The sequence below is a fragment of the Onychostruthus taczanowskii genome, unplaced genomic scaffold, assembly GCF_017590055.1.
Source record: "Onychostruthus taczanowskii isolate IOZ18803 unplaced genomic scaffold, ASM1759005v1 scaffold20, whole genome shotgun sequence".
NCBI classification, from domain to species: Eukaryota; Metazoa; Chordata; class Aves; order Passeriformes; family Passeridae; genus Onychostruthus; species Onychostruthus taczanowskii.
The window spans coordinates 8,950,169-9,022,257 of NW_024499240.1; the positions used below are offsets into that span (position 1 = coordinate 8,950,169).

A 72,089-nucleotide genomic window follows, 5' to 3' on the forward strand; every position below is an offset into this window, starting at 1 on the left:
TCAACTCAGAGGCAACATCAAGTAGTGAGAAAAGGTCAAGCTGTAGCTGATTCAAAACTGTAGAAAATAGTACCTTGAAGATCTCCACTGCACTCTGACAAACATTCATTCCTCAGGTGAAGTTACTGCTGCTGTTTGGTGCAGCACCAAAACCACATGAAGAACAGAGATAATTTCCAGGGGGATTTTAGTTTTTCACCTTAGTAGCACAATCCCATTTTTTAAAAACACATTTGATTAATTAACTTTGTAGACAAAAACCAGTGAATAGGATTTTATTTACACCTTGCAGATTTTACAATAATTTCTATCTCATTTGTCACCCAGAAAAATCTTCCTCTACTTTCCCATTGGACAGTATTGTTTCCATGTAGCTTCCAGAAGTTGTAGAATTGCTATGATACACCTGCTACCTACGATCATCTTGACATGTCCTATTACTTGTGTTGCAATCACATCTAGTTGACCTGAACAGAATGTGTTTGTCTGGGCTGGCCAGTTTTTGACACAGAAACATCCTTACCCAAAGGGTTATGAGAAATGGACAAAAAGAAAGAGAAGAAGACCACTGAGACGGTCGGACTCAGCTCCTTAGACTGCTCATTACCATGAAATGACACAGCAGTGTTTTCTACTGTTACCATGGCATTTTGCAAACAACTCCAGCACACTGGCTAGAAACTAAATGGGCAAACCTCAAGGATTTTGGCAGTTTGAATAAACGTCTGCAAAGGTCTGGCTGGACTTGGGGACAGACTGTCCTTTGCAAAAGAAACCACATAAACTGGTAGAGATGCACCCATTTTCTAAGGGTCTCTACAAAGTCTAGAGGAAAGGGTATGAGGCAATAAAGATAAATATCCACAAAAAAAGCAAGGCAGGGCAGTGGCTGGAAAAAAGTGTCCCCTGGTGTGCAATCCTGTACAGTGAAGAAAGGCAGAAGGGAATAAGAAAACAAAGAGGTGAATGGAGGAGACTGGAGAGAGAGGTGCTCCCTATGTATGAAGAAGAACAGGATGTGTATCATACTGCAGATGAGAACTGCACTGCCTTGTGTATCATGTGATCACAATCATGAGCATAAATTCCCAGAGAACCTCTCAGAAGGTTTCCAGGCCCATGGTTTTGGAGAAGGGCAGGTCCTCCTGAGAGATAGTACCAGCTGCAAGAGAAGCAGGGACCACAGAGCTGTAAACTGAAGATTCTAATTCTGTAGAGTGGGCAAAATGTAGGAATTGATTTAGGAAACCACAGGGGGAAGAAACAAGCAGAGTGAACCCTGCTAGGTCACTAAATCATAAATAGCTGGAGTTGTCTAGCTCTTTATTTCTTTTCTCAAAGCTTCCTATCACAGATTATGTGAGAGTTTAAGACTGTCTCTTGGGCTGGGATGGGTATTTTCTGTTCTGAATAAACACCACTTACAGTAAGACTTATATTGCTTCAAGTAGTGACTCCCTTTCCAGGAAAAAACTTCAGTACATAAGGAACACCCTGTGATGACACAGGGACAGTGAGCCCACTGGCCAGCCTCTTCTCTGGGGTGACTTGGCTGAATGTGGCAGTGTCAGATGCCTTGCATCTGTGTACTCCCATTCCTGTGATATTATGTACACATCCCAGTCTCAGCTGAGGCTGCAAGCAGGAATAACAGAAAAATACACAACAACAGCTGTTTTGCTGGATTTTATGGAACGGAAGCCCAGGAGTACTGGACATCTTCAAATTAATCTTCCCATAAAAGAAACTTCCCAGATGCATGAGCCATGAGTGTTTGTGAACAAGCAATCTTTGGCTAGTGAGCTTGCCCTTCTGATGTCTACAGCTTGCAATTAGATCTATAATCAATATGTACTAACTTGCCACCATCTACCTGACTGCATATTTTAGCAGGGTTTCTTCCCTGGAAAGATTATTCTTGAATTAAAAATTCCAGAACTCAGAGCAGTCCTTACTAAAAATGTAATGGGTTCAACAAGCTAGTGAACAATTGCTATAATGCTTAAAACTACATGTGAGGTGTACTGTTTTAATTTTAAGAGTCAATCAAGAAACCTCTTTTTATGTGAATTATTTCAAAGAAAACCAGGTAATTTGTTCCACGTGTGGCAGGATGCTGTGTGCAAATATTCTCCTTACAATTATGATCTTGTATTAAAATGAAGAGACTTAACCTACAAAAGATTCATAAAGCTTTACAAGGGCTATACCTGCTCACTGTGATGTGTTACACACTTTTCAATGTTAATAGAAAAAGGGGTATAAGGGGATTGTGATCCAAAACGGGATTTGTCCAACATCTAAACCACTCTGGAGGGATGACTAACCAATTAAAAGACTCCAGCACTAGAGACAGAAACCTGTGGTCACTCTGCTAGTCTGCTGGGGTACTGTTGCCATTTAGAGAGCTTTTCCTAATGCTGAAATCTGGCTTGCTGCAGTGCAATCCCATCAGTTCTTGCCTTGCCTACGACAGACACGGAGGACACATGATTTCCTTCCTCTTTGCAGCAGCCTTTTGTGCATTCAGTGACTGCTATTCTCCCCTCAGTCCCCTCTTCAGTGAGAGAACACACACTCCTCAATCCTTTCCAGACTTCTGACTGATCTTACTGCACTTCTCTCATCTCCTTCCAGCTGGGCACAACTTGCTGTCTGCACATTGCCCCAACCACCACTTGCTGCTCTAGCTAAAGGCATGGCTGATTAAGATCCTCACAGACCATTTTTTCCCATCGCAGCGCTGTTACCTCACCTGTTATTCCTTACTGTGTACTTGTGCTGCAGACTGCTCCTGCATGACTGGTGAACCTTGCACTTTACTGGTTTGGTGTAAGACCAATTCTACAGTTTGTTTAGTTTTTACCATTTGAATCCTATCCCCCAATATGCCTGCAGTTCACTCCCACCCAGTGCTATGTGTGCAGATTCATCATCTAAGTTATTAATGAAAGTAATGAACAGTGCCAGGCCAGACCAGACTCCTGTGGAACTAAGAACCAAGAAGCTCAGTTTATCCCTCCACTGAACCTTGTTTCCAATCAGTTTGATACTTTCATCTGACCACGTTTCTCTTTCTTGCTTACAAAAAGCTCTGCCAGAAGCCTGTGAAAATCAAGATATATGGCATTTGCTTCTCCCTGTCAGCATGGTAAGGATTACCTCATCCAATGATGAAATCAGATGTTTTGATGCAGTTTGTTCTTCAGAGAGCCACGATTTTTCCTCTCAGTACTTATGAATAATGGCTTGACTAATTTTTCCAGTATTTTTTCAGGAACTGAAATAAGCTGAGCTCTCTCTAATGCTCTGACTTTTCTTTTAAAAGAGAAAAACAAGTATTATATTTTCCCTCTTTTCTTCTTGATACCTCAGCTTTCTTGAGAGAACGATACATGGTTTTGAAATTACAGCAGGTAATTCTCAAAGCATTCTGAGCTATTATTCATCAAGACCAGATCATTTGAATATAGTTGGTTTCTTTATGCCCTGTCCAACCACTTCTCTCCTTATTCTAAGTACAGACCATACTGCTTTGCTGTGGTGTCTGTTGTGTACATGGTTTTCTGAGGAACATTTCCCCTTTCTATTCAGTAAAGAGCCATTTCCCTTGGATTTGTTTTACTGTATATTTGTTTTGTGTACCTGCAGAAGTGTTTCTTCTCAGTCTTTACATTATTCATGTTACTTCATTTTGTGCTCTTGCAGTCATGTTTCAATCCTATATGCTAGTGCCATGCTGGTATACTCATGTTCAGCAATCCTCTAGTTACTTAATACCTGTCTTTTCTTTCTTAGCAGACTTTCCTTTACGTCTGTCCAGAGCAGGAGCTTCCCAAACAAATCTCTGAACATTTTAAAATATGCGTTCTGGAGGTCTACACTTTTTATTGTGTTCTCTTATTTCTTTTTCAACTTCCAAAAGAAGGTCATGGAAGCTGGAAGCACTTACCTTCTCTGAAAACAAGATGTTGATTGTGTTTTTATTGCTCTGATCACAAGGCCAGCATTTTAACTGAACAGCAAGAAGAGCTCTAGGTCTCCTGTTTCTTCAGCATGTAGAAGCATGTATTTTCTGCCAGACAGCACTGAAGTGTGGATGCCTCTCATGCATTCTTATCTGTGCATGGTATCTGATGTGAGGTGCAGAGAGTGCTTTGTGAAAGTTTTTTTAAAATGGCAGCATCTCCAGCTGCAAAAGTATTTTGTGCTTCTAGTCCCCATCACAGAAAACAGCCTCATATCATCAGAGTTTTCATGAGTGCTACAGAGACAGCTGACTATGTCACTCTTAGACACACTTGGTCTTGCTGAGAGACACACAATTGTCTCCATGGGTTTTTAGCTGTATCCATTAAAGTGCATTTGCCCAAGTACATAAATAATCAATGTCAACTGCCCACAAGGTAGCACAACTGTATCTTCCTGAAATTGTATTTAATCTAAACACATCTGCTGCCTGATAGCAACAATGGCTTTGAAAATTTAGATGACAAGCTAGACAAGACTTGTGCATTTGCTCTGTGGTGAGAGGGCACATTTAGAAGGCATTAGACTCTATGGTTTCAAGAGCCGAACTCTGTATATTTTTCAAATTCTAAACTGCTTGGATTAGAAACTGATCTAAAGCCTTTTAGCTGGTGCCTATATCTATGACATGTAAGATTATATGTCTGAAGTCATCAAAATTCAGCCCATATATGTCTTACTTGAACAATGAAATGCTGACGGAACAACCAAAACCAAATAACAAATCAACAAGCTAATCTACATCCTTCCAGCACACTTCCTAAAGCATGATGTAACCACACAATAATACCACAGCCTACAGCTAATATGTCTCACACAAAACCTGAGTACCTGCAAACACTAGGAAGGGCAGACCTAAAGTAAAAATTTGCATCTTTACATTAACTGAAGAATACCTACACCTCTTCTTGCTTTCATGTCCTGTCCTAGAACTGAACTAGAATCAGGATTAGCTAGTTATTACAAAGTGGGGGAGAGGGTGGGAAAGCATAAAAGCTTTAGAACATTTCTGACTATGATGGAACATTCCAGAAAACAGATTATAGAAATGTGGGAAGACAGTCTTCTCACAGGGTCTGCAGTCCACACTTACCGGTTTATCAGAATTCAATAGGTCAAATAATGAGTGGGTATGAAATCTTGACCCAATTAAATCCATGGCAAAAATCCTATTGATTTTTATGGGACCAGGATTTCAGTCTGTTCCCATTGTGTCCAAATGCTGACCTTTTTTTAAAAGCAGCAAATATCACACAATGTTTTAGACATTTATACATTCATATAAATCGGAATGTTTTTTGGGCAAGGAAATATACATAGGTGACTTTGCTGTGTGGTTAAAATGGGCTGCTGTTCCAGTATACACACTGTAGATGAAAGCATGTACAAAGAAAACACACTGAAGAGCAGGCAGATGGTGGCCAAGGAGGTGCTCCTTAGAGCTATGGTTTTTGTTATGAAAGCCGATAACTCCCTATATCCATGTGAGTTATACTATTCTCAGCAAGATGCAATGAACTCAAATGCTACTCAGGAACAGAAGAGATCTCTCTGTTGAGCAGATTAAAAGAGGCCAATGCTGTTTGCAAGAGCTGAGTGGGGGGTTCTGGAACTCCAACACACTGGCAGCCGGGCCCCACATAGTTAGCTCTCTCCCAACTGCTTGGCCCAAGATCACTGCTCTTCCTCAACAGACAGGACCATAACAAGCAGGCATCCCTAGCGAGGGGGCAACCTGGGTTGTGACTGTGCATCTGCTCCTTCTGCTTTGAAATCTACACTGCGGTCTCAAAACAATGCTTCCCCACCTCAGCTGGCTACAGCTGAACAGTGCACTCCATCTGCCTGCAGCCTGCCTGTGCGTGCCTGACATGTACGTCCTGTGCTCTTCGCGCTTCCTGCCCCTGTTTACAGCCAGGCTGCAGAGAGAATTCAAGAGCTCCTGTGCTGGCTCTAGCTCCCCATACCTTTGTAGGCTTCTGCCTGTCCAGAACTGATGTTTACTCTAGTGCTCTGATATTAGTTTAAACTCAATGCATTACTGTAGGCTAATGAACAAAGGAAAACTAGTATAACCTACTCCCAGGGATGAAAGGAAGAGTCTAGAGCCAAGAAATATCAAAGTGATGATGTCAGTTCAACCTCTTTACAAAACAGTCAAATGGAAAGACTGAAAAGGAAGGCTGCTCTTTTACTCCAGTACAGGTCAAATAAAGAGCTAAACACTCTTTCTCCTTCCCATCATTACAGTAGTACTAGAGATTGGGCTTTTTCAAGTAGTTTCCCTGCTACAATCAAAGATATTTACTTTTTTATACAGGTATTTCCTCACACAGTTAATCCCCTCTAGGCATTCAGAAAAAGAGATATCTATTTCTACTAGCTGTATTAGTTCCCAGACCCAGAGCTGGATGAATTGTTTATAGTAATAAGTGATTCGTTTAATTTAGTACATTTTTCCTACTTGTGACTTGACCATCACGTTATCCTGACTCCTCTGTTTGTAAGACTAATCATAAATATTCACCAAACAGATTATACAAATACATTTCAATTGATGAGTTGTTTGCAGACCAATGTCTCTGAAAATACCCAAATAACTTTTTAAGCCCCCAAGGGTATGTGGCTCTTTGCATAATTCACATGCCATTGTTTCTGACAGAGGATGTGAAACCTTTAAAATAGAAGAATAGTGACGGAAGCATATCAGTTCCTGAACAGATAATAATTATTAATACTAATATGTATTTAAAATTGATTACAAAATGTTTAGGACTCTCAAATACATTGTTAAACTAACAGTTTAAATAAACATGACCCCTGGAAAGCAAGAGTGAGATGGGATTATGAGAAGAGTTATGAATTACTTTCTTCTATTTCCAAAAGCTCTGCTCCTTCTAATTTGTCTACAAAAAACTCCAAGGAGACTACATGTAATACAAAATGCACATGCAAGCAGTCATGGAAATTTAAGTAATACTAACTAAGAGAAATTTGGCTGAACAGGAAAAATATTATATAGATTAATTTGTTTTGTAAAAAGCATTTACAAAATTACTTTCAATTATGAAAGGAGGACTGAATTAATTATTGCCTTTTTGTGAACCATGTGGACACCTTGGAGACTTGTGAGAATATTTCTTTTAAAAAAAGCATGTGCAAATAGAATGCAGAATTAGGGTTAATAGAGTCATCAGCAATAATCTGCTGAAGCCATAGAAATATGACAGCAGAAAACTTCAGGTTTCCAAGGCATAAAACTAAAAGCTCAAAAATTTAATCATGAACCCTAATTTTATCATAAAACCTTAGAAAAGCTGGTAACAAAAATGTACTTAAATTCTTACAAACTCTCAGACTGTCCTGAAATCAGCAAAACCAGAGGTTTTACATTGCTTTTAATAATTTCCAAAGCGTAGTGAGATATTAGAATTTTACTGTATTTTAATATAATCTGAAAGATTATCCAACAGCTGCAATAAGCAATATGTAGCAGGACCTCTTCAGGGCCAAACTTTGTGTATAGGAAAAGATGAGATTATTCTGCTTTTATTAGAGAGGAATACTTTCGCATGCAGGGCAGCAGGAATGTGAAGTGGAAGCTTCCAATCCTAATAGCTGCCTATGGGCTTGGATTTCCCAGGCTGCTCTGGCACATGGTGCCTGGTTGTCAGGCTGTTTGGGATGATCTCTGGTGTGAGGTTTAGCTTGTAAGAGCAAGTTGTGCTGTCTGGTGGGAGCCCCTGGGCGGTGGCCACGCCAAGCACAGTGAATGGCACTTTGCATTACAGGGCTGTGTGTGCGCCTGCTGGTCCTGTGCTGAGGGATGTGCCACTGGCATGTCTGAGGAACCAACGCTTCTTGGACTCAAGAAACATTAGGGGAGCCACCTAAACATTCAGGTGGCTCCCTACAGGACCCTATGGCTTGCACCAGTAGACAGACTGGACACCTTTGAAATAAAGGATGGATATTTTCTCTGCTTCTTGTGTGGATGTGACTTCTAATAAACCACCATATGATTCTTTTCTCCTCCTCTTTAAACCAGCAAGGATTCCTACTCTCTGAACACAGCAAGGTCTTTGTAAGCAGCAAAGCAATTGTTTTCAATTTCCTGTTTGAAGAAATAGTTTAAGAGAAAGCTGGCATGCTGAAAAAATGCAGGCTTTACTTCCTAAGAAAAAAAATCCATTATAAAATTAATAAGCACTTATCAGAATTCACATGCATCTCCAAATGAGTAAGCAGATGCTTCCTACTGTGATTTGAAAATTATTTCTCTGTGCTTTCAGCACTTTTCAGTTAAGAATCAGGAATATTGGTTCTTAGTTCCTATGTGGAAATATTTAAAACTCTTTCTAATGTGTTTATGATGTTTTCCTATGCAGCCCTGCACAAACATTTCCAGTGTGCTATGACTCAGTACTTTTTTTAAGCAGCAGAAATACAATGAAAAGTCTGTTGCTCATAGTATTTTGGCAGAAAACAACTCTGTGGGTTGGTGTTGGCAACACCACAGTCTAAGAATAGGGCACTTCTTAGGCAGAAAGTTGTTGAATTTGGACATCAGCTAGCTTTGCCTAGGCGTAAAGAAGCCACTGTCTTCAGGGAAAGGAGTAATTTGGAAATGCTTATCCAACAAGTTAGTGTGCTAGTGTCTACTAAAATAATTATTTCCTGTGAGGAATATTCAGAATGAAGTAATCTCAAAGAATATATTCCATTGGATGAGTGAGGTTGCTGGGCAGCCCTTTGACACTTCCTCAAAGGGGCTGTCATTGTGTGAAGTGCTCTATTCCAGTTTCAATTGTTCATAAACATGAGTAATGCTTCCTTCCAGGTTTGTGTAAATGAGAAGAACTGTAAAAGTGCAGTGCTTCACCATGCATGCACTGCGCTGATAGCACTACTACCATCATTGTGAAATGCAGGGCAAGACGAAAAGTAACACAACAATGAGGATGTGAAAGAGTGAAAGCTTTTAAAGTGAGCTTGAACATGACAGTCTTAAAACCTTATATACTGAGCTGAGCCTGGGCTGTGCTGGTTCTGATGAACCCAGAGGAGGAGAAAATGTTTTCTCTAGCTAAGGCTTTACACATAAATACAGGCTATACAGATTGTTCTCTACAAATAAAGGCAATTCCTTGGAAGCCTCTGCTACAGCATTCCCTTACTATGGGTAACATTTGCCAAGTGACTCAAGTGTCTACACCACCAGTTTGATTTCATTCTTACTTTGCCCCAGGGCTCTGGATTCCTGATTATCCATACCATTCATGTGCTGCTTTTGGCAGCAAAAATTTTGGTCAATTATTTCCCTCCAAAAGGAGATGCTGGCACAGATGGCAGAGAAGCCAAATCTAGTCAGATCATACTGGTTGTGTAATTCTTAGGCTTGGGCTCCTCTTCCATGGGACTGTCATTCAGCACAGCCCCAGAAAGCCTTCTTCCCTCAGCAGCCCTCTACAAATCTTCAGACAGGGCCTCCCATGACACTCCACCTTGCCCTCACATATTAAAACACAGTCCTAGCAGACAGAAATTTTTCTACTGGTATTTAGAGATCTATGTAACTTCTCTGGAGAAGATATATACAGTCAGGTCTGGAAGCTGTCTTTTCGCACAAAGATGAATTTTGAATTTGCCTGCTCAAGATTTCTAGGTCTTAAGTTCTTTGAAGATGTTTCCTCTACTTTAAAATTGCTTGTAATATATCTGCAGTGCTTATTATTTCTTTTGTCTCCAGCAAGATAAAGGAGAAGGAAGTAAATTACCTCCCTTTGAAAGAACAAGACATGCCAAACTCCTTCCTATACTGGACAGCACTGTTTTGTTGCCATATCTTCCATGATAATATGTAAAGTTGTCCACTTTCTCTACCCAAGAGGAAAAAGCACCAAGCAGTGCAGTCAACAAAAATCCTTCTTCTAGCCCTAATCTCTAAATGCTTTTATCACACAGGATTTAACATACATATTTACTCACCTCTGGGCCTTATTTCAGGCATTCCTAACTAAACACTGGCCTCTAATGAAGCAGCAGCCATATGTCAGATTACAGGCAGGTGACAGAAGGGGTTAATCATGCAGCTTTGAGCCATTCTTCCCCTACTCATTAATCTACCTCCTTTCAGACTTGTTCTAACAGTTCAAATCAGGAATACCTACAGCCAGAAGAAATGGTTACAACTTTGAAACTTGGATGAGATTTTTAGCCTGATAAGAACCAGGAATGTACATGTGTGAAATCCTGCCCCTTTCCCAACAAGTACTAATGAACAGCTTCAACTGCTAGCATTAAAAATATTCAGTCTGTCAAGGAAATATTTATTTTCTCAAATAGGGAAGGTTTCTCTTAAGCTCTCTTTCAGTTTTATATGTGTTTGATGGCAGTGCTTAGTCCTATGTCAGTGACACACTAGGACTGCCATATTGAGGGCTGCAAACAAAAATTTCAGATCTTTCCAAAAGAGAAAGTTCCCTTTCCACCATGACATATCATATTTAGTTCTGGCCCTGTAAGGTTCCTATGTACTAGACATCATTTATAATGTTCTAAGTTACAGAAAAACAAAATTCCCTCTGAAGGAGTATATTGACATTTCCTCTAAAGGTAATGCTTTCACTTGTGGTATGAAGGTACCTGGACTCACAGAAGGAAGGATAGAAACACTTGGAATAGTGAAAATTCATCAGTGTGCACAGGAAATGACAACATGGAGTGAAGGCCACCAGAACAGTGGTCAGACCTTGCAAGTTACACAGCTTACCAGGGCTACTTGTAGAGGTCCCTAGCTTTGCCACTAACCTCAGGCACGTCTGTTCATTTTGCTGTGATTCCATTCTCCATGTGTAAAGTGAAGATAACAACATGTCACTTTATGAAGAGCTGCATGTGACAAATGCAACATAGCTCCTTGGGCTAACTTACTGGACATAGTAGAAGGTGAATAACATACATATTTTTTTGCCTTCCTAGTAAAGAAAAACATGTCAGTTTGTTACACTCTTTCTGTCACCCTACTTCTGCACCTCTACAGCAGCTAGTTAAAGCACACTTGCCTATAAGCAAGATGTGAAAGAATCAACCTTCCATCTGTGCCAAGAATGCATAGCACTGTTCAAATAAAATAATTACTTGGAGCAACAATCAAGATGCTTTAAGAATTACAGTTGTAAGAAAGAAAGCATTTACTCTAGCAGCTGACAATGTACAAGCATGCAGAACAAGCAAAAGAACACCTACCCAGACTACTCACTCAAGGTCTGTATCATGATTCCTTAGGGTAGGAAAGCAAGAGGAAGATTGTCTCAGACAACTGTTAAATTTAATCTTACTATGTAGCTGCAGGACAGTATAGGGATATAAAAGTTAATTGTCTATAGTAGTAAAAAGGGAATTTTAGAGACTTACTGTCTCTCATCAAACTGGACTTTTCAGAAATAAGTGAATGATAGTATATTGATGCAATTATTCTTCTAGCATGCATATACATTTTTATTTGCTTGAGAACAAGAGTATATGCTGGGAACAATTATGGCATTATGCAACTTCCAGTGACTGAAGAAAGGCTTAATTTATTTTAGAATTACCTTCTAAGCTATCCACTTGTTTATTCATAACAAATCTGCATGTTCTTCTTGACATCAACACCTGAACACTTGGCTGAGAATATGTGGGCCATTACCTCCTCATTCTTTAATGTAAAGACAAACTGGCAGCCTGCTTGGGATGTCTTGGTACTCTTAAAGATATCCAAAAATATCCTTCAGAAATCATTTAGAAGGATATTTTCCATCAGAAAACATACTGGATCCTGTTAGATTTCTCTGAAACTCATGTCATAACTCCTATCATGTCTTGGTTTTTTAGCAGTAGGCATGAAAAGCTATGCTCAAATATCTAGACTGTTGTTTTATTTACATACAGTGATGAATAAAAAGCCCAAACCCATACTCTAGATTCTTGTGTACCCTGGAAAACTATTTGCAAACCTTTAATTTACTTCTTTGGACTGCAATTTCTGCCATTTTGTGATGAGATGGAAACTTTTTTTTCCCCAACATGGCCAAATGGCATTTTTAGCTCTTTCAGTGCTCTCACAGCTCTAGTTCTACTGAAATTACAGCGTAAGTCTGGATTTCCATTGCTGTGACAGCAAGCAGATCTTGTCTGCCAGTGTACAGACTCAACAGACTGAAATATGAATGGAAAATGGGGTAAGAATAGAAGTCAATACTGCCTGAATTAATGTCACCGCAGAACACCCTTGGGTAATGCTCAGGATATAGAAGGAAAGATACTTTGAGAGGTGGGAGAATAAAGAAAATTTAAAAGTGAGGGCATACCGACAGAGATTTTCACACATTCTTTTTTCCTAGATAAACTTTTATGTGGTTTGTCCTGAGTACAAGATGGTTTGCTGAAAGCTAAAATATCTTCTTCCCCTGCCCTCAGGATAATTTTGGCAAAAGAAAAAGATCACACATGTGAAATGGCAAAGTCAAGTATCTACGTGATTGGAAACGAACTGTTTAAATTAGAGGAAAAGATGCAATTTTGAGAAGGAAAGGAGCCATACCCTTGGGAACACAAGGCTTTTAAAATCCTAGAAAACCAATAAGTGCAGATGAGCCAAAAGCTATTTGGGGGAAGAACAGCACCCTTCCTTACTCCAGAGATTAAAGAAGAAATGATTAGGCAAAACTAAAATCACAGCTAAAAAAAAAAGAAGCTCTGAAAAGGGCAATACTGGTACCCCTATTCATCAACACAGAGAGAAATGATCCATCACAGCTTGGTCTCTAGAGCCACAGTGGATAATTGCCCAGTGGCCACTCTTTCCTCTCCTCCATTCCACCAGTCCAGTCCCTGTTTGCAATCAGTGCCATGGTCTGTCCTCACAACGGGAAGGCACATGAGGAGCAATAAGGGATGGAAGGGAATAAATGGGACCTTACCTAGAGAGTGCACACTGTTCCCTCAGGTTTTTGTTAACGGTATTCTTAGAGCAGGATCTCTTCCTGCACTGCTGTTTCCATAATCTGGTTTCCACCTGAATGGTGCCCCTTTGCCAATGACAGGGAAATGAAACGAATGGAAATGAATGGCACTATCTCTCTCTCTCTGCAATATATTCTGCTAATTCTGTGATGAGGGTAAAATGCACTCCTTGTGCTTTTCCAGTCCATATCCCAAATACAGAAAGAATCTGACAGCCAAGACGCAGATTGTGTAAACTGAGTTGCCAGAGCCAGAAGATGTTACCAGAGCCAGCAGTAGGTCTTCATCTCTGTGACACAATTTAGCAGAAACATACTGAATTTTGTAACTTTTTTGAGGGACTCTCACTACAAGTTAAGCAGAGACTATTTCATAGGTAATTGCAGGTACACTCAAAAAAATGTGTCAGGACATTTATCTAGATACCACAAAAATGGGCTAAGAAAGAGAGAATCTTTTTTTTTTCCTTTTGTAGTTTTAAAATAATTTCAGGAAAATCCAAAACTTTGAATATTGCAGGCAACTAACACTGATTACAAAACAAAAGAATATTGTTTGAATTTCTAGACTGCAAATAAATATACCAGCTAAGGCTGTTCATAAATTGCATTTGCAATTTCTGATAAAACATGGTCTGAAGGCTTCAGGTACTAAGGAGCATGAAAGAATAGTGCATGGTCCTTCATCCCTTTCTATAACAATTTTCTTGAAAGCCTTCTTGCTAAATACCTTCCCTTTTCTCTCAAACCAAAGATAGTGACAGGTATTGGTACAGTTAAATATTTCTATTTTGGTGGACTAAAATAAACAATTAATAATCAGGACTTCTCACAGTTATAAATCACCTGGCTCTCACAACCTGCTCTTGCAAAGGAGGAGGTGACATTGAACTTGCAAACCAAAGGAAGACAGAGCATTTACCTGATGAGTTGAAGAAAAAACTCTACATAAGGCAGCCTCCATGAAAGCACAGACTGAGCAATGTGCTTGCTGCATGCTGCCTTTACTCTAGATGTTAATTGGATTACAGTTGCACTCATCATAAATTGGAATATTTTTCAAAATGTGAAGGTATTCCAATCACTATTTCCTGCACTATTGGCTCTGCATTCAAGGCAACAAGCAGATGCATGGAAATGACTATGAAGAAACAACTGCCCAAATATGTCAGTGCTCCCAGAGGCTGGGAAAACAGGCAGAAGCAGCACTGCAGGCCAAGAGAGGAAGAGTTCTAGGAGTGAGGAAAGGTGAAGGTTCCTGAGCAAACAGCTTCCTGAGGAGCAAGGTCTGGCTACCAGGAACTTAGAAACTGGTGTTTGCATCTTCCATCATGATGGAACCAGTATACATGTGTATCTACTCTTGGTAAATAAAGAGCACTGCATCCCTGGGGAAGTCCATTCCTCCCTGACAGGAGCAGCCTTGCAGAGCCCCAAACAAAACCGCTCTTTGCAATACAGAGCTGACAGTCCCTATCTTTAAACGAAGGTTTCCAGCAACTTTTAAGCATTACTAAGCTTCGCAGAGGCAACTTCCTAAGACTAAAATCATCAAATAATTTAACTTCCTGTTCAAGCATTGCCATTACAGTAGTTTTACTTGGCAGTGTATCACGTGCTGCAGAGAGAGGAGGAGAGAAACTGTGTGAGCACCTGAGGGTGCGGTCTGGCCACACAGGGAAGGAAGGCTGGTGCTGTGGGGCCCTGGGAGTCACGGCAGTGCCTGCAGGGGGTGGAGACAAGGCAGCGGGCCCACCATTAACACCATGCTCCTGGGGATCCTCGTGGTGCTCTTCTTCATCCCCACTGCTGATGTAACAGGTAACAAAAACCCCCCACATTTCAATCCTTTCCCCTATTTTTTTCTCACTTTGAAGGTCTGGGAAAGGGGAGAGGCAGCATGCTGCAAACGAATCAACTAGATATAACCAAGAGGCCAATTTTTCTCCTGCCAGAAGTATCCCTCCAAGATGAGACCCAAGAGCTTTCTTTTAATTTGACTTCTCTCTAGATCCATTTGGACATTGCATGCATAGGTAAAGGGGTGTTTATTTCACCTATCCCCTGGGCTTTACAAGTTCTGCTCACAAGTGCCTTTTCTTGGGGGCAGCAGGTCTGAACACTTGGCTGAGGCTTTCCACTTGACCTAAAGCTTTCCAAGTAGATTTCGAAATCTACTTGGAAAGCTTTAGGTCTCCCCATGGCCTGGCTTGGTGTCATGGGCTCCAGCGCTGAGTACAACATCGTCACAGGATTAGCAAATAAATGCTCAAATGCAGGGTTGCTTACTGAGCTCAAAGATGGAAGGATGGGACTTTAGACATCTAGTTTCTTTCCGAAGATCTTCAGAAAAAAAAAATCTTTTTGTGATTTTGAAATCTTGAGTCTTAGTGAATCTTCCTGACTCTTCAGTTGTTGTGGCTGAGGGTATTTATCTTGGTGTTGGCTTGCTGATGCACTGTTCCTATGTTCAGACCTAACATGTCTTTCCAATGGGTACATTAAAATGCAAAGCAAGGCAAGGGGTGCTGGCTTTTGCTAGGATAATCTAGAGACAGACAATTTTTCAGACTCCTGACTGTGAACTGTTGTTATTGCACCTTCTCCAAATATCAGCATTTTGTATTTTCCAGGGAAGTTACAGATAGGAATAAAAATCTGGTTTCCAGTACAAAGTTTTTAACATCGAGAACATCTTAAAAAGTCACTTTTTCTAGCATGAGAGATGCAATTGAATCTATTTTTTTCTTATTTCTACATTATTTTTCTGTAGTTCTTTTCCTCAGTGATGGCATTGTAATTTGCATGACACTGTGATACACATTTTTTAAGAAATTGTATGTTTTTTCTTCCTTGTCCTTTCCCATGTTTATAATTCTGTGTTTGCAATATCATAATTATTTCCACAGCAGGCCCCTGGATTGTCAAAGAAGACACTAATTCCAGGAGGGAATAAGTATCAGGAGTAGGTTAACAGTTCTGAACACATTTCCATGAGGTGTGAACAGCTTTTAAGCAGTGCTTTTGAATTGCAACAAAATAAATTACAGTGTGGTTCTCAGACACGGGTGTTATGCCATGGCTTTATAGACTCATATACACTTGCTTTGCATGAACACCTTGTGTTTCTCCAACAGGCGCACCAAGACTGTTCAGCTTCTTAAAGAGAAGCACATGAGGTCATTTGCTTCTCAGGGCTCTTATCCTTTCCCCATCTATTTTATTCACTCTTCATTTTCAAGATGATAGGTCCTTAGTACAGGGAAAACATTAAGGCAAGTCAAAACCCTGCAGGAGTTCCTCAAGCCATGAAGTGCACTATCTGCCTCAGGTGTTTTGGTTTGGGAAAATCCACAGAATTCATCCTGTTGTTAGACTATACAAGTGGATGCTGCAGGTTGAGTTTAAATCATAGAAGGGACTTGAAATACTAGTTCAGTCATTTCCCTTTTGCAGAAATGCTAACGTTTACAAAGTTTGTCCTCCCCTTCTTGTTGGCTTAATAATTACCTTGCTGTGGACTGTCAGAGAGGCAGCTAGATGAAGTGTCTGGTATTTTGTGAAATAAGTAATACAAGGAGGTTCCCACTACAGTGTACCACAACTGACCTCATCTTTTTACTATCCACATAACCTTATGGCTTATGGTCTCTGGGGGTTAAAATCAACTTCTAACCTGCCAAGATTACCAGAATGCAAAAGATGGATGAGGAAAGGTTAGCTGAGAGTAGGATGACATCAACTAATTCTTGTTTTTAAAAAATAGATCACAAACTGCCAAGAAAACACCCTGTGCTCACACTGGGCTTGATTAAAGCAAGAGTGTCACCTGGGTTTCTGGACTACTCCTGCAGTACTTGCAGCAAAGCAGGAAAGTTAAGCAGAAAGCAGGTCTGTAAGAGCCAGGAGAGGATCCCCCCAGCTGCCCGTCAGACACACTGCTGGGTGGCCTCAAGCCAAAGAAAAAGAGAAGGACCCTTGTACCTGGGAAAGAAGAGTAAACATAATTGAATGACAAATGAAAAGCAGCAAAAACAAAATAGCTTTGTTTATAACATACCTGTGTGCCTTTCTGCCTGTGGCTTAAACTAATTCCTTTCAGTTTTTTCATTTAGGTTTTTCCCTATCCCCCCAGGGAGTTAGGTGGGCCATTTCTTTCCTGTGCTTAGAGAAATGCCAACTTATTTTCAATACCTTGCTCTGGAAAATAGCTTCTTGAAGTCAGCTGGCATAAAAAAGGAAGAAGAGTACTAAATATTTTAGCAGAATATTTTTTTCCAGTAGCTGATGATGATTCATGAAGAGTTCTGGTGAAAAAAAAAAAAAAACCAACACCTCAAAATAGTTATTTTCCATACTTTGTCAACTCTATTTCACTTTCTTGGCAAATAGAAAAAATAAAAAACTTCAATGAAGTTTTGCTTGCATTGGGTTCAATGATCAGAGAGTCAGTATTTTACAGGTATTATAGACGGATGGCATTTTGTTTCATGATCCAAAACCCCCTCACATGTGATTACAAGAAATATCCAACACTACAAATAATCTATAAAAATCTTAACAAGCATTCAGAGATATTACACACCATTGCATATAAATCCTAAGATCCTGAGAAGGCTTGCAGACTGCATACACCAACTGAAATGATTCTACATTTTTAAAATCACTGCTTTTTGAAACCGTAAACAATGATTTTTCATTTTCCTGGCTGGGTAAGGCCGAGATATAGATATTTATTACTGCACAGCATGACTGAACACAGTTCTGAAGTGGCAATCATAACCCTACTTAGGGGAATGGAAACACCAACTAAATGTTTCAGAGTTTCACCATTTAACAAACCCAAAGTGACACTTGTAAGGAAAGCCTGTCTCTGTGAAGGCTAAAGCAGCCTCAGCCCATGTTTGCTCAGAATGGGTTAGATCCTACTAAGAGTGTAGTCAAATCCTATTCAGATCACCTGGGAAGTGAGGGATGTTAGGCATTATTCTGTCATTCCCGTGAAACTAACACACATTTTAGTATGACTGACTTTCTTCAATTCAAAACAACTTCCAAGTCCAGAGGAGGAGGATGACAGCAAGGCTTCTCCAGAGTGCCAGTGGGGTAAGCTTGCCTCCCCCCTGTTGGTATTACAGCCCAACCCATTCATGTGGTGCTAATGAGTTCTTCCTAGAAATTAAAACAAAAATATCTCCTTTAATTTAGATTTGGACTAGTAGAGCCACTTTGTGAAAGTAGATTTGGGTGCTTAGCTTCAGTCATGTAGGAGCTGTCTTCATTTAATGACCTACAAATGAGCTTTTCCCACTGCTCAGCCAGCCTCCATCCCAGCATCAGCAGCATGGATCTGGGTTATCAAGCCTAGCCTGCAAGACAAGGCAAACAGATTGGATTATAAATACAGGTGATTGAGGTGAAAATAAGTTGAAGGAATTTATCATTTTAGATGGGTGTATCAAAAGTGACTGGTTGCCAATTAGCACTGTGTCATGACAGGGACATAAATAGTCCAGAGCTGTAGTTAAACTCTGGAGCTCAAGGCATGAAATGCAGGTCTAAACATCAGGAATATAGGTTAGCTGATGACAGCAAAAGAGAGGGGGTAAGTCATTGGGGTCTGCAGAAGAGTCTAAATAACATCTGAAGGCAGTCCCTCAGGGATGAGATTTTCAGTGTTCTCTGACTTTCCCCTGGCCACAGAGAAAATATGATCAGGCTGAGCAATAAATATCTATTAGTTTTCTGTAAGGACCTGCAATGAAAAATGAAAACAGGCAAGAATTTTTTGAAGTATAACGCTTCTGTCTGTTCTGGGACCCTATTTTAGTTGTCAACTCTGAGACAGAAAAGGTCTCCCCTGAAGGTGTCTTCAGTCCCTGTGACAATCAGGGTTGCAGTAGTGCACAAATACTGCTAAGCAGTAGAATAACTCTGTCTCACGTGAGATGCGTAGAATTCTGCTGTGCTTAAGGTGAAAAATTCTACTGCAGACTTGCAAATTGCCACGTAGGCCAAAGATCAATTTTCTGGCCAACAAAAATATGATCAAATACTTTGTCTAAAGCAGTGGAATCCAAACCTCACCCCTTACTAGAATGCCTTATAAGCCTATGTGAGAGCTTTTGTCGGAAAATGCTGATTCAAGGAAACTGAATTGTTTTGCTGAAATGTCTTTATTTTGATGAAAAGTCACCACAGGCAGCACCTTGAGTAAAGACTCGCCTTCTCTGTTCTTAGCCACGCTGTCCTAGGATTCAAGATCCTTGTCTCTTTCTGTTGGAAAGCCTGGAAATGTTATCCTTCACCAAAGTTTCACAGTGTTTTTGTTGCTTGGAACATGGGATTTCAGAGCTGTTATGAGCTCTCCTCCATCCCCTCACTAACAATGTTGAGCAAAGAGACACAAGGAGGATAGGCTACAATATTTCTTTGCTAAAGATAGGCAGTAGAGCATTCCCTGTCTCACATCTCCTCTCATTTGAAGCAAGGGCTGGTAAATGAGACTTTCAATGAGAGAATTAACAGCTTCAGAACTAACAAGTTCTGCTGGTAACTGGAGAACCTGCTAGCCAAAGGTTGTTTTTACTGTCCACACCCTACCACTAGTCCTTGCCACCTCATGCATCTCTTATGTTTACTTTACTCCCTGGACCACATTCATCCCAAAGGAGCATCCTGCTCAAGAGGCTGAGATACTTTATCTTTTTGTGCAGGCATGAATACAGTAAGCATAATTTGGTCCTAAATATTGTTAAAAACAGTTTTAAACACTAATTTTATGGGCATTCTGGTTCTGGCCTCCTTCCCACTTCATTTCTCTTACTAGCCTGCTTTGAAGTCTTGCCACATGGATTAAGTAGAAAGAATCTATGTTTGTACCACATTTTGAGGACAAGCGGTACAATTGTCATTCTAACAGCCACAGTGATTCTGAAGGATCTGTAAAAGACTATCCAGACCTCATATGAGCTGAGCTTGCATAAAGACTTAAAGAGTCATATAAAAGCTTTAGCAAATCTCTAGCTTAAGAGCCACTACTCCCTTCCTCTTACTTAGGGGTCATCATTTGAAGAGAAGGGCCTCATTTGTGCAGGATGACTTTTCTTGGAAGAAGTTGTCTTTCTGCATAGTCCTTGCTATGTTTCATTGTTTGGCAGATGATAGCACAGAGGTCTACATGTCAGAAAACATTTCCTGTTTATGTATCAGTCTGGTCAATTAAAATTAAATTATACATTCATGTGACATGCTTTTTTCAGGTTATTCAAGTGCTAAGTGCCAATGCAGTGTCAGATTAGTCAGCTCCTGCGTCCTTTGAGAGATTAAGAATCTACTACAGCTGCTGGCTAGAGAAATTACTTATTTTACATTAAAATGATAGCAGTTCATGCTTTTAGTGTTCATTGCCCAAGGTCCAGACCCTTGAAATGGTTCAGCAAATGCACCTGCAAACTCTTCAGGAGTCCTTGAATTAAAAAGAAAATGTATAAATAATATTCTCTTATCTGACTGCAGTGTCAATTCATAGTATTTTCACTCCATAATGTCCCCCAGGAAACTGCTGGCTAAGTAAAGGATAGACTTAGAGAGCCTTAGGTATACACACAAGCACACAGGTGCAGACTAGGCTTCTGAGCTCTGATGTCAAATCTTAATCACAGGCCACTGCCTCTGCTAGTGTTCTGATTCTGAAGAAAAACACTCTTGATCTCAGTCTCCCCTAGAGACTGTGTAATATTATTTACATGCAGGTGGATTGCTGCAACAGTAGTTCCTGTGAGAAACTGCTTCTGCAGATGGGTGGTTTTGTACTCCCTGGTAGGGAGTGTCAGCAGGGGAGAGGAGATATGGACAAGAGTTGCATGGGAGGATGTGGGGTTCTGAAGTCTCATACTATATTTTATAAACAAGTGCTCTTCTCGCTTTCTCCCTTCCCTTCTAGAAAACAAGATTTTAGTGGCTCAGCATCCTTTGCTCATTGTAGCTAACCAAAATGCAACTCTAGTTTGCAACTACACATACAATGGGACGGGGAAGGAATTTCGAGCTTCGCTACATAAAGGAACGGACAGTTCAGTTGAAGTTTGCTTTATTTCATGGAATACAACCAATCTTAGCAGCAATTCAAATAAAGAATTCAACTGCCAGGGGGATCATGATAAAGACAAAGTAATCTTCAATCTTTGGAACATGAATGCCAACCAAACTGACATCTACTTCTGCAAAATTGAGGTCATGTATCCACCCCCATACGTCTACAATGAGAAGAGCAACGGGACTGTCATTCATGTGCAAGGTAAGCTGCAGGATATTGGCTCTGTAGGCCAATATCCTCCCTGCATAATGGCTGGAGGCAGTTTGTTTCCTTAAAAAAAAAAAAAAGTTGGATTGCCTGGTAAAACTACATTTCTGCTCTGGACTTCCTGAAGAAGAGATCTTAAAATGATGATTAATAAAAATTACACATTGGAACAAGGAATAAATAAGCAGAGATTGATGTTTTTAATTTCATGTACTTAAAGTTTTCTTTGCTCTTTCCTTAAAGAGACACCCACCCAAATACAAGAGCCTCAGTCTGCAATTCCTTTGTGGATTCTGGCAACAATGACTGGAATTCTTGCCCTCTACAGTACACTAATAACTGCAGTTTTTATTAACTATTGGGTAAGAAACTTGTATTTTCCTTTGCTCTGTATGCTCTAGTAGTTCATTTCTCAGGCTATACTCGCCATGTTTACCACTAACTCACTGATACCCCTACAGTACAGGATAACAGTGTTTCTTCATCCCAGCTATGCAGATCCATGGTGTACCCCAAAAGAGCTGAAACACCAGATGCTCTCCAGGTGGATTGTCAGGCCTCTGCAGCAGAGTCCTACAGCAGATAGTAATGCCACAGTGTTGGCAGTGCCCTGCACACCAGCAATACCAGGACACCTGTGCCAGCTGAACTTGTCAGGGAAATCTAGAACTACAAGCATTTCTGGCAAAACCCTATGAGACTATACTGACAGGAGCTCGCCTACAATAAAACAATCTATAGGGAGCCCTCAGCCCAGGATCTGCACTGGTGCCTTGTGCCTATCCAGCAATTCCCTTGAGCAACCACTATTTCCGCCAGCTTGACTAAAAGGGAATAGGAGCACCTGGATCTCAGTAGTCCCTCGTCTGTACATCAACAGTAAGAAAGCTGAGACAGCCTTACGGCTCATAATTTTTGCTTTCTAATCTCTCTGGAGAGTTGGCTGGCCCAAGTCACATCCAGCTCTCCTCCTGGCATGATACAGGGGCAGCAGAAGGACATTTTCCTTGAGAAGTCTTAGGACTGTGATCTCCAGAGCCAATTTACACTACTTACTCCATGTGAGAAAGACTTGAACATAGAGAACTCAATTCCTTGCACTCCGACTTTCCTCTCTATCTTTGTTGTTAAATAGCAGTTTTCATCACAACAGTTACGAGATAGCCTGTACAAAGGGTCCAGAATCCCTGCCAGGTTAAATGTTGCATGTATACAGAAAGCCACTGTCACTGCTAGCTGAAGCTTAAGATCTGCTAAGTGTTTCACAAAAGGACACTTTCTCAATCTGTGGCTATTTCTAATGGAAAACAATCAAAGGGGTCACTGCCGCAGGAAAATGAAAAGGCCAGTTAAGTGGTTCCTCTTTGTGCCCTCTTGTAGAGGCTGACTGAGGAGAGCTGAGAGGATTACTTGAGCAGCTGCTGGTGTTACAGTGCTGTGCTGCTGTGGCTGTGCCGCAGATGAGATGCTATAGCTTCAAATCTATCATTTACAATCTGAACCATTTTCTCCGTGCTATATTCATTTGCTACATAATGGCTTCACACTTTGCCACTAACATGTCTGCCCCCAGAAGGGTGACAAGGCTGCATTGCCTCGTGTGCTGTTTGCTGCATCATTTTTTACCTGCTGTTATTACTGCTGGTAGTATTCTTCAGATAATATGTATTCTGATTGTGGATGTATTTAGAGTTTTGTTGACTGTAAATACAGCTGCCTAGAAGATATTGTGAATTGTAAAAAAAGGTCCTAATTGTGGTACTGACAGACATAGCAAACCTGATCAGTTCCTGAAAGCAGCTACAGATTTGTCTATTTTCATACAGTTCTGCCTTCCCTGAAGGAAAATGGCTCTCCATTGCAAAAGTAGCAGTCTTTCATCCTGTAACAGCCCAAAAATCACTCATGCTAGCAAAATGTCTTTCTCCCATGCAAAACTACCTCCTAGGTGAATCAGAAATCCGGTATTATGGAGATGAACACAGAGATAAAGCTTTGTATCTAATGCTTTACAGGCATTGACTGCATTACATGGCTTAAGCAGTATGTAACTTACATTCAACCCTTTGCATATATATAACATTAATATTAAAAAGCTTGAAATATTTCACAGTAACTGCCCCAATCTGCACATAAAACATAATTCAGCCATCAGATTTTCTAATGCAAACCTCCTCCAATTCCACAGCATCATATGCATGTATACTGCAGCATATGCAACTATTTCTGTACATGGGAAGGAAATTTCAGTGAAAAGGAGATCACAAAAGAGGGGATGATCACTATTAAGGAAAAAGTATGGAAGCACTTTACATACCCCTGATCAATAAAACCATAAGCTATGTAAAAAATACCAACCTTTTGCACAGCCTGCAGCAGTCAGAGGCTGAAATGTTGCTGTAGCCACATATTTTCTCTGTGATTTTAGGCAAATTATTTCACCTGTCTTCTGCTACTCTTATTTCTAAAAGAGCCGATTCTTCCCTTGTCTCACAGAGGCATTATAAGCAGGAATCCAACAGTGGAAATAAGATTTTTGAGGCTCAGATTAGGAGACATGAAAGATTAACATCAGCTCTGGTTCTTTCACTCCTTGAAGGAAGGTTCAGAACAACATATGCATTATGTCTTACTGCTGTAAATAGTAGGAAAACCATAGTCTGGGCTGATTTTTCATGCTCTTACTCTGAGTTAAGCTGATTTCTCTTTACCTCCTAATAAATGAGGACAGCCTTCACAGCTCAAACTCTGTTGTTTCTGCTGAATCATTCCACAGATGAGAGAGGCAAGATGGTGGTAAGAGGCATCAGTTTGTATCCTTGGTGTGTAGCATTCCTTTACCTGAGGAACTAACACTGTTAATCTCCCACCAGATAAGCTGGAGACTTACTGTTAGGTTGGGCAAATTCCATAGATTATTTGATGAGAACATGTGTTCTAATTGTTTTGTAAATGTATTTAAACTCGAAGCTGCAAATATGCCTGCTTCCCTGAACAAGGACCTAGGGCCAGAGCTGTCAGCAGTTAACATGAGAGTTTTCACAGTTGTCTTCACCCTTCTCCCACAGCAGAAATCCACAAAGCACATGTACCATCAGAGCGACTACATGAACATGACTCCCCGGCACCCACCGTACCAGAAGAACAAGGGTTACCCATCCTATGCACCAACGCGAGACTACACCGCTTATCGCTCCTGGCAGCCCTGATTCCACCAGGAGCCGCGTGTGCTTCCGGGCACATGCTTGCTCTGGGGCATGGAAGGACAGCTCTCATTTTCTCATTGTGTTTGTTGCTGTTGATTACAGACGCCATAGCAAGTATTAACTAAACTTTGATCTACTAAAAGAAAATCCAGACCAACGAACCAATATAAAAAAGGGGGGGGGGGGTGGAAGGGGGAAGTAGAAGAAGAATTTTTCTCCATGATGGCTGAAAATGAGGCCCAGCTTGTGTTGAGGGTTGTCAGTGGATAAGATGGAAAGATGGCATCAGACTTCCGAGCTGGTTTCTTCCTAACACTTGTGGTTTTGCTCAGCTGTTGGAAGAAGCAGAACTTCTTATCTTTTCCAATAACTACTACCTTAGATTTAACTCTTAATTTCCTTCCCTGTATGTGTAATCCTCAGATTGTTACTGTTAGACCTGGCAAAATGTAAAAAATAATCTTTTTTTCTCTGTAAGATGAAGACACAGTTTGAAGTTCAAAACACATGATTAAAAGAAAGAGGAAAAGGTCAGTCAGAAGGCATCCAAGCTATTACGCTATGGAGCAAATGATCTGCCAGGACAAATCAAGCTAATAGAAAACTAGTAAACCTTCAACATGTGAGTCCTTAGGCTGGACACTTTGTAAATGTTCATAAGGCCATCTGCAGTCATGACCAAGGAACTCCACAGACTGAAAAAGCAAGCAACCTGAAGACAAAATCAAGACAAGTGGGAGAGGAAGAAAGATGTTTTCATCATGAACAGCCCCATTTCTTTTTTGTTTGCCTTCTGCATCAAGGGAATGCAAAGTCATATATGAAGCATTAGAAGCAGAGAGCTCATATTTTGTGAAGATTTTTACTTTTATTTTTGAATATGAGATTTCAGAAGGTATTCTCCTGAGTCTTCGTGAAAATTCATGCACATCTTCTGGCACCTAGGTTGTACCAGAGCTCTTTCGAAACTCTGGGCCAACTTATGAGCACCTAAAGACCACTAATTTTTTTTTTCCCATAAGTGTCTGGCTTTTGGGGTGTGAGAGGATTCTTCATTCTCAGCATTGTAAATTGGACATGCAAGTTTTCAGACATCTGCAAGATCTGCTCTGGGCACTTTGATGAACTTTGTGTTATCTGGAAGTTACTTTTCTCTCTAAAGATGTTCTTGAGGGCTGCTCCATGCCAGCGCAGGACAAAGTCATTAGCAAAACATGATCCATTCTTTCACTCTAGTATATTTACAATAACAGGACATCCTAAATTGTAAATGGGGTTGCCTTGGCATAAAATCCCTTTTCATTCTGAGGAGACAATGTTTATTTTATAAAGACTTCTGAATAAACAATTTAAAAAAACCACATTCCCACCTTGAAATAAAATTTGGATTGTACAACATTTAATTTCCTTCAAACTAGGATAAGAATATTCTTTCTCTCTTTGAGGAGGCAGGATGAAAGCAGAGATGTGGAAGCGTAACAACAATCTGCTTTGATGTCTTAAGCCAAGAAAACAACTTTAGCACTTCCAAATTGGAAGTTTATTTGAGTTTGCTGACTGAGCCTCAAGCCTTCCACTCCTGGTCTTGCATCACCATGAACCATGTTGCTGGAGGGTGCTGTGCCACCTCTGAGCAGCACTGAGGTGCCCCCTGCCCCAGCCAGGGACAGCAGTGTCCCGATGACAATGGTAAGCAAGGCCCAAGAGGCAGTGCTGGGCCTTCAGCATGAGAATCCAGCCATGGACCAGGCAGGCCCTGAGAGCCTTGGTGTGGATCAGTTCAGCAAACTCAAAAGCTTATGGCTGACCTGAAGAACTTCAAAACAAAGTCCTATTTATTTCTTCTCCTTTCCCCTCACCACATTCACAAACACTCCAAGGCTGACATTTTTCCACATACAATTTTTACACTCTTTTCCTGAAAAGCCCTTACTGCACCTTTGTACTGCAGCTGAGGCAGCTAGGAGCACATGCAAAGAGCAGAGGGGAGGGAGCCAGGCAGGGCACATGGGCATCGCTGCACGGTCCCAGCCTGGCCCTCCTTGCTGGCACTGACAGAGGGATGCCTTGCTACCTCCCTCCTTACTTGGAGGAGAGATATGAATGATCCTGCGCCGGGGCACCCAGCCACTCCCAGCAGAGAGCAGCAGGCTGAGCAGAGCTCTCTGTCAGGCACTGTCTCACCAGCTTCCAGGCTGTCACTGTGTGACACAATGACACAACGACATGTATGATCACACGGAAAACCACAACTTCTGGTGCACGTATAAGGTGAGATGGCAAATGTGTATCAAACCCATGAAACAGAATAGATGTTCTTCGTGTAGACTACATATATACATATTTAGGCATAGATGCATCTATTTCACTGCATCTGTATTCCCTAGAGTTTTATTATACTTTTGGCAATCTCCTTTTAAAATTATTAAATAGATACAGTGAATTAAATCTTGAATGAATGTACTACGCCTGAGGCTAGTCAGAGGAAACGATTGCTTTCTAAAGCAAATATTGGTATAATTTGCTTTCCCTCCCCTAACACTTTTGTACTTTCCATATTTAAAACATACTGGTAGCTCCCAGGACATGATACTGCAAAGTAAGACCTGGGACATCTGCAGCAAGTATTAATTCATTCAACTGACCAAAAAGGAAGTGGGATACAGGGAAATATCCTAAAATGAAAAAAATGAGGAGAATCAGGGCATCAGAAGTCCCAGCACTGTGTTACAATGGACACTGCTGTTATATTAAAGCTCTATAGGGACATGAATTGCAGACTGTTGGAGATGGGATACTAGCAAATTCCTTTTATCCACCACTGTAAAGGACTAAAATAAAGTGTTTGCAGAGAAGCAAGCCAGTTAAGCCTGGAGTCTCCATATGTGGATCAGCATATTCGACAAACAGCAATCCTAATTTATTCCATGTGGTTTCAGGCAATGCATAACATGCCAGGACAGTCCTGTCCCTCCCTGGCTCTGCCTTTGGGGTCTATATGCTGTTTATGGGATGATGTAACAAGAAACCTCCCTCTGCTGCAGCTCTGAACTTGGAAATTGTCCCTCATGGAGGGCAGAGGTAAATCAATAGGTTTTCTGCCTTAGACATAGGTTTAAATTCAAATGTGAATATAATCCTGCCAAAGAGTGATTTAATTTTTCATCCTCCTTTCTCCCACTTTTGGGTTTCAGTGTCAAATGAACATCTGATCTGCAGTCATCACATCTGAACAGCAATCAACATATGTTGCAAGGGGTCAACCAAGGGTTGTGCAGCTCCAGCCCCCTGCATGCTGCATTCCTGTTCTGCACGTCTCCAGCACAGCACAATACAACAGCCTGCCTCTTCTTTGCTTCCAGGAACCAAAGCCCTAGAAAACGAATGCCAAGGAAGGTAGCTTGTGTTATCTCTGCAGTCTTGAACCTTCCCCACTGGGGTGGTCAGACTTACTAAAGCCAAGTCTTGGACGTTCCTTTTAGTCTGAATATGCCAAATTCCAGTATCATCCTCCTGTATAACATTTTTTCCAAAATGCCTCATTTCTTCTGTAGCTATAAATGTGAGCCCTGCATCTCTGCCAAAAAATATCATATCTTCCTTCTTTGTGCATCATCATTTCTGTTTCGTTGCTACTCCAGACTCAGCAGTTCAGGAATCCATCCTATTTGTTAATCTCTAACACCATTGTGCAGCCTTCCACATGTACTCCTTCCTGACTGGTTACTTGCTTCACAAAGACTGTCTTGTATGCCACATTCCTCCTCAGCTTGGTGTAGGGAAGTGCCACAGGAGATTGAAGCCATGTGGTGATTGGATAGGTACATGTTTTCTGTTTGAAGGACTTGGGGGTCATTCATCCCTTTGATTTTTCCCATCATCTTCACATTTTCAGTTGTGCCAAACAGCCACGTGGGGATCCCACACACCACATGCTTCCCACGATGCATTTAATTTCTGTACATTTCATTTCCTGTGCATAGCAGGCTCTTGACTATTGCCAAGTTCATTATGCCTGCAGACATGCTCTGACAGCAGAAGCAACTTTGGCTACTAATGGTATGTTTGACTAATAAAAGCATGGTACAAAAAGCTTGAGTTTTAAGAGCACACAGGCGAAGGCTTCAGTGCTAAAGATCAAGTCTTTCCACTTTCAGCAAGGCTTTTGCTGTGTGACTGGAAAATGCATTATGCAAGATGAATCACAGGCCAAGACATAATTTTGTTAGTCACTCATACTAACCAGAAAACAGGTTAGGGTGATGAGAACAGGATCAGCTTTGTTAAGGTCCAGTAAAGACTGGGAAAGGCTGAAAATAGCATTAAGCAGTAATTTGTAGCCAAAGTCAGTATCTTTAAGTGGCTATGAGAAGGAAACAAGCTGCCTATCTTGATGCAAATGGACTGTTCTTCCCAATTAGTGCTTTTGTTGGAGCATCACATTACAGTATGCTACTATTCCAGCCTCAAGGGCATGCAGATGATATGATGTGGCCAATTTGGCTGACAGAGTATTAGGAGGCTGCCAATTTCATATTAAACCATTTGCAAAGAAACAAAAAGTTGAATGATCTCAAATTCAGGGTGGTTTTTTTGTTTGTTTGTTTGCTTTTTTCTTTTTCTTACCAGATCTTCAGAATCAAGGCACTGGTTCTTACTTCCTGCTGCTCCTGCTGCTGCTGTTTTTGTTGTTGTTTTATTAAAAATTAAATATAACTTTAGGTCACATAAACTTACCAGGAACTCTTCAGTTTCATTCATATGACCATTGAAATTATGTGGAATTTTCAAATGTCACAATTTCATAGCAATTGCATCATGTGGCTACATCATTCCCTTTCCTTATTCTCTTCTTATTCCTTCAAGGGAACTATTCTGGATTGGTTGAAATGTTCTCATGGGTTGGAACAAATCTAGTTTTTCAGACAGGAAAGATTACTACCTAACCAGTAAAATCAAAGATGCAAGCAAGCAATTAGTAACAGTTCTGTGGAAATTAACGTAGTGGTTTCAATCTGGTAGGAGGATCAAATAGCCAAAATTTTTATAATATCCTTTTCTTCTAAAGTAAAGAAGCTTAAGAAATTATATACTGAAGTACCTTAAAAGACAAGAGATCAGGTTGCGAAATTAAGAAATCAAAGGCAGGAAATGCCTGAAGGAAGCTTTCCTATCCAGCCTCCCTTCTGCCCCCTCGTGTGACCGGAGCGGCTCTTGAAGTGCGCTGCATTTCCCCCTGCTAAGCCGAGCCCACGCTGAGCGCGGCCGGCCCCGCTCCCTCGCAGCGCTGCAGGAAGGCTCCGGGCAGGGCCAGAGCAGGCGCTCAGCGGGCGGCAGACTCCGAGAGCAGCCCGAGCCCTTCGCATGGAGGGCTGCAGCAGGGCACAGCTAGCAATCAGGCTAGCTTAGATAATAGCTAAATTAGTGCTCGACAGCCTCCTCAGTGCCCCATTAAATTAGATCACTCTGTCGTGAGTCAGAATGAACTAATTTTCCTGCTATGCTCGCTGACTGTGACAGCCCTTGGGCTACTTTAATCTTCAAACACCAGTGGTCAAGATGAGAGCTGATTTATTTTTTTTCCTCATGAAAATGATTAAGTAGATTGCTCACATTTCTTCCTGGGCTTCTCAATCTTCCCCAGACAAATCAAAACTGGCTGCAGAAAGGAAATTGTTTCTCAGTTTGCGTAGCTCATCAGCTCCTGATACTTAGGGACAGAGGCTGAAGTCCAGGTTGGAATGACGCCTTTGGGAGCATTATCCTGTCTTTGTAGCTTTTTCTCTTGTTAGCTGATTGTTCAAGTAATGCCAGTGTTTTATCTTAACAACAACAACAAAAAGTGTAAGACTATGAAGATACAGAATTGGACAGCAGGGGAATAGAATAATCTCTCTCCCTCCTGCTGACACAGTTGACACTACTTTCAAGTCCAACCCTGTAAGGGAGAAGTTCATCAGTAAGGATGGAAGAAGCAAAAGGGTTTAAAGGAGAAGTCACTCTGAAACTTCTTTAGTGAAATTCTGGAAAAGTCCCTCAGGGAATGGAAATTAAGAAACCAGCTGCAGGATGTACTAGGCAGCTCAGATTTTTGCCTCTCCCTAGCCATACACTAGAAAGAACTCCTAAAAACTCCCTAGTCCTTCTAGCCTCAAGAAGTACTTTTTACTGTTTGGCTGCTCTGGATCGTTGAGACATAAGCTGCATTGATGATGAAAGCCAGGTTAGGTCCTGTGTGTGGACTTGGGTGCACAGTTGACTCCCAAGAAAGTCTTGAGATGAAGGCACAAATTATGTTCAAAGGGCAATGGATGAGCAAACTGTCTGGAAAGGTAGGATGGATGAATGGCTGTCTGCAGGAAAAGTGAAGTTAAGGAACTCCAGAGCTTTCCTCCAGCAACTAGAGAAATGCATTAGTTTGAACTGCAGCTGTAGTGGATTTCCTCCAGTAAAAGCAGCTCTTGGAAGGATGAAGTGATTATTTCAGGACATTTAAGTCAAAAGAACCATATATATGTAAAAAAATATTTAAAAATACTCTTATTTTTGCCTTTTTCTTTTCTGTACTACATGATTACTTACTTACAAACCCTACATTTAACTTGCAGTATCAGGTTTTTAAAATCAGTGTTCCTTTGTTGTCCCTTTTTTATTTTATTTAAAAAAAAAAAAAGTTATTAAGGCATTTATGTTGTAGTTCTGCAATTTGATTTCAAACCACGGAGGCAGAGGCAAAATGAGGACTGGGGTATAGGCAGAGTATATATGGACTGCAGCTCAGTCCAGTCACAGCATAGCAGCACCCACATACTGTAAAAAGACTGCAGGTACAAAGTGGAGTTCAAAGAGTCCACAGGTTACATGAGCAACCTGGTGAAGAAATGTCAGTTAGAAACGAGCAGCAGAAACCAGCTCTATTTTCCTACTGCTGTGGCTTTGCTTGGCGACGATGACATACAAAGATTAAGCCTAACTGCACGAGCTCCAGTTGTTTATCTCCTTTTTTTATCATCGCCAGTAAGTGGAGGAGATGTGTGGGTGTCACCTGCAAAAAAAAAGATGTTGCATTTCTGAGAGAAAAATATCTACTGATCCAAAAAAGCAAATGGTCTTCTTTAATTCATGCATATCCAGTTTCCTTCCTGTCACTAATCTTAGTCTCCTGGATTTCCTTAGCTTTATTATGCTGAGGGAGAGTGCAAGAGAGAGGGAGACAGAGAGACTTGAGCAATATTAAGTGTCCAGAATGACTTAAATCACTGAGGTCATTTGTAAATCACTAAGATAGCCTGGCTCTCAGGGCATGGAGTTTGATTTTCCCTCCCCCCTCCTCCAATCTGCTGAACTATGGAGATTTGCAACAAGAAAACCTATCTGATGTGCAATCAGTTTACAGAATAACATTTTGTTTGGTCTGCTATTGATGGATGCTAGCAGGAACTGGAAGCCCTGGGTTCATGGCACAAGTTAGGCTCCATGTAGAAGTTATGGTTTTTCTGTCCTTGTATGTTTATGCCTGAACAAACCTCTGCACACAGGTAAACACTTCTTGATGCATACATTGCACAGAAATCACTAGTTTAAAAAGAAATTTAAAGGAAAGGCATCTCCTACATTGGATATTGAGGGATACTTCACATATGGACATGCAAACAACTGTACAAACACAGATGCAAGCTTTGGTCTTTCCATTATTATGTATATATGTAACTATAAAATAAAAAACCCCAAACCAGTGAGCATATGCCTTGGATTACACATCAAACACAGTATGTTCATTGAGTCTAAGGTTAATAATGTCTAGATTAATAATGTTTGGCTTGGCTGTGTGCTGACTTGTCTGGGTCAACTAACCAGCCACTGAGATACAAGGAGTATCAGAAAAATTATAAATTCAGACTATCTGTATTTAGAAGTAAGACTTTGTTACCCCTCCAAATTTGCTGTAATTTGCTCTAGCCCTGGACTTGAGATATATAGTCATAAGACTTTCATCACTAAGCCCAGTGACAACACAGATAACCATCCCTTTTGACTGCAGAGCAGAAAGAGGGTTCCCTGTGGCTCTGCTATAGCTATCCTAATCATCAAAAGTGCATGTTGCACTCTTCTTGTGCTCCAGCTACAGCCCAGGAAAACCAAGTCTTGAATAACCCTTCTTGCCCCAAGTGCAAAATATGACATTCACCTTCCCCACTAAACAGACCTCTTTATAAAAATTAAACTCACTTGTTCTCGATAGCTGCCATAAGGAATGCTTGGTCAATAAAGATTAACTCCTTGTTCTTGCGAACCACAAGTTCTTGTGTTGGTTTACTGAGGGAAGGAATCCAGTTGATGTTTTATTAGTTGTGTGAGGAAGTTGCACATCTGTGCAACTTGGTGTGGGAGTGTCTTCTTCCCTAAGGTAAATGCTGAGTTGCAATCTGGGTCAACAAACTAATGTTTAGCACTTTTGACTATAGAAGAGCAGAAGAAAAATATCAGAACCAAAAATCTGTGAAATTTGAGGGACTGATCAATTCAGTGCTGCCTCTGTTGAATGACATGAGCACTAGCAGCTGAGTAGCACTCTCAGATCCCTTGGGATTGAGCTCACGCTGTAATCTCTCCAAGTTTAGCATCTCACACACGTATAGATTGCAAAATTCTAAAGGATCCAAGACAGTGGGAAAATACAGAGAAACAAAGGTTTTACTTGCTAAAGGCAAACTGGTTTTGTGCTGGCAACAGGAAACCAAAAGATGGTGCAAAGGATGTTGTGGCTGTTGGAAGGGCCACCACTGTAGTTACTGTGCATACCTGGGTGACTCATCATCACCGTGACACTGGCTTGCACTCTAATGTCCCTCCTCTCCCAGCTGAAGCTAGCTGGCTCATCTTGCCTGGCCTCTCCGTGTTTTATCACTGCTAGGGTATCACCTGGAAAGAACTTGGGCTGGCACTGGGATGGACTAGACGCTGGAGTTGTGACATATATAGAATGTACATGTGAGACACACAGGAGTGATGTGCCAGTCCTTGCTTGAGGAGATGAGAGATGGAAAAATGAAGTGAAGAGGGAAGCAGAGGTATGCTGCTTATGCACATGTATGAAGCTCAGGAGTTGTGAGGACAGAAAGCACAACTGCAACATTCTTCACACTGCTTGTAAACTCTACCCACTGCACCCACCATGGGTACAAGCGCATCTTGTGGGGGAATTCCTGCTCCACAGGAACTAGAGGGGATAATCATTTCATCACTTCTAAAGCTTTGGGACTGGGATTTTTTTGTAATGAGTTTTCCTATGGTCATACAGTTAACCATTTCTCATAGGCTTTCCATAATTCAAATTGTCCCCTAGCACTATGGCAGAGGATGACAACCTCTGGCTATCTGACAACAGGATTGGGAAACATGTTTCCATGAAAAAAGGCATGTCTGCTGCTGTGGGAGTAAAGTAGTAAAGCAGCATGGCTGTGCACTGTGATAATAGAGGATGGCAAATTGAAGGCAGCAGAAAGTCAAATATTCTGTGTCAGAATTTGTCTGTGCCACCTGGCTGGACCCTTGTGAAGGTCATCTGTCCCACTGCTTTTTAGGAAAGCTTGGGAATACACCACATTGCACAGCAAGAAGGCAAGTGAAGGTGATGAGTCTGACTTGGGAGCAGGAGCTTCAGACTGACTCACATTTTTTATTCCTCAAGAAGATTGCCAGGGTATTGAGAAGCATCCTTGGCATACGTTCCCTCCTCAGACTGTGGAACTTGCTTTGCATGCAAAGGATAAATTAGTCGGCAATTTATTCTTGCACGGATTGCAAGCAAATCCATGTACAGCAAGAATAATGACTGATGTCTATTCCTTCATCTATTCCTGCAGATGCCCTGTACCTCTGGGTAGCTGCTGTCCCTACAATTCAATGACTTGCTGGCCAAGATCACCTGAACTGAGAGGTCATCAGAAAGACTTGGCAGAAGCAGTGTAATGTAAAGATGACACAATGTAAAGAGAAGCAGATAGGTGAGCTTTCTTTTCAGCACTGCCTCTGAGCTTTCATTGGCACTTTCTAGGTATCTTCCTTATTGTGACTGCAAGCTCTTTGTACAGTGCCTGGGACTTCAAGTCTTGGTCAAGGTCCTCATATTGTAGTACAAAAGACAGTCATGTTCAGAAGATTTTTTTTTTAGCTCCTCATTCCCTTCTGCAGTAAATGTAAGCACTAAGAGCAATGGAGGGGAAAGTATAAAACCAAACCTGCAAAGTTGCAGAGGCTGGGACAGGAACACATAAATGCTCTCATTTTCTTTCTTCCACACATTTCACTTCCTTTCTGACATATCTCTTATTTACCACTTGGAACATGTCTGGCCATCAGAGCTGTGGTTTTTCCAAAGCTTATTTTTAACTTTATCACTTATTTATATGGCTGCATGCGTCAACATCAAAGGGAAACCAAGAAAACAATATCAGCAGAGAGCTCTGTAAATGATCCCTCTCACTGCACAGCCCAGAAACCACAGGTGATCCCCTCACACTGAATTCAAGCACAGCATTGCTCTGAAATAGTTCCACTGAGAGAGAGCTTTGCTGATGCTTGACTCGCAACAAATTTGCAAAATCATGGTACTGGGGGAAAAACAAGGAGGAAGAACAAGAGTTTAAATCAAGCCCAGGTACACAACCCAGAAGACAAATGAGTGGTTTTCAAAGGGCAGAAGAAAGCTTTAGACCCACCTCACACCCCTTCTGACCCTCATCCCCACTCCCACCATTAGAACATACTGAAAATGCTTTATCCCATGGGAAACATCTGTACATGGTTGAGAGGGGGTTAACATTTATACATATAATCAGCTCTATGAGAATATAATGTTTCTTTTAGAGTTATGCCAGCATGGTTTTCTATTTCCCCAGTGTTGCCCAGTGTAAGATCTCCTTGCACAAACTGTCCATGCTGTTCAGTGACCACTGCCTGCCCTGCTCTCTGGTTGGCAAAGTGTGTCCCTTTCTAATGGAAAAAACCATGCCTAAAGAAACTTGCTTTTTGAATGCATCAGTCACTCCTCTTGCAAACTTGATCATAGGAATTCTCTTGCCTCATCCTGGGTGACCCAGCACTCATGAGGCTTTTTGCAACAGAACAGAAACACACAGACCTGTGCTCCATCTGGCAATGGTGTCTGGTTTCCAACAAACCTAGCTGCTCCAGTGGAAGTATTAAGCCTTTATGATGGCCTAGCTTGCTCTGAATGCAATGTGTTTCTATCATTAGGCAGCAGTCATCTCAGGGCCTTTAACAGGAGCTTTGAGAAATATGATTTTCATTTTATGCAATTGCAATCATTGTGATCACAAATACACATTTATATTACGGTAATAACCAAAGATCTATTTTTTTCCACGCTGTACAAGCTGAAAAGTGAAATTCCATGTCCTGAAGAGTTTAGCGGGTAAAGACAAAACAGATGACAGCTGATTGACTGGGAAATAGAATACAAGAAAATGTAAGGAATTGTAATGTGATTGGCATGTGTAGCTGTTTGCTTTTAAATTGAGTGTATAACCAGTGAAAAAGGAATGAAAAGAGGAATATATATCGTTATTGCCTTTTGGGGTTAGCTGGCTTTGTTTTCAGTCAAACACCAGTTTAATGCTTGAGAAGAGGAACACAATCTACATCTCTCTGCTACACAACAGTGAACAGTCAGCAGTGACTGTTTGGGATTTACACTGGTGCAAGAGCGAGACATTTGGAGCTGGAAATGTCTTCTTTTGTTTCATAATACCACATATAACCTGCCTGCTGCAGCCAGCAATCTCCAGAGGAGTGTCGCCAGTTTCTGGCTAATTGGCTGAATGGTCTTTTTCTTCCTCTCAGTCTTCATTAACTTCCTCTCTGCTCCCAGCTATCATTCCTGGAGAGTTTTAGTAGGATGCTGTCAGATACATGTGAGGGAGAGATTTCTTTTCATTAATGAGCAGATCCCATTTTCCTTTCCTGACAAACTATGGTGCTTTCTTCTGCCAGTATGTGACTGGCAGAACTAGGCTCTGTATCTTATACCTCACCCAGATCTTGACTGCAGCATTGCATTCACTTTGTTCATTAATTGCAACAGTTCTCTTTACTGTGAGCTGTAAAAGCAGAGCAATAAACCTAATGGTATTATGTAGTGTGGACTCCAGCTTATGTTGTTACTTATTCTCTCAAAGCAACGACTGCTCAGGAGAAGTATGGTGGCCTAATTAACCTCCTTCTGCATGGAGGAAGCCTTGGCAATTGGATAATTTTAATTTAGATTTCAACACCAATGATTTTGATTTCAAAAGTCATTTCCTTGGATCAAAACAAATTTTTCATCTCCAGCCCACTGGCCTCCAGGTTCCAGCTGCACTCCCAAACAATAACTGACAGAATAGGGAAATTGCTTACAGTGATGCTGAACGAAACCACAAGTACTATGCCCTCTTTGCAACGTCAGCACATGCTGGTATTTCTTTAACAAATATGGGCTCTCACTGCTGACATCAGCCAGAGGAAGAGATAGCTCACATTATAGCAGGAATCCCATCCCCAAGGGAAATAGTACGGCAACATGTAAGCTGCTTTGAAGAGCTAATACTAAAATACACAGAGGCTGTGTAATGTTCTTTTGCCCTCAAATCGGAGGTCTCTGCTGCTGAAACAAAGCCTTCTTGATGTGGCTTGGTGAGTCCTGTGCACAGAGAAGACAACCATGGGAGGAAGCATTCCTTCAAAACCTCAGAAGAAATTTAGCCATCCACCGGGCAACAGCCTGTATCATGAGAAGGTGAAGTTTTGCTATGAAGAGTGAGACAAAGAACAGTGGCACATCAGAAAAACCTTCTGTTATTACAAGAAAAAAAGGACAAACAGAAACTCTTCAAGAGATCTGGTACTCTGAAAGAACAAACCTACAAATCAATTTGAGATCTCTATTCTCCAGAGTCAAGTACCTGAAAGCAGCTTAAATAAATAAGGAACTTCTGAGCCGCCAGATGTACAAAGACCATTGTAGGCATTACAAGGCTGAACTATGCACACCACCTAAATAATCCATTAAGTTTTTAGGACATGGGTCCTTTTAAAAACCTTTGACTTCTCCATACACTTGGAAGGACACCAAATGTCAGGTCATCTTATCTTTTCCTAGATGAATAAAGCAAATAATTTTGTAAAAACTTTTCAGATGCTCTTACGGGAAAAGTATTTCAGGAGACAGCTTGAAGCTTGAGTCTTTCATGTAAATGAAGAGGCTGACCATCAACTTTTATGACTTTCAGACAAGGAGAATGGAGAGAAAGCGGAAATGACTCCATTTTCTCAAAAACAAAATGGCAGCTCTCACATATGTAAAACCTGTTTCCTTTTCTATTGAGATGTTTTAGGTTTTGAAGCGTTAAGTCACCAGAATGGAGCAACTCCAACGCTGCAGAAAAAAACCCTGTGAGACCTTTTTAGTGGTGTATATGTCTCTGCAGAGTGATGTGTCTGCAAACCATACTGAATTATCTGATTAGAAAGTGAGAAAAAACAAAGGCAGCCTGCAGTGAGAAAATGAGACTGTGCAGAATCCATCTGCCAGCAAAGCAATTAACAAGATGGACTTAGAACAGCATTGATTGTCATTTCTGTATGACACCCAGTGGGCTCTGATTCCCACAGATAATCTTCATGCATTGCAGCACCTGAAGACCATGTGATGATCACTATGTAGCTTATTACATTTTCAGTAGCTAGCACTAGTTTATCCCTAACTAAGCTATTTAATAGGTGTGAGACCGAACAGTCTCTTCACACTGAGAGTGGTGCAGAAACACTTGCTTGTTTGTTTTTATTTCCTGTAAATGTATTTCTCAGAAGGTTTGTGGATACGTATCTCCCTCCTCTGGTGTACAATAAAGTAACACCCTGGTGGAAGACTTGGAAAATTTGATATGGGAAAAAAAGAAAATAGGGAAAGGGTCCTCAGTGAAGGAGTACTTCATAAAATTCATGCAGATAATGTATTTCTTTTGTTTCTCAATTTCATTATATTAATTTCATCACATAATATAACATAATAGAGGTCCTCTATACCTGGGCACTTTGTATTCATTAATAGTTTGCCTTAGAAATAGTTCAGCCATAATTTGATGTCAAATCTCCATGAATGTCAAAGAAAGTGCCCTACAAGAAAGATGAGGACAGACATTTTAGCAGGATCTGATGCAACAGGACAAGAGGCAATAGTTTCAAACTAAATGAAGGCAAATTTAGACTAGATAAAAGGAATAAATTTTTTACAATGAGGGTGGTGAAACAGTGAAACAGGCTGTCCAGAGAGAGGGGAGATGTCCCAGCTCTGGAAACATCCAAGGTCAGGTTGGACAGGGCTGTGAGCAACCTGTTCTAGTTGAAGATCTCCCTGCTCATTGCACAAGGGTTGGTCTAGAGATCTTTTAAGGTCCCTTTCAACACAAACTACTCTATGATTCTGTGATCTGCTCTGAACTCAATTCTTTCATTCCTATCAGGTTGATCCTGATTCTTATCAGGATGAGAAAGAGACACATTTTCACATTTTCACATTTTCCCATCAACAAGGTTGTTTTGTTCAATCACAAAAATGGCAAGACTGCTCAAGCAGGTGCAGAGAATTCAGATTAGAAGACTGCAGACTTCTTTATTTCATCTGCAGACTTCTTTATTCTTTGACACAGTTAAAGGAATTTAGAAGAAAAACTCTGTGGGCTTGAGTGCTTGCTAAGAGAAAAGGAATTAAAAAGCTTTACAGTATGCAGAGCTAGACAGAAGCAGACTGCTGCCAAAGAGCTACTTAGCTCAAGTGGCTACACAAAATGTGTCTGTACTATGGCAGTTAACCATGTCAGCGGTACAGCAACTCTTACATGGTCATTTGGGGATGGGGGTATGCTGCTCATCCAAGCCCAGCGACCCTCTAAGATCAACAACACCCAAAAGGGCCTGAGGTATTGCCTGAAGTAGTTATGTGTCACAGTGGGAAAGGCACAAGCAACAGCTCTTTGCTGTTTCAGTTTTCACTTGTCTGCATAGAATTTCAGCTTTTCCCCTTGAACACGTAAGGGGAATGAGCTAGAAGGAGATTAAAAAAACAAACAAACAACAACAAAAAAAAAACAAAACAAAAAAAAAAAAAAAACAAACAAAAAAAACCAGAAGGAAATAAATTAATCAGGAATTAAAAGAAGCATCTAATACTAAAAGAGGAAATGAGAAAATACAGAATATGATCCTGAAATGTAATGCACATCTATGACTTTACTGCCTTCAGAATAAAATGGCAACAATTATAGTATTAAATAGACCACTGACTGCCCAACACTTAGAAACTCAATTGCTTTATTAAGTGTAAGTGATACAAGTGTGCAAGACAGAGTGATTTTAAATTACTGAAATGAAATTTAAAAATTCTGTAAACCATTTCTCTGCCTTAAACTTGTAGCATTCATGCAGCACATTACTGCAGTACCTGGGGAGGGGGAAGAAAGAGAGAAAAAAAAAAAGTCATCTTTATTCTTGCACAGGAGCTCTTGAGTCATGGATATTAAATTTAAAAAATGTAGATTAAGTACGCTCCTATTTGCTGTAGGTCTGCTTGTGAGCGCGCTAATAGAATGGCAGTGACTTCAGCAGCATCCACAACTCACAGAAATTGCATTCACACTGTCATCTCCCGTTCCCGTTCTGCGGCGGCAGCCAGTGACAAGAGGCTGAGGAATGCGCTGCCCCAGAGCTCGCACACGCCGAGCACTCCCCATCTCGCGGCACACGGACGCACCCCGGCCGGTACCCGTGCGTGCCCGGGCGCAGCGCCGGTGCCGCGGCGCCGCTCGGGGCGGGAGGAGCGGCGGGCGTAACGCCCCCCCGCGGCCGCCGCCCGCCACTGCGGCCGCCGCTCTCGCCCCGGCCCGGCAGCCCCGAGCCCCTGCAGGTCCCTCCTGCTCGGGCCACGCCGGGGCCTCTGCAGAAAGCCATGAGCACCAAGTTTTGCACCAAGAGTCTGCAGATCGCCGGGACGCACCGTCCCCCCTGCGCAGCCGAGGGCTTATTCTGGCTTTCTTCACATTCACATTGATTCACAGCCCTTCTGCCACAAGCCCTTGGGGACAGAGGGCAGCTAGGAAAGGGGGCAGTCGCTGGTATCTCAAGGAGCAGTGTTTCTACACCTGCTGATCCATGTAGATCAAAATTCTCCTTCCTTTACAGGCCCACAGGGAGGTAGCTAGCAGCACCCCACCGATTCTGGGATGTGCCTCGCCTCAGCTTTGGTCCATGCATCCAACTACTCTATTGGAAGCAGAAGAAGGCTAAGTTAGGTAGCTAGAAGGAAAGCTGTGTGCCCCTTTCAGAAAACCACCTACTTTGATGGGCTGCTGCACATAAGGGGCTGCAGTCCTCTGTTCAACACAGGCACTTTGTGAGTGGAGCTGAGGAAAACTGCATGTGGGAAAAGGAGCTGGGAGGTGCCTCTTCAGCTGAGATCCCAGTCAGCCTTTCCCAAGGGTCCAGAGGAATTTGATGCATTTCCAAAAGTAACAAATGTTCTTGAAAGCAGTTACATCAGTGCTGAGTACCAGAGGTCTCCCAGGACTGGATTGGACAGTTCCCACATGAGAGGATGTGGGGAGGAGAGAAAGAGGTCAGGGGTCTGTTGGCTCATTCTTTATATGAAGGCCAGATGAGGTAACTGGAGGCTTCAGAAGGTTCACCACAGTTCTCACAACTCTGTTCATTCCAAAGTGCTCACTTGTCTCAGAAAAAGCCCAATAATACAAACTCCAGGATTTGTATCTAGTCAACTATTCCAGGTTCACACTTCTGCTTCCCAGTTTAAGACTCTGCAAGATGAAGTATGACTCCATCTTAGGACACCAGGAAATATTCCCTACATTTCCCACGAGCTCCTAAACTACTGATAAACTTTGGTTTTTCACCTCACATCCTTATGCAGTGATACTCCTTCAGCCTCGTAAATTATGAAGACACCAGCAAGGAGCAATGACGAAATGTTCCCTGGCAGGAGAATTGGGCGCTGCACAAAACTGGCCAAGGCACAAAGCCACTATTGTTTTCCTGTTGGTGCTCCCACCAGAACACCTGCCAGGATGCTACACGGTCCATGCCTCACCTGATGACTGGGGAATGGTGTAGTGACAGCGCAGTGAGAAATGAACTTGATGTATTGGATTTGTTCAAGCTTTGGACTGGACCCCCACGACACTGACAGTGCCTTTTCCCTATCTGACGCAGCACCTGCCATGATATGCCTTGTGGGCTTTGTCTGGAGCCATGCAAATCTCTGTGACTGGACCCTGGTGCAAATGGTCTGTGACTGGCAGAAGGGCACTGAGCTTTCAGCTCTGGTGCCCAGCTCTGTGCCCAGCACAACTGTGAGCAATACTGAGTGAAAAAATGTGAGGGAGCACATTCCCTTCTGGAGGACACCTGAGAGGGGCATCCAGCCACACAGCCACTCCGCACTAAAGCAGTAACCACTGGTGCTGAGGAGGATACGAAAGGAAAGACTTGTCTGGCTCACACGCATTTCACAGTTACCCTCGATATTTCATCATTCCTGCCAAGGGCACGGTATTGCTGGTTCTGAGAATGTAACATGTCAAGTGACATTTGGCTGTGGTAGACCTATTTTACAGTGACGCTTTGTACAAACCCACAGCTCTCAAACTGAAAAGGGGGAGGCTTGCGGGAAATGAATTCTTCAGGAAGGTATGGCAGAGGCTTTTCTAAGAATATACTGCATGATAACACATAACACTCTTGCCAAAGAGGAAAGGCCAAAGATATATATTGCCCTCTTCATCTATCAAGGAAGCCTGATAAGGATATTATTGCACACTCTACTAATTTTTTTACTTCTAAAACATTTACACCAGAGTTTTTACCTAATTGGCCATGATTAAATATTTTGGAGGGATGCTAAATTTAGAGAAATTAGGCTTAGATTCACTCCCCATCTCTTTTTATCTTCTCCTTTCTTTGGGGTTGTCAAGTTATAGTGGTTGGCAGTTGTTGTTTCTTGTTGCACCCCCATTTACAAGGACTAGATAAAAGATTACAAACCCGGTCATAATGTGAGGATAACAACAACACGAATGTGAAGGATAAATATCACAAAATCATAGAATATCCTGAGCTGGAAGGGATCCACAAGGATCATCAAAGTCCAACTCCTGGCCCTCTACTGGACAACCCCACACATCATACCATGTGCCTGAGAGGGTTTTCCAAATGCTTCTTGAAGGTGTGGGTGTATTTTAGGGGAAAAGCTAACAATGCTTTTAAGATTTGAGGCCCACTCTTTAATGTAAAAGGTATGTTCTTCTTAGAAGGGGAGAACCTTGTGAGTTCCTTATAAAGCCTCAGGGTTCCAACCGCCAGAGTTACAGGAACATCGGCTCAGAAATCTTGCAAGAAAAGTTCTCTTTGCACCCTTTCCTTGGGGCTAAATCTTGCTCTGGGCCCAAGGACACTCCTGTGAAAACCTCTCAGCCTCCAAAGCTGGGTGGCTGCATCCAAACTGCTTGTCTGGCTGGGGCTGTTACTGGAACATCCTCACTCCACAAGCGTGGGGCCCTTTGGTGAGGGCACTTGCTGGCTGCCCTGGGGTAAGGGCTGGCTGTCCCCCTGCCAGAACTATCAGCTGGTAACTAACACTTGATCTTTGAGTTTAAGTACCTTACAACACTCAGGCACGGCTGCTGGAGAATGGTGTGGGGACAGACAGGATATTCCTGGAGCCCAGATCCATTCATTCCAGAAACAAGTATCTTGTGGCAATCACCCAAAGCAGCATCTGCTGTTCACAGAGACAAGTAGCAGAATTCCTCACATCTCCATCATTCCCATGGCTATGGATGATCCAACAGGATTTACCTTATAAACACAGACAACTAGAGTGAAATTCTTGGCAACAAGAACTCCTTTTCCCTGACCTCCCTCTTGAGGTTCCCAACATGCCCAGATTTGCCTTTTCCTTTGGAGAGAGAGCTCAGCCCTGCTTTAACCCCATCACATTCACTTGATATGTCTGTCTGTCTCTGTAGTGAACTGTGTGTTTCTGGAAGACATTTCCCTGTTCAAATTAAATAGTTGTGATATTTTTCACAGCCCCTCCTTCAGCCCCTTCTATCAGAGGAAAATTACTATTTTGCTAGAAAACTTTACCACGGCAGTCTTTGCTTAGAGGACCTTTGAAGTCAAAGCTGAGTAGACCTCAAGTGCCACACCAAGCAATTGTGCAGAAATAAATTTCAATTTCAAAGATTCATTCCATCCATGTATTCCTTGAGGTGACACTGTTCACAAGTGTGAGCCATATCACACTTGTATGTCAAGCCATATAATAGAGTACCTGTTTAGGATTTAATTATCTTCACTGTGTATTAGATGTACTGTATACAGTGTGTTGGAGAGTCAAGACTCAGAAAGATATAAACACAAACAAAATGTATGTGGTTTAGGAGAAAGCCTTGAGGAATTCCCTAATCCTTCCTGACTGTCAGGAGTGTTTTGTGTGCTAGGCAGTATTTTACAACGTGTTTTCATGATCTGCTTTACCTGATCTCAGTCAGCATCATCAAGGAAAGGCAGCACCATTCAGACTGTTTCTCTGGTCTCCAGCTGTACCACCACTCTGTTGTGGTGGCACTGGGATTAATTTGGCAGTGGCATAAACTGGAGCAAAGAAAGGATTTCTCTTACACAGCTGCACAAAGGCTAATGCCGCAACAAGGGAGAGAGAGAGGCACTGGGCTACTTGGCTGGGGATTTGGGGGGCAGGGAATGATCCTGTCCATTCTGGTAGAAGTTGCTCTTCCATGGGATCTGGCTGTCAGTGAAACCCATGACAGGGAGCCTTTCTTCTCTGTGTGATGAGACAATTCATGCACTATGCAGTGTCTTCTCACTTGGATCACAATAATTTATACAGTAAAATCCCATTAGTTTAATCAGTTAAAAGGTGGTGGTTTGGGCTTGCCTGAGGGAAATAATTAGGTGGGAGAGTGATAGCTACTTTAGCTTAAGAGATAAGAACTGAGATCTGGCAGTAGCACACCTCCAACTGCAGGCCAAGTCCTCCCTTTGCAGGGAAGGCTTAGTGCTGCTTTGTGTAAGGTTGCTGTCACAAGAGGAATCTTTTAGCAGCTCAAAAGCAGCACCATAGTGCCTGCACTGAATGTTTGCCCACCATGTATCAGCAGAGGTGACCCAGTTGGTTGGTAAACAGCATTGCTCCCTGAGGAGAATTTCCTCTTGAAGGTTGAGAATTGCCAATGGAAATTAGAGCTGCCTGCAGTTTCAAGAGTACAAGGACAAACTTTTTGTCATATCTTCACCAGAAATCAAGTCACATGAAACATGATTTGCCACTAAGACATGTCGATTGTCTGGGCTTCACAATGTCCCTGAAATGAGCACAAGCAACTCAGAGGATAAGATGCCATTGGCTAAGCTCTGCTGCTGGCAGATCTTCAAGGACTGGAGGTCTTGGTGGCATTGGAATTGAAGAATCACTCTGCCCTTGACAACAAAATACCTTATCATCTGCTTTCTCTTTCCACCAAACAAATGACGGTTGCTGTAGGTACACACTCCTATGGAAAACTTCCACCTATCAAGGGGAGAAAATGTCCAACAATGACATGGACAATTATGGTAGACATTTAAACAGCTAGGAGTGTACAGGCTAGATGTGGCCTTTTTGACGTTTGCTATTAAACTGGGTAACTGAGAAAAAGCTTTGAAGAAACTGTGGGCTTTTATTTGAGTGAATTCAAGTAACAGCAAATGCAGGTTAACTAAAAATGCAGTTAATCCCTGAAAGTGCAGAGCAAATGGATTACCATGTAAACAGTGTGCAGATGGCTGCTGTCCATTTTAGTGCAAAGGGAAGGACCTGTGCTCAGCTAGGGTACCTGGAATACCACCCCAAGACTTCACTGGTCCTATGCATGAGTGAGAAGTGCAAGAAAGAGAACATTTCTTGTGCAAATTGCAAGCAGCAATACTAAAGCAAAAAGCAGGTGTGTTCCTTTTCAAGGTCAGCTGAAGAGCCTGGCAGCATGAGGGTGAATGAGGCCAGGGTCCTTCAGAGAGGCTGCTGGGGAGGGACAGACTGTGATTCACTTCTGGAGGCTGTTGATTGACAGTAAAGAGGAAGCTGGCAGCCCTTGCTTCCCACCACACTCACTGGTGGCAGAGTTTGCAGTTGCAGGGCACAGAGAAGAGGGAAATGAAGAGATCGGGATGGGTGCAAAAGGAAGGGGAAATCAAAGCTTCTTCGTTTCCCTCCTCTGCTTCTGGTCCCTCAGTTTCACCTTGTATGTCTCAGTTCTGGTGTGTTTCTTGGTGGTTGTTTCCCCTAGGGGTTGACCTGTAAGGACAGACCTCTGTGAAGAGAATCCCTCTACCTTTTGCCAAAAAGAATTCCTGTCCTGCTGGAGGTCCTGAGCAACATCAGCTGGCAGGCCAGGCCTGCTATCCCTGCTCTCCCTGCCATCCCTGTTTTGGTGCTACCTGCGGGGGCCATGGGTACCCCAGGGACAGGTGGCTGCTCCTCATCCTTTCTGCTGACACCATCTGAGTAGTAACATGTTTTACAAACAGTTTCATGAACCAAGTCATGTAACCATTTCTGTCCTCTCAGTTACATTTGCCTCACAGGATGGCAGCATTTGATATCTCAAAAGATAAAGAACAATTTTTGCAAGCAAAAGAAAACTAGGAAAGATTGATGGTGGCATGAAGGAGGATGGCAATGAGCTCAAAACCATATACAAGGCAAAAGTCTAAATAATCAGATGAGTGAGGAGGGTTATAGTGTGCAAGTGGAGAGTCATTGAGTCATATTTCAAGCTTGTGCCATAAAATGACCTATAACTATTTCCCAGAAGGTGATTAGTTTCTGTAATTCAGAAGTTTTATGAAGGGTGTTCATTGGAACTCAATGAATAATTTTTTTTTGTGTTTCACTGGCAAATTTGGAAAGTCAAGAGGGCTCATTTCAGTCAGATTGAAAGGAAAAGAAAATTTTTTTGTGAATAGAGAAGTAAAACTAGTAATAATTTGGAGGCTTCAAAACAGACATTTAATCCTAAAACAATTAAGACCTGATTTGGATGGTGACTATTTAAATGTTGTTGAATATTTTAAATGGAGACGTTTTGGAAGGAAAATGATGCTTTGAAAGAAAAATAAAATAATTTCATTTGAAAAAGAAAATTTGAAAATTATTTAATGTAAAATTCTGATTTTCTATTCCTTGTTATTAAAGAATATGATTGTGCTGGCCAAGCTCCTGAAGTGTATTACTATCTCCTGTCCTAAACGTCTGGCTGCAGAAGTTTATTTCAAAAACAAAAGTCCCATTCCAAGGCTTTACAGTATATCAGGCAAATACAAATTTCCCAAGACTCTAGAGCTGCAGCTCCATGTGTCTCCAGCTCCTCAGTGGCCCAGGGAGTTTAACAAAACACTAACCACTCATTGCCAAGTCACAGACAGAAATTATTGCTGCATCCTCTCCAGAGCCTGCATTTGCCAGCTCAGTGCATTATGACTTAGTAAACAATCTGCCATTAAATAGCTTGAAAATGAAACTACTCTGTTTCAGGATGCAGTATTAAATGAGCAGCAAGAAAAGTGCTCTTACAGAGCATTTGTAGTTAAACCCCTTCAAGCAGGAATGGGCAATGCTGTAGTTCAGTAGCTGAATGGTAATGAAGGGAGACTGAGTCCTGCTTAACCCCTCTAGCCCATATCTCTAGTACAGAGATACGATGTATTTTCACTGAATCTTGACCCCTGGCAATAACCCAACACAGGCTGATACATGAAGCATGTAGTACTGCAGGAACAGCAATTACAAGGCTGTGGCAGCAGTTTGTTGATGAGCTTAGATTAATGAGAACCAGGCAGTCTGCTTTCTTCTACTTGTTCTAAACGGCATCAGTTAGTTGCTGACATTTGAAACTCACAAAAAGTGGGTTAATACAATGGCCATTTAAATGAGCAAACATAGCAAAAAACCTTAGGAAGTGAAACTTTCTCAAGAAACCTTTGCTTAACTGGAGTTGCTTTTGCTGAAAAAGTTTCCCTTCACCTTTTCCTCCTTTCACCCATTACTGGTTCTAGACAGAAAAAAGAAAAAATATATTTTGCCGGTATGCAAGATACTGCTGGGTCTTTTTTTGCAAAAGAGATAATGACTTTAAAATGAACTATATTGTGGGGGACTTTTAAAAAAGTTTTATGAAAATAGGTACATGCATTTTTAAAAAATATTTCCCTTTTCCTTCGACATTTCTTCAAAATTGTAAAATTCAAAACATGTCTTCCTATTTTGCTTAGAGCTTGATTTTTATTGGTCCCCATCCAACACATTTGTTTTCTTTGTATGTACTGGATATAATCTCACGATATCAAAAAGAAGAATTCCCCAAGTAGTGTGTTACCCACAAGCCCATCCCCTCTTACTGATTTTGTGGTCTTTTTTCTTAATTTCCTTTCCCTCTAGGAATACATTTGCAAATCTCCTTGATTCTCCCTTTTATCCCCAGTACACAGGCCAACAAAACTGATCACTACCCTACCTTGTAGTATGCTATCCCTGTGGTCAAAACATAAAGAATTCTTTTAGAGGATGGATTTGAATTTTAAAATGTAGGTTTTCCTAGCTGGGTTTTCAGGTATGACAGTGGGAGGAACCAGCTAGAGCTATAATGAAGCACTTAAGTTGAATACTCACTGCAGTCAGAGGATAATGCCTTACAGCCGGCATTATCCAGTGCTCAACTTAAATAACCAAGAGAGCAAGCTGGTCACACTCACACATTCAAGTTAATATTCTTAAGAGTTGCTATGATGACTGTCTAAGAATACGAGAAAGACAAAGCTTGTAGGGGGCTTCTCTTCTGTGGGAAGAGTGGGTTGAACAACAAATCCTGCAGCTGATACATATTGGAAGGCATAGGACCTACTATTAGTTTGCTGATGCCAGCCATAAAGCCACTGCTTGGCTATAGTATCCCATTTGCAGAGATATCTGCCTTATGGAGTGACAATTTTTTTGCAACTGCTGCACTTCAAAATCAGAAAGGATCGTGCAAAGTCTGGAATTTATTCTACAATCCTCTGCTAGAAAATCTGTATCTTTGTTTTCCAGAGCCCCCAGCCTATGATTTAATAACCATTCTAATGGCAACACATAATCCCTGCATACATCACTGATAACTTTCAGTAACATGTGGTGGCATGGACCAGAGGCAAACAAATTGAACACTAAAGTTCCTTAAATCAGGGCATCAACCCTACAAATCTTAGACATAATTCCCAGGATTACATTCTCATACAAGCCTTGAATAAACACTCTGTGATAAAGCCACTATTCATTCTATGATTCTTGTAAATAAAACTGCAAGGAAAGAGGCAAGGAGAAGGTGGTAGAAACAGGAAAGCAAGGCAAGGTTTATAGCAAGGAGGGATTCTGAAATGGTCCCCATCCCTCAGTGCTGAGTTTCTGTATTGCCTAGCTCTGTCGTGCAAAATTTAAAGAGCATTATTGACAGAGATGCAGGTGGTGCATTATCTGGTCTTCACTAAAATGTTTTTTTCACTCATAAGGGACTTCTGGGCAGGTTTTATCTTGGAGTATACTTCACTCACCCCAACAGTGACATCTGAAAACAAAAAAAAGCTACATGTACCCCTCACTGATCCAGCCACTCATATTTTTGCCAGAACATCCTTTCCACCCTTGGTCATTTCCCTGCCTCCATCTCATTACAAGCCCTCTGAGCCTTCCACATAGAAGCTGTTCCCCTAAAATGTCCAAGACTTGTGGCTTGTCTTCCCAAACTCAGTGTGCCCCTGGGAAGAGATGCATACTGTGCTGTACTTCTGAGATCTAGTGCCTGCAAAGGCAAATCAGACAAAAGGCGGACAAGGCTAAATGTGACCAAATACCTTTAGAAGCCTTAGCTCGTGATTCTTGTTCACTTAAACTGCTGAAACAATATCTGCTGGCCTTGACAAATGTTGGCTCACTGCTGTGTATTCCAAATGTTAGTGAGAATCTGTCAGTTTAAACACCTTATCCTTCTCGTTGTGCCTATCCAGTGACTTCTACCTTCTGCTACATTACCGACTTCTCCCTTAATTTAATTTAATTTAATTCAATTTACTTTCATTTTCTAGCCCATCCCATTCTAACTATCAGGTCACATCCACTCTCCCAAAATGACCTCCAGACTTTGGCAAACGAAGTTGACCTTCATTATTCACTTGTCATTAATTCAAAGTAGTACTTTAGAATCTGCTCCATGCCCTTCCTTGGATGAACTTCACTCTGTGAGATTATGAAAAAGCCTTTCTTTGCCAGGTCTCCTGTCTTTCAAACATTTGGATTCTCCATAAGTCTACTGAGCTGGAACACTATCTCCTTTATGTAAACTTCATTGAGTTCTTTGCTTTATAAAGGTTTAATTCTATGTTTTTCAGGAGTCCTGCTTTGATCTTATTAGATTGAAATACCATATTTTTTTTATTTTTACACATTAGGGACTTAATTAGCCCTGTGTAAACTGGAAGTAGGCCCTGGAATTATGCTCCTCATCTGTACCCTTTAAAAATATTTCTTACCCATCTCATTTTGGATTAGAACGTCATTTCTCACATGTTTTCAGCAAAACTTTATGATATATTCTTGTGTCCCTCATTAAATTCAAACTCCTGCAATGTCAGAGCCAGAGACTCAGAAATATGTCTACCTCTTGCTGTTTTTCCTTTTTGCAATGCTTTAAGAAATAAAGGAAAGTGGAAGTAAAACATTTCTCCAGTATTTCTCCAGTCATAGGGTACACATAAAGCTTAATTTTAGACTTGGGGGGGGGTTCCTTTGGTTCTTCTCTGCTTATTCATGGAAACAGACTAGCTTTCAGTCTTTGCTCTGGGGTGAAGATAGCTGCTTTATTCTGTGCTCAATCCCAAGTGATTGGTCTAGAAACAACAAATATGTGAAGCTCTTCTTTGGAAAACTTATTGCAGTAAAGGAAAGTTGTTAAACATCTGCCAAGATACTTATGGTCTCTGTTAAAATTTGTCCTAAAATCTTTCCCTTGCCACAGCCCCCTGCAGGAAACTGGAGAAAAATAAGGAAGTCAGTGTGTGAAGATCTTTTGCCTGCGTTGTTTCTCAGTCCATACATCCCAGCTCTTAACATTTTGACCATAAGCTGCATAGGGATGGGGTGGAGGCAATACATTCACACAGGCCTAGTTGCTACTGGGACATAGACGGCTTAAGACAAATAACATGTAGCAACCCGGCCAGGTAAGGGCTAGAATGCAGCCTTACTCAAGGCTAACTGAGAACTGGCAGCATTAAAAAGCTGGGAAGAAATTTGACCTCCGTGTTAGATAATTATAGATGCTATGCATATCAGGAAAGCTTGGATATAATTGAATTTATTGTAGGGGAAACAAAGCCTATCTTCCAGAAAAGAAATACCAATGATTGTATCACAAAGAAAAAGGACACTCAAATATTCACCCCCATCTCAAATCTTTTTGGACAATCTTCTCATCAGCAGAAGCTCACAAGAACACCAACCCGTGTGCCCTAGGAAGCAGTGGAAAGAGAATTCCACTGCTCTCAGCTAATGTTGTCCTCCCCTTTTCTGAGGCTGGATTGAGGACACAGGCTTAGGACTGGAGAGCAGCATTTACAAAACCAGGTTAAAAGCTGAGAAAAAGGCAACAATTATGAGAGACTTAAAAATAAGTAATTTTGTGATATGAATTGTGATTCCTTCGGGAACTAAGTCTGATCCACCAAACTTGGTTATATCCAGGTCTTTACTTAAGCTAACCAGGTTTTAATCCTTTAATGGCAATGAAACAGTATTTTTTCCAGTCACTTTGTTATTTCCTTTTCTCTTTACCTCTTGTTTTGTGCAAAAATTTTTTTCTTCAGCCATACCACTTAGAGGTCTGGATTTTTTTCAAATGACAGAGCACTTCAAAACCCCAATAGGTTTGTGCCAAATGAACGTGGTAAAAACGTGAACTGTTTAACATAGTAAGACATGATCTCACATTTTGAGTGTAGCAAAATATCCTGAAACCAACCAGATACTTATGCAAATTATAATAATTTCTTCTCCCCATTACACCTCAAACAATTTACCAAGCAAGTTCCTGTCACAGAAAAAAAAAAAAAAAACCAAAAACCATGGGCAGCATGAGACAGGCTTACAAGTGCGAAAATAATTTTTTGAATAAAAACATTTTGCAATGGCAATTCTGACAGGGTATCAGCAGGAGGGTTTGCCCTAACAAGTGCTCAGTGAAGAAAAGCAAATCACTAGAATGCAACTCACTAACCCAAAATGAGAAAGAAACTTATGTGAGAAACCTAGTTATTTAACTTCCTAGCAATCTGAGTAATCACAGTAGTGTAGTCCAGCGTAGAACTGCATGTCCCTCCCTCAGCTAGTTTCAAAGAGGTCATGAAGCTCAAGCTGCTCCTTAGATGAACCCTTTGCTTAAGGCTCTGCAGCTTTGCACTGCACGGCCTTCAGTCTTCTCCCCTGCTCTGACACTTTGCTGTGGTAGCATATGTAAAGTATAAAGGTTTTCTGTGACATGGGAATTAATAACCCCCCTAAGAACAAAGAGAACTACAGTATAAGTATGTGCATTAAAGGAAAGAAGAATATCATATTGATCTTTTGGAGCACAAAGTGCAAGCTTTTAGAAACAGCCTGAGGAATAACCTCACTCTAAAGACCTGAATCTCAAAGTCAAAATTAGGGCTCTTCTTTCAGCCATTCCCTTGTCTGGCCACTAGACTATGTGTAAGGTTCCATTCATGGGAAAAGGTGACAGATGAAGAGTTCCCAAGATAGAAGTCAGGGCAGGGGGATTCCAGACTACACAGACAAGAAGGTGCAGTAACTAGGTAAGACAGACCCAGTGGCTGTAGCCCACAAAGCATGGCCTGTATTTTTCATATAATATATTCAGGGAAGGTGGGGCAAGCAGAAGTCCAGAGACTCTTGAGCAGCTGAAGAGTAGCTAGATAAGGGACACAGAAGAGAGAAAAGGTGTCCCCAGTGATTCTTGTGGATTTTATTTTAGTGGGGAACTCATTCTGTTATCAATACCTCGTTCCATGCTGTAATTGAGCTGGAAAGGATGGGAGCAGTGAAAGTGAGATCTTATTTGGAACAAGATCTCTTCTACTGCATGATCTACCTGCTCTCTGCATACATCAGTTCAAGAGCCAACGTCTGATTAGGAAGGGTAGAAGGCACCATGGCAAGGTAATCATCCATTGGAAGGGATAACTGAAGGCAGCCTGGGCTCACTTGGGCAGTGAAGACAGAGAAGACTCCAAGAGACTCCACAGGGAGACATATTGTGCTCTACTTAGAAGAGTAATTATCATAACACAAGACTTTTAAGGAAGAACAAGAGTAAAAAGGAAAAAGTTGTGATTCTGAAAATGCACCCTGAGAACAAAACAGCCAGGAAACAAGATGAGTACCACTGGAAATACAGCTTGCTAGAGCAGTCTCATACAGGAGAGAAAGGAGTGCCAGAGTGCTGCCTGTCACTCTAGCAGGGCAAGATCCCATGGGTATGCATGGCATGAGCACTGAGTTTTACATGGCAATGCTTTGCCAGTGTTTAATGGCTAATTGCACCATCAGTTTGCAGTCTTAATCAATTACCAGGAGATGACACCATAGTTGATGAAGCTCAAATGCATAATTTGTTTAACTGCATGTATAACCCAAACCCAAAAGATACAATGGGCAGATAATTTAGTTACTATGCTGGATATGAAAATGTCAGGCATAACCTGGTAATTTCATGCCATAAATCTCACTGATTCTGGTACACGATGTTGCAATTGCATTTATTTTACATTTAATATTAAAATTTATTTAAGCTTGTCTAACCAGTAATACAATATGTGCCTGTCTCATTATTAGGGTGCAGTGTTTCATTTTACCATAGCACTATTTTTATTTATCATCAGTTCTGTTTTGAATGCTGGTTAAGATTAAAACGACTGTGAATCTGTCATTACAAACAAATATTGCATAACCTAGGTATGGAAGCAGTAAGCTTATTTATATCATTACGTATTTATGTGATTTCAAGACTCAGTATTTATCCTGGATCTTTGGATTGGGCTGGCTAGTGTTCAATAACTAATGCTGTTAATTTTTCTAGGTCACAGTGCAAAAGCAGGTCTTTGCAATCTACTAGATCTACATATATAAATGATGAAGCACCTTCTAAAAGAACTTCTCAAAGTGTGGGTAAAAAAAAAGAATTCCAACTTTCAGGATAGCTGAAGTGAACTCTCATTTTTATGGAATTCTTTAGGCAATGATTCATGGATGTAACAGCTTATCACATAAAAAAGCAAAACAATTTTCAGAGCTTACATAACATTTGAAAGGTCCATGAGCAAAAACTGTTTCACTGAGGCTGGAAATGACGCAGGTGCTCTAAGCAGAGACAGCAATAATCAAAGCTCCTGCAGTGTTTTTCATCTGTTGATGTCAAGTTAGGCAGTAAAGTCCGTAGGTAACAAAGTTCTGTATAGATGTGGAAGTCATTAGCTATAAACCTAGATAATTTTTTCTTGAAAACAGGAAAGCTTAAAGAGGCTGGGTTATGATTCAAGTCACATTGCTGATAAAAAAGATGAAGTAACTGCAAGTGTAATCAGTATTTTGAAGGGGTAGCAATTTTTAAACATCAAAAGCACTAATATTAAAGCAAGCAAAGAAATTTGGGGTGGAGGCAAGTCCTCCATAAAAAGCTAGCTTGCAGGGATTCACCATGCCACATTAGGCATAAGTACAGTTCTCTGCATGTTGCCCTGGTAGGAAATACCTGACGATTGCTAAAATATTAAGTGCTATGATTCTGCAAGCTGGCACCCCCAAGGGGCCTGAACTGCTCTAATGATGATTACCTTTCCTCCCACAATTCTTAAAGCAGAATGGATGGCAGTTTCAGATTGAATATAAATTTTCCATGTGCTGAATAGTTGTTTTTGTTCATGCTGTTTGAGGTTAACTGTGCACGTACTAATTAAACCCACTGCTTCCTTTCTCGTAAAACCAAAACAAAGCTTCATACTACTTTCAGGTACAGCATCTGGGATCAAAGCTATATATACACACTGGCTCTGTGTGGGTTCAAACATTTCGAAGATTCAGTATCCTGAAAGGTGTCACCTCTTTTCCAGTACTGAGAGTTCCAGTTTGTCTTAAAGTCTGAAGGCATCAGCACCTTCAGCCTCTGTCCCAGCACAGGAATGCTCTCAATATTGATCACCGTGGGCTTTCTCTGCACAGCCACTGCCATTGCTGAAGGTGGGTAGATGAAAGAGGCAAGGTATCTGGGGCTGTTGACTTGTTTTCAGTTTCATGTCCTTGCAGGAGACAGACTTGATACAACAGGGAGAGGAAGGTGACATGGGACTCATGGGAGTGATGTCTTGGAGCACTGCAAGTATCTAGAAAAACCAGACACAGACGTTATAGCAGTACTATCTGCAGGGACACTGGGCAACATTCAGAGTAGCTAAAGAAGGAAGAAAAGATCTTGAAAAACCAGGCCTTGCAAGTGAACTTGTGACAGCTGATAACATGGATATAGAGGTTTGAATGTATGGAGGCATTCTGCTCTTCATCTGGAATACTTGCATTGCAGAACAGACAAGATAAACCCTGCCCCAAAATGGACTGATATAAAATGAGATTTTAAAAATAATGATGAGTCTTCACAGCTTACTAAAGCAAAGACAGTGCCATCCCATCATGTGTCATGATAGAATATTGAAGTTGCAAAAAGCTGTCAGTGAGGTTGTACATGGTACAGAAGTTTCCCCTTACAATTTTTTTTTGGAGTCTGTTAATCAGGTTTTTTTATGTGCTCTTATATTAGCTTGGGGTATATATTGTTGCTATACTGTGGTTTGGGAGTAGCTAGTTAAAAATAAGGAGAAAAAATATCAGAAACAAATGCATGCAAACAGATTTTCCATTCAGTTTTACTGTTACCTAAATCATTTTGTTCCATATTCCATACAGGATGCCAACTTTTTTGTTCCTAAATGTAAATATATTTCTATTAGGCAGAAATTGTGATTTAAAAGTCTGATTTTAAATTTAAAATTTCAACCTTATCATCTATAGTCTATTGTTTTTTAGTTTCTTATGTATACTAAGAAGTTTCTGTTGAGGAAAACTGAAGCATGCAGGCCAGTCATGGCCTGACTAAGTGGGCCAAATAACCTACAATTTAAGCAACAAGTAATTGCTGAGATTAATAATATAATTTTTAGTAATCAAAGCATTTCTTGAGCTTTTTAAAGAATATTAATGCACTGCTAATGTGAATTGTGGTCTTGGAGTTCCTTCTTTGAAAACAGCATTTCTAGGAATCACCCATGGATAACAGGTGGCAGAACTCCCTTTCCACTGTACAGGTTTGAAGTAAATGACTCCAGATCCAGATCCTTTCTTGACTGTTCCCTTACCATCACTCTCTTTATTTTCTTACAGTAATGGAAGTGACTCAGCCAGCAATTGTGCTGGCCAACAGGCATGGAGTTGCCAGCTTGGTGTGTAAATACAAGAACATCGGGAATGCAAAGGAAATTCGAGTGACATTGCTTAAACAGACTGGTGACCAGAGCATGGAAATCTGTGCTTCATCATACACCACGGAGTTTAAAACATTCTTTGTGAAAGAGGTCATTCAGTGCCGTGTTACCCCCGGCCAAAACAATGTGACCCTCACGCTGGCTGGCCTGCAAGCAAATGACACTGGGCTTTACATTTGCAAGATGGAGCGGATGTACCCCCCACCATATTTTATGAACAAGGGAAATGGCACACATCTCTATGTCATTGGTAAGGCAAACAAGTTTACAGTACTGTGATACTTCCAAGTTAAGAGAGTTGCTATTACATCTCAAAGGTCTTCAGAGATCTTTTTGTAAGAAGCGAGGGTGAATACTGGTTTCAGCACTGAAAATCTTGACTAGCTCTTATTTCTTTCAGGTCTCCCTGCAGATGCCCAAAGCAAGCATAGTCATAGCCATGGAATGACAGCATAAGCAACACCATGCAGTGTACAATATATCTAGTCAGTTAGATACAGAAGTGCAAAAAGTAACAGAGTAAGGTGTGAGCTCCTCTACAGATAAAGACTCTTTTCATTGGAGGTTGAGTAGGCAGCAACTCAGAGCACAGTCCTAGTGGTATCCTGGGATAGCACATACTAGAGGAAAGCAGTGTAGAGACTGACTCACTGACTCTAGGGCCTTTCTTATGAGGCTCGTGTGTGACATGACATGTGTGATATCATATGTTTTAGATCCAGAACCTTGTCCAGACACTGCCATATATCTCTGGGTATTAGGAGCTACTGCCTCTGGATTTTTTCTTTACAGTATCATCATCTCAGCCATTCTTGTGGGCAAAGCGGTAAGTCCCATCAACTCAGCTCCCTTCTGCTAATAATATCCCTTTGTATGATGAGGACAAGGAGAAATAAATGAGAACAGGGAAGAACACTGTGAAAAATCCAGTGAGATGCTCCACTTTGCAAGTGCAATATTATTACAACAATATAAAATAACTTGCTGGACCTGCCACTTATATTTATTGATGGCTCATTTGTTTTGCCAGCATACTAGAAAGCAGTCAGCTTCCATCAGCTGGACTGAGCCTTGGCTTAGGGCTGGATGCTTAAAACCAGGCAAAGTCTTGGATGCTTCTGGGATTGAAGGAAACAGTCTTCATGTGTACTCTCATTTCACAAATGATTCACACAAAATCCCGGAATCTAATTTGTTCCTTTTCTCATCATTCAACTCTGCAAAGAAAATTTAAACAACCTTCTCCTTGGATGGGGGAGGGGTAACTTTAAGCATTTTGAATTTCACAGGTACAAATGTCTGCACAAAAATATGCAAAATGTAAGCCTGGGTTGCCTTTTTCCACAGGGGTCTGCAGCACTCATAGTCTATTAGAAATTAACCTGAGCTTGAAACCAAACAATGATTTTTCAATCAGTCCTTGTTCCTAGAAGGTAAATGAAGCTGTCAGGTGTGAACACTCCTAGCTTTCAACCAACACTGAACTCTGAAGCAGGAGCACCTTCAAATAGCTAAATGAATGGCAGGACTCTTTTTTTTTTTTTTTCCTTTGTATAAATAGCCCCTGTATATCCTGATCCTCCATCAAATGCTCTTAACAGATCTTCTATAAAGAGGCAGAGAAAGGTGTCTAGAATACATTCTACTCAGTAAAGGAAGAACATCCTTGGTCTCTCTAAAATGTGCTGGTCAATGAGTATGCTGTGATTGCTAGTTAATTTTACTTTCTTCCCATATGTTACAGATAAAGAGAAGACGATGTCTCACTACTGGAGTCTATGTGAAAATGCCTTCTGAAAAGCTAGAGAAAAAAGTGATTCCATTCCATATCACTGTTAACTGTAACAAGGAAGGAGAGAAACCATTTCCTAGCTGGGATGGAGTGTCTGCTAGTTCATTTCAGTTAAAGAAATAAATTAACTGTCTTTTTACAAAAGGCATACGGGAAGGTGAGAGAATATTCCTTGTAACTTCTGTGGTTTGGAGGAGAATAAATAGTAAATGTATGCACATTTGAAGATTAACCCTATCACATAAAAATGGCTACATTAGGCCATTGACTTTTGTGAGATGTATTGTACCAATATGTAATATATGTAAGTGTGTAGCATTAAGAGCTATTGCTGTTACAGTTGAGCATCTTACTGTCAAATTTCATCATGCCTACTGATCAACTGAAATCCAAACACTATTATGACAGAGACTTGTGTGCCACTGCAAGGCTGATCCACAAGTCTGGGAGGAGAGGTAGGAGAGCACACTAATGTACAAAGGAATGTTGACTTTTTTCCCTGCATTGATATTTATTAATTCCATTTCTGGCATTAGTGCTCTGCACTTCCACAGAGGCCTCCCCACAGGCTGGCACTGATGACACTGATGCTCTTGAAGCCCGATCTTAGCTCTCTTGAGTGGCATTGTGTCCCAGAAGTGCAGTGATGGAGCTGACTGATGGTCTCAGCCAGTGCTGACAGTGGTTAGTGAAAAGGCACCAGCAGGAGCCCTCTTAGTCTGTGTTGGAAGAATGCTCCAGCTCTGCTGGGGCCTTGTGTTTTACACATGCTAAATTAGCATCTATCCAAAAGGCAGAAGTATGTTGCTGTGTTTAACAAAGTCTATTTTCCATGAAAATACTGACAGTGTATAATCTTGTTTATTAGTAATGTATCATTCAATAAAAACCTTGAAGCTTTGCCCAAATTCAAGTTCATTTCTTGTTCACCATTCTCAGAATAGTGAGAAACAGGAAGTGGCTACATATTAGAAAGCAGTGAAGACAACATGAACGTTTCCTCTCTGACCCTGTGTTTTGCCCTTCGGAGACAGCCTGTGTGCTAATGCCAACAATTCTGTTCTCAGCTCTCCTTCTCAGCCAGCCACCATTACAATCTGTCAGTTCTTCCATTTGTCTAGTTACAGCTGCTGTGATGTGCTGCAGACACTCTACCAATCAAGTTTTCACTTCCATCAGAGTTACTCACTTGCAGAAGGTAGCTGTAATGCCTTTGACAGCACCTCCCGTACATGTTTAAACAAAAAAACTTGTCCTAGTTTCAAATCCTGTTTTCTTTGCACCACTCTGACACTTTCACTCACTAAATGCCAGTCAACACACAAAGCTGCTGGATCTTAAAACAATTTCAGAATCCTCAGCTACTATCTATTAATTTGATTCTTTGAGATCAAAATTTCACCTGGCAACCCAGAACACTGGCAGCATGTGCTTCTCTTTCACAGCTGTGAATCCATCTTCTTGGCTGCACAGCTGTGCAGCCAAACCCCAGAGCCCTTTATTCTATGTTCTTGCAGTGGCAGCAGTTCCCAGTACACACAATCTCATAGCTCTTTTAGTCTGCTTTCCCTCTCTTTGCCATTCATCTGACACCATCTCCAACTGTGCAAAGACACATTCACATTCTCAATTTGCCAGTGTTTGCAGGTGCTAACTGCTCTCTCAGTGTTGATATACAAGTGCTGCATTAAGTAAAAGCAGCATCTGATGACTTATCTTTTTTTTGGAGGTATTTTACTATTCTGACATTAGTCTGGTATTTTCCCCTAATTTTTCATTACCCAGTGTTTTGGGGATAAAAAATGGTAAAGGATCACATATCTATTGTCACTGCAAAGTGACTAAACTTCTGCCCTTTCAGGTGCAGCCTGATCAGGCAAGTGTGTTCCATGACTCCATGATGAAAAATAGGTTTGACCCACACAGCCACTTGTAGAAGCTGTAGAAAGCATGAATAATTATCCAGGGTAATTTTTTCCAGCATAGCAAGTAGTGAATCATGTGTCTGACCTCTAATCAGGAATCAACTATTTCTTTATTTTCCTCTCTTTGGCAATTCCTCTATACTTACTTTTCTTAAGCAATATAAAAGCAGTTCAAGTACATTATATTCCAAGCTTATCCCTCCTGGGTGAAAAGATGCTTTGGATATGTATCCATAACCTCATAACATCTGGCCACAGCTGGCTGTGAATCTGTGTCACCACAGAACCCGTGCATATTCCAATTCACCTCCATTTCTGACCACTAAGTTGACCATAACTAGGCCTTCTGCATCCACCTGGACAATTTCCTTTTGGTACACCTGTGTTTTCTTGAGACATCCAGTCTGTAACAATCAGGAAAGAATTCTGCCATAAATTACTAGCAGGTTACTAAAATAGCTGAATAGTGAAGGTTATGGGAGAGCAGAACAGAAACAATCATCTCACATACGGTAGTAGCAATATTTTGTGTTTGCCTCCTGCACTTAAATAATTATTGATGATTATTAATTTTCTTATTAATCTCTAAAATGATGGTGTTTATTAATTATCCTACAAGAAATTACTTTGCCCAAATTCTCTGTCTGTTCTGATCTTCTCTTCATCCTTAGTGGTTACTTTTCCCAACCTTCTCTCATTTATGCAGTGCTTTATTTTCTTTGGCTTTCCTTACCACTGTGACAGCCTTTGCTGAGCTGAATGTTATATAATGCTTTATCACTTTTTGTTCTAAGCCAGGTTCCCCTTTTGAATTTTCTGGCAGAATAGTAGGTGCACTCAAATCAGCAGATGGGCAGTGAAGACCAAAGTGAGACTTCAGTTCAGATTTTATTGACAGTGATATTCTCGTCATTCATATCTGGCACTACAGAGATGAGTGGAGCCTAAGTACCTGCAGAGATGATATTTATACCTACCTCCCTATGGTTCATGCAGCAGCTAGCTCTGATGAGGGCAGAGCCCAAACCTCAGGAAATTTCCATTGTCCTGTGATGCCCTCCAGAACCTCGAGGTCGGTGCTTTTCCCTGATAGCAGGGAGATCTTTCACTATCAGCACTCCAAAAAATTTTATATTTATGAGTCAAATACAGTGTTCTGTGAGATCACAGCAGTACCAAAATGAAAGGTGAAAATGCTAGATCAGTGTGTATCCCAGAAAATGCAATAAAGAGGAAACCATGCCTCTTTCTGGGAAGAATGTGCAAAGCAAAGATGAAAGGATTTGGTCTCAGAACTCTGCTCATTAGAATGGGGAGTTTTAAAACACAACTGATTATCTTACCTGGACAGCCAAATTATGAGACCATACTGCTTGGTGAGGCTCATGAAGAACTTCTTTTGATATGCTCTTCACCTCTTTAGAAGATCTGTCAGCCTGTTTGTGAAACAGAGAGTGTGAGTTTCTGGCTGGGTGGTCGGAATTCACAGGTAAACAGGTCTGCATCAAAGACAATGGCATATGCATACACCACTCCCAGCCCTCAATATTCTACTTTCATTTTCTTCCACTTCTTTATCTGAACTATTTCTTTCCTTGTAATTTTCAATTATCAGAGTTCCATCTGATAGAGAAAAACATATGACAAAGGTTTCCCACACAGCTACTCTGTGAGTAGGCAATGAGTATATCATTTGAGGTTTAGAGATTCCCCACTCTTTGAAGGAATATATGAATCTGAACTCACTGCTCTGTCAGGCCTTGATGTCTGTAGGGAAAGTTCATTAATGCCATTTTCCACAGATAATAAATTTTTAAAAAATTATCAAGGACTCCTAGGCTATGCAAGAGCAGACATCCTTCCTAACGTCCTGACTTTTGCTCAAGACTTCCTTGGGTCTAATTTCTTGTTTTCCAATAACCAGTGCTGGCATTGGCCAGGTAACTCCTAACAGATCTGATAAAATTCTTGGCTTCAGTACTGACTTTGAGCTTTGCAGGTCCAAAGTGTGAGTATGTGTGTGAGGAGCTGAGATGAGGTTTGGAGGTAAAGTACCTTGGAAGGTAAGATACAAGGCTTCTTCCTTTCACTAGATAAAAGCTATTGAGGGGAGTGAGTTCTGAAAAATCACCCAGAAAATGCATGATTTTGCCTGTGACAGGCACAGTCTGAACCATGACTAAAGAGCTCTACCTCTAGGAGAGGCATAAACAGGAATCAGATGATGTATCCAAGAGTTGTAACATGAAATCCAAACCAAAGAAGGCTGATGCATAGCAGATGGATTTATGCAGTACTAAAACAAATTTATTGCTGACATTTGCAATCTGCATTTTTGCTTGAACATGTAAAAGCTATTTTGAGGTAGCTTCTTTCACAGCTAAGCAGTGGGGCCCCTGCACTTAACAGTTATTGATAAAAGATCTTAGAAACTGTGGGAAGAGGGAGGTTTAAAAATTGTGGCTGAAGGCAGTTTAAAAATTTTTGTTGTTTACTAGAGGGATGAAGCAAGGAAGAGTTTAGGTAAGGGTCAAAACGTCACTGAGAATCATTAGTAATTGCAGCCGAGCTAACATGGCAGATGTTTCCAAGAACTAAAAGATTGTTACCTACTCAAAATTTCACTATTCTTTCCATTTTCGACTTTTCAAACATAATTCTATTTCTATTTCTATTTTTATAGCAAGTGGCCTTAATCACAGTCACATTTTTATATTTTACTGAACATTTTTTAGTGATTATGAAGTTTCAGTTGAACGAAAAGTTCTCAGTTTCTTCACTGATGGCTTTTCCTCTTCATTCTTTTTTGATTGCTGTTTTTAAAGAGTAGTATATGAAAATGTGCAGTTTGGTCTGCTTCATTCAGCAAAAAGCAAGGCCTTGCTTTCAGATAAAATGGAATTTCTCACATAATTACATTATTCCAACAGGTGGTACTGTTAGATGACTACATCCTGTAACAGCACAGGTGCTAGAACTGGGAAAACTTGAAACGCTGGGTAACATCTGCTTGGACTATTCTGTGGGTGGGATTTACTGACATTCATTCTCTAGCCTGCAATGCAGCAGCTTGTGTGGAAAGCTGGAACAAGCAGCAGTGTGCTTTATTCTTCCCAGACAAATCAGTGTCTGGGATGTAGGCTTTCTATAGGAAATGAATATTAAAGTTTGGGCCAAGATTGCCATTGACATGAAAAATACAAGATTGCTGCTTTTATATAAATAAAAATATATACACTGAGCAAATACTCCATGTTTTTTTCAGACTAGAAACTCAGTAGCCAGACCCCAAAGACTCTTTTAGTTCAGTTTACACAGGCAATAAATGAATCCTGTTCTATATTAAATGGGTTATTGTTAACTTACTACAACTTAGTCTTTTTTGTAGAGTTTCTCCTTGGGAATTTGTAACTTCCTTGAACTAGTGATGAAAGGGGCAAGCAGAAGTACTGCTTACTTTTGTGCAAACTAGAAAGTCTTCCCTCTGCAAACTGGAAAGTGTGAGAGGACTGGTATGTACTAACTTCCACAGTACTTCGTGCTGGGCACTTCAACATCATCAGCTGTAAGAAATATTTCAATATCCTTTCTCCCTGTGAAAATTCACAGTAAAAGTTGGGTCTCTGTTGGCCTTCAGCTGAACTCCAGATACCTTTCCATGTGCTGTTGTGCGGGGAAAGCTGAGGTGTTTGAAGTTCTGCAGAAGCTTTGATAAGACTTCTCATCTTGCATGCTTTCAGAGCTGGCCTTTGTACGTGCTAGACAGAGCTGCTAGTTCTTGCTATTGTCATCTTTCTTCTTTGTTTGAAGCCAAACAAACAGGTGATTAAAAACAGATCTTCTCTTCTCCTGTGCTACAATGGGTCTTAGGTGGTACTATGGTCCAATTTATTTGCATCATACAGATAAAAAATGCAATGAAATGGATAAAAATTGTGAAAATACTGGTGGGGTGGTGGGGAAACAAGTACTAAAAATAATCCACATTTGAAACTGTCACAAAACATGGTATGCTAGCAGTACTTAATCAAGATGAGGAAGCAAAACAGTTCATTTCCTTGTAAGTTATCAAATCTTTCTGGTAAGTGACACTTCAGAAACATTTGACAGCTTCATAACTGGCTGACTTAATGTTTTACATGCAGGAAAGATGGCTAGAACAGCACTAATCAGCAGAATAAGCTAGTTTCACAGTTGAGCTTTGGTGAGGTGTTAGATTGTGTGGGTAGCATTTATAAAAGCTTTCTCACTTTTAATTCTGTAGCAAAGATGACTGTCTGCTTCACAAATTAATAATATTTTCCTTTCTCTCATAATGCCAAACTAATTCATTATATCATATTATATTATATGACTATTTGTCTGGTCTTCTTTTTATAGTACTCTCACTCTAAGATGAAACATCTCTTAAGCTCTTTTCCCTCTTCATCTCTCTGCAATAACATAGAGTCATTATTACAATTTTACCAATAGGTTACAAACTCGTGCTATTCCTTCTCTCCTATGTAAACCACAGGGACATACCTGGTGCAAAAAATTCCTCACATTAATGTCGTAATTTATACTGCAATTTTCAGAAGAACGTGTTATTTTTGTCATGTTTTTACTTCATATTTTATGACCAAAAAAAAGACCAGGCTTCCACACGCTTTCATTAAATACAGCAATTGCTTTACTGCCACTGGTCACAAGGAAGATGTGGTTCTTTCATGGGAGTTGACAGAGAAGCTTCACTGGTGCTTCAGATGCCTCAGTCAGAAATACCCCTTAAGCAGTTGCTTTGTTTCCTGGAAGGAGGGCATTCCCTATGCTAAGTGTGTGCATCTGTTTTCTTGGTTTATTTTCCAGTGCTGGATGCTCCAGAGGACCTGACCTCGTGAGACTCGTGTCTCATCCAACAAATCCCTGAACTAGAAGGGGATGCAGGCTGTGTCCTACCCAGGGGGTGGATGACTTGCAGGAGAGGGAGCAACCTGCACAGCACCCATGGAAGTCAGGTGGCAAAAGGAAGAGGCTGCAGGCTGAGAGAGAGTCAGCCTGTCTGCACAGAGCGGGAATGGCACCTCCAAACGCGGCACCTTTTGAAAGGGCTCTCCCTCAAAAAGTTGATTGAGATTCAGCAACAATGATGCTCTTGGTTTACTCTTCAACATGCAGAACATAAAACACTTAGCACCTAATCTGCTCTAGAGACATGAAGTACTTGAATTTAATAACCTTTTCAACTCGCAGCAAATATGTCAATATTTATTTTGGCACATTTTTGTGTATAGAATTGTGAAAAAAAAGAAAATTTGTTGGCATTTTTGTATCAAATAATTGGACTTATTTGAAATAGCATTTAACTTTATATTTAACTATATTAAACTTATAACAAAAGAGCTCTTTTTGCCAAACATAAAATTATTTTTTCTCACTTCCTTGTTTGTCAAAATTTCAGATTTTCAGTTTAGGTAGAGAATTTAAAACTAAATTTAAGTCTAGTCTTTGCAGAAGAACAGAAATTAAGGATGTGAATGTTAAACCTGTAAAGAAAAATTATAATGAAGCTTTAATATCAAAAAAATCCAGATTAGTCCAAATGTAGCAAAAACTCTTGTGTTGCTCTTTCCACCTTACAATTAAACCAGAAGTGTTCTGTGTTATTTGTGACATCTGAGTGCCTAATGAAGGTCCAGTTACTTTTCAATAACTAGTCAGCCTTTTTTTGTCTGATTATGCTATGGGCAATTACCATTGTATGATTCCAAGTTCACGTCATTGTCATGAAAAATAGAACTTTAGATGCTGCCAGTTAGACCTGTCTGGGTCTTTCTAACTTGCTTTTAACTTAATCCTTTCTTTACTCGATTTAATTGCCATGGAGGCCAGTATATGGACTACAAGCATTGGCAAGTGCAGCCAACTATCAGATTCACATTAAAAGCTTGTTCATGTGGCTTTAAGCTCATGAATAATGCAAAAAAATCTTACTTGTCATGTAATAGTAACAATATGATAAAGTTTAGTGAAATATTTAGGTGCAGCAGAAAGCTGTTCCTGCACCAGACCTGGAAGAACAAAAGCTGGATGTAGCCTGTTGCATGCAAAGCAGGTAGTCTGGGAAATCAGATTTAGGATTAAAATCTATTAAACACATACAATAAAATATTGTAATCTAAAAATATGCTTATGAAATATGCATAACTTTATATTGAGTATGCCTGGAGGCTTCCTTTGCCTACACTTTACTACAAAAAAACCTCTTGACAAAGCCTGTCACTTATTCAGCAATACAATGTCTTGGCACTATTCTGAAGTAAAACCTAAAAATTATCAGAAAATCAGTGTTGCCAGTTTCTATCTAGAAAATATTTCCATGTTTTGCTAAAGTGCTACTTTCAGCTTTTTCAGCATGAAACTGATGCATTGATGATATGTGATAGCTAGAGATCCCTTGTGCCTTTTGTAATAAAATGTTTAAAAAGAATACCTCAGCAAAATTTCAAGTCAAGAGATTTTACAAGCTCTGCAGAGTCCTTTTTAGTTCCTGTCCTGATTTCTTCTTAGGTATGCATGAATACAAGGCTGACACTTTCCAGTGAGGGGTGAGTTGATGCAATTAGTCACCTTCACTTAACTAGAATTGTCCAGAAAGCTCATACAGAGAATGCTCACCTATTGAAAAAACCTCTGTGCATGTGTACACATGCATGAATGCAGCAATTAAACCATGCATGCCAAAACCTTCCTTGGGTCAAAGTAACACTTTGTGTTCAGCATGAGAGAGGCAGGAGGGAGAAGAGCCACTTGCCCAAAGGCTGTGGTACTGCCGGGAAGTTAGACACACACTTTGGTGTCTGATCTGACACCAAAGGCAGGAGCATACCTGGAGCACTGACTACCCTCGCTCTCTGCCCTTTCAGTAGAAAATTTTGAAGGCTGGCAGAACTTCTTGATGTCTACTGATAATTTGTGAAAGATGGCAGTTTTGTACTGATACAGATTGGGGAATTCTTATCTTGCAAGTTTGCAAGTTTAATAGCAAATATACTAATATTTTTGTTTGTTGCATTAAAGTCCTTTGAAATTTCTAAGGAGGATATGCCATTACCAACACTGTCCTGTTACAACATGGATCAGCAGCAGACTTAGTAATGAGTACTGTCAATCTATCTTGCAACAGAACTAGGAATCACTGCTTTCAACAATTTTCAGACACTTAAACGTCTTATACCCAGCACATTTTTAAGACAGAAGAAACAGGTTGTTTAAGGATCAAAACCAACATGCACCATGCTTTTGTGTGCAAGAAAGATCTCTGATCTGAAAACCTTATCAATGATTTAGGTGCTGCCACCTACCAAGGATTGGTATTTTCAATGTGTTTCTGGCTGGAGTTTTATCTGTGCTGGTAATACTGTGCTTAGCTCTTCTTTCCCCTTTCCAAGTCACACACATACCGCAGCCATGCATCTTATTTGTACTGTTTGTAAGTAGTTAATAATGAAGCATCGTAGCTCATCTTTTTGAAACTCGCAAACTACGCAGCAGCCTGTGCCCTTGGCACCCACCCCTGCAGCAATCACTGTTAACTCACTGGGAATACCAAAAGACTCTCTGTTCTACTGGTGCCTAACAGAAGAGCACAGCAGCAGTAACTCTTTATTTCATACGTGGTAAGATTATTATTTGCAGTAATGAGGAAGAGTACAATATAAATGAATACTGTTTTACAGTGTCTGTAAGCATCGTTCAAGTCCAGACAAAGCAGGCAGGAAAAAAAAGGTGGGAATGATGCTAAAAGACACAGTAGCAGCTGTCCACTGCCCAGCAGTGCCCACGAGCAGATGGCAGGGAAGAGTATACAACCAATGATAGCATGCTATGAAACCTTCTAAAATACTGCTCCAGTCCTCCTCCACCAGCAGCTCAGGAACTTCAAAGAATGATGAATTTGTCCTCAACAGCCTCAAGGGATTTCTCTTCCATGAATTTGCTCTGTCATTTTTTGAAGTCCTATGGATTTTGAGTTCACATTAACAAGGATGATCAGCTGTTCTGTATTACAGAAGAAATAGAACTCAAAGCAAAACAAACAGCCCTGAAAAACAGTGGGAAAACCTAGATAGACCAAAGGGGATCTCTAGGGTAGTTTTCAAAGTCTGGAAACAATGAAATGTTTCTTTTCATAGTGGAAAGCCAGTTATGTTTCCATATCGACTAGAACAATTTGTACCTGCCTGATATAAAACTAATAATAAAATCACCACTTTCTTCTCTGTAACCACTAGCACTCATCACCTACTTATGAAAACGTAACTAGAAGGAAAGATGCAAATGGCCAAATACATTTTTTCCCCTTCAACTATTTTTCTTCTTCAAGCAAAAGAAGCACCAAAACAGTCAGTTGTTCAAGAACTACAGAGCCTTCACTGATGTCACTAGAAAACACAGTGTAACCACAGAACCACAGCAACCCAATGAGAAGTAGAGTGGTGTGACTGGCTTATCTTTTTTTTTTTTTTTGGTTTTTTTTGGTTGGTTTTTTTTTTTTTTTTTTTTTTGTTACAGCTTTTTTCTTACCTAGCAGGGAAGGGAAGCACGAACTGCTTGTGGAAGTACACACCTAAATCAATATAACATGAATCCATGGTCTTGTAACAACAGAATCCTCTATTTGTTGATTGCATGTGCAGCAAGACACCCAGCATAAAAAGTAACACATCTGTTCCTTCACCATCACATTATGATCACCAACTAAACAGTGCTAACAAATTTCTGGGTCACAACAAGCTCCATTCATGGCCTGGCAGCAGAGCAAGGCAGCTTCCAGCCAGAAGGTGATTCCTAAGGAATTCTGAAGTTAGGTTTGTGAACAGTACTACCATTAGCCCCAGATGCTAATGTAAGAATAATATTTAGCAGCAGTATCAACACAGTGAGGACAGACAATCACCAACTTCCATCTTTTCTGACAGTCATCTAAATTCATGTGAGTATAAATGTAAAGGCTGCACCAGGTGAGAATAAAAAATACAAAATCAAAGGTCAAGTATCTCACCTCAGATAAGTATCCATTGGTGGGTGCCTAGTGAGGAATGTAACATGAGGAAACACATATGGTAATGCTATCCTGAAAGACTCATAACCTACAAACATTTTCAGGTCTGATTCTGATGAGGAAACAGAAAATCCAGGATTCTGTAATATCTATAGAAACAGTATGGACATCTCTATTGCCCCAGTTTCACTATGATGCAGCAGGCTTCAGCAGGCTGCTTGACTTCTCCTCTGGACATGGGTGTGCTTTGCTGTGGTTCACTCAGGATCACATGAGGCTACAGACCCAAATGAAACATTACTGGGGTGGTGACAACGAAAGCCCCCTAAGCAAACATTCACTTTTAATGACCAGCAAACAAAGAGTGGAGATCAAAGAGACCTAGTGTGAAAATCGTGTCCTTTTCAGTCAGTCGTGGGCAAGCAGGGAACTGCACATTCCTACACAATGTATATACATCTGCCCAGACCAACTCAATAGTAGCTGGGAACAGCTAGGGCTGAGCAGAGCTGAGATTTTATTCTGAGCACAAGTGTATTAGCTACTGGTGAGCTTGCCTGAATGTAACTAGATACTTCCTGCATTCAGGCTGAGACTGTGATCCAGTTAAAACTGGTTTGGATATTCCCCCCTAAACTGTATTGAGAGTGCACTAGAAACACAGGGCACCTAATCAAGACATGAGCTCAGCAGCAGCAGAGCTCATTCTTTTTGCTCCAGTGCTGTCTCCCAGGAGCAGAGAGGTGCATGGCACCGTCAATGAGGAAATCTGGAGTCTTTAAATGACAAAGGCCAAATCACCAGAATATCCTATGGTGATCTGCAATGTGATCACTGTGGTTAAAGTAATGTTTTAGAGTAGTCATTTCAATCACATGTTTTCTAGAGAATTTATATATATCTAATTTCTATTTTTTGCTCGTTGTCACTCTAGTTATTACTGCAAATTCCTTTTCGTGTGGTGACACCATCCAAGCTAGCTGAAAGAAGTGTGCCTAGACCCCTCCCTTACAGTGAGATCCTGAAGCAGACCAAAGGCTTTATTTAACGCTCTGCTTCACTGGGTTAAAAGTACTCTGGGACAAATAGAAAACATGTCAGAAAGGTTTATAGTCAACTCCCATCCTCTCTCTTGTAAGAGAGAATTTACTCCTAGGTTTAAAGTTGTTATCTCAGTTACTGAGCAGCAGCAAACTCTGTAGGGACTTTGGGGAGTTGCTCCTTCCCTCTTCACTATAGCACCTCTGAGACTGCATCTGCCACACACTTGCAGTGATGCCTTGAGAAGTGACTTCTATTCAAACTCCATTACATCTTCATCTTTCCTGGCCTGATGGAAGGATTGTTTTTACAGCTTGCTCCTTCTCATCAAATTAGAAAGAACAAATGAACAATGTTCAAATACCTACAAAAAAGACCAAACCCTCTTCTTGGCTATGATGCTTTCAGAACCTCCTGAGCCCTGAGACCTGTTCTGTCCCTCCAAGCACACTGGCGACCTTGACATTACACTGCTCTCTGCTGTACGGTTTCAGAATTTCTTTCTGATTTTAAAAAAACCCTAAGCCCCTTTAAACATGAAGCCACCTGCATGTGCAGAGGCTGGTGTGGGATTCTAGGAAACCACAGAGATCAGTCGTACCTTCGTGAGGGCCGGCGCGGGGCCATGCAGGACGACCCTAAAGGGCTGCACTGAAAGGAGCAGGAGTTCGGCTGTGCCGAGACCGGGCTGAGGGCGAGCCCCTGTGGGGCACTGCCTGCACGGGACAGTCCCATCCCCAGGGCCCGGCCCCATCCCCAGGGCCCGGCCCCGTGCGCACGGCCGTGCCGGGCGGTGCCGGGCCCCGCTCCGCTCGCCGCCTCAGCCGGCCGGCCCCCGCGCGGCCGCAGAGGCGCAGAGCCGCCCGCGGCCCGGGACACGCGGCTCGCCGCGATCCGGCGGCTCCGCTGCGCGGCCGGGCTGGGCGGCCACCCGGGGCTACAGCGCTTTCTGCTTCCCCCGTGTCACGGCGCCCAGGTGAGCTCAGCCTGAAAGGCAGCTCTTGGAAGCCTCTCCTGCGGAAGGCGAAAAAAGTCCTTCACCAGCCCCTTGCGGCAGGAGCGGGGAGCTGACGCTGCAGGGTACCCAGCTTTGGTTGTCTGCTCCGGCACCCATCAGAGGAGTGCGGCTGGACGGAACGGGGCATCTCACCTTTGCAGGTGGGAGTACTGCCTTCGGTAGCCTTGGCCTGCATGTACAAAGAACTTTGTTCCCAAGGCTGTAACCTGTGTGATTCTGAATGACAAACACAAAATGGAGGAGACTTAGTTACATATTTGTGATTTCATTTTATATTTTCCAAATCCATCAAGGCCTGAGCCGTCTAAGCATAGCTCCAGTTAACCACTAACAACAATAGTGAAGTATTGCTTGGAGACCCTTGAGAGACAGGGTTTCCAAAAGCGGTTTAAGCTAGGAAAAGCACGTGTGTGTCTCCAGCCACTTTAGTGTTTCTGGGAGTCCAAGACAGCATTGTGCTGCTTCACCCGTCCTTGCAATTTTCAGCATAACTTTTCATTTATCTGTTATCTGCAAGAACGCATCACAACTTTGGTGACTGTTGCAGAAAGTTTCTCTTTGTTATACTGTCAAGGCAGTGGTAGCACGAGTTTACCTTTAAAAAGTAATCACGACGATGCTGAGGTAAAAACCACACCACAAACCCCAAGCATCGCCACAGAATCCTAACTCCTCAAAGGCAGCTGACCAGATAACCACATAATAGGGGTGCCCCCCCCTACTGCAAGCTTTGAAAGAGTTTGGGTGTGGAAATTTTACAAATTAGGTATAATTTTTCACTGTCACACCTAGAATAACTTCCATGGTCGCCCAGCACATCCACATATATCTGTCATGCACTGCTCCCCCTAGTGCCAGGCAGTAACAGTCTTGCTCTCCAGACCAAGCACTTCACTTGGGTTTTACATATTTGCCATCTGTTCTGAAAGACCTCCTTTCCAAACCTAGGTATAAGGGGCCCTGCAAAAAAGTCCCAGTC

At 41.2% G+C, this 72,089-nt stretch overlaps 2 protein-coding genes across 3 annotated transcripts; both read left to right on the plus strand.

Moving 5' to 3' along the window:
- The first annotated feature begins 14,754 nt into the window (after positions 1-14,754).
- On the plus strand, positions 14,755-24,548 carry CD28 (CD28 molecule). The gene is made up of 4 exons (XM_041403644.1): positions 14,755-14,855; positions 20,980-21,333; positions 21,583-21,701; positions 24,408-24,548. Exons 1-4 carry the CDS (start codon positions 14,801-14,803, stop codon positions 24,546-24,548), a joined length of 669 nt encoding a protein of 222 aa, XP_041259578.1. The 5' UTR covers positions 14,755-14,800.
- Positions 24,549-53,661: 29,113 nt separating this feature from the next.
- On the plus strand, positions 53,662-58,298 carry CTLA4 (cytotoxic T-lymphocyte associated protein 4). 2 transcript variants are annotated; one of them, XM_041403398.1, is made up of 4 exons: positions 53,662-54,996; positions 56,191-56,541; positions 57,008-57,117; positions 58,036-58,298. In XM_041403398.1, the coding sequence occupies exons 1-4, from the start codon at positions 54,939-54,941 to the stop codon at positions 58,204-58,206; spliced, it is 690 nt and encodes a 229-aa protein (XP_041259332.1). In that variant the 5' UTR covers positions 53,662-54,938; the 3' UTR covers positions 58,207-58,298. The 2 variants fall into 2 exon arrangements, with proteins under 2 accessions (XP_041259332.1, XP_041259333.1); XM_041403399.1 differs by lacking the exon at positions 57,008-57,117 and having other exon boundaries at positions 58,036-58,130.
- The last annotated feature ends 13,791 nt before the right edge of the window (positions 58,299-72,089 follow it).

Coding starts and splice junctions, on each gene's coding strand:
- CTLA4 (XM_041403398.1), top strand. CDS start 54,939: ATGCTCTCAATATTGATCACCGTGGGCTTTCTCTGCACAGCCACTGCC. Junction 54,997..56,190: donor AGCCACTGCCATTGCTGAAG/GTGGGTAGATGA, acceptor ATTTTCTTACAG/TAATGGAAGTGACTCAGCCA. Junction 57,118..58,035: donor CCATTCTTGTGGGCAAAGCG/GTAAGTCCCATC, acceptor CATATGTTACAG/ATAAAGAGAAGACGATGTCT.
- CD28 (XM_041403644.1), top strand. CDS start 14,801: ATGCTCCTGGGGATCCTCGTGGTGCTCTTCTTCATCCCCACTGCTGAT. Junction 21,334..21,582: donor GACTGTCATTCATGTGCAAG/GTAAGCTGCAGG, acceptor CTTTCCTTAAAG/AGACACCCACCCAAATACAA. Junction 21,702..24,407: donor CAGTTTTTATTAACTATTGG/GTAAGAAACTTG, acceptor CTTCTCCCACAG/CAGAAATCCACAAAGCACAT.